This window comes from Orcinus orca, chromosome 17, assembly GCF_937001465.1.
Source record: "Orcinus orca chromosome 17, mOrcOrc1.1, whole genome shotgun sequence".
Taxonomy (NCBI): Eukaryota; Metazoa; Chordata; class Mammalia; order Artiodactyla; family Delphinidae; genus Orcinus; species Orcinus orca.
In genome coordinates, this window is record NC_064575.1 from 43,302,155 (window position 1) to 43,374,243 (window position 72,089).

Genomic DNA, 72,089 nt, shown 5'->3' on the forward strand with positions numbered 1-72,089 from the left:
GGGGGGCCAGAAATGAACCATATATAGGTGATGAAGAACTATCTTCTTCAATCAGTCCTAACAGAGATTTGTATTTATTGCTTGTTATAAAAACTTTATTACCCTTTTTATAACTCTAGCTGTCTAGGGTTTGATTTAACCAGAAAACATGCCAGTAATTTGCTCTTCACTGCGTACATATTTTTGAGATGTAGAAGTTACGGTCGTGACTTTGCTGTTCTTTCGGTATATGAATCAGTACTTCAGAATGAAAAGTGCAGGTTAGACACTAGATATTGAGGAAGGACCTCTAGTCAAGCAAGAACATGTGCTTTTGGATTAATTTTAGATAGCTTGCCCTGGGAAACTTATCTAAAAGTTGAATATGAAGTATATTGAAATTTTCTATATGTAAAATTACCATAAGTTACAGAAGTCATATGGGATATGTTGCCTATTTAAATAAAAATTGTGTGTCATATAGATGTTGATTTTGCTGCATAATTGGAGAAATTTACATTAGTGATTCTCATGTAGACATCCATACAACAAAAAATTCCATCTATCTTTTCTTCTTTTAGTTACTCATATCATATATCTTCCTGAGGCCTGAGTCCTCTGGAGATTTCACTTTCATTTTGATTTAGTAATAATATTAAGGTGTATGTTTTATTGGGTGCTACTGTGTATTTGTATCCCCAAATGATGTCTCAATTTAGTGTTATTCTAGGGAAACATTAATTATTTATAATTATGAGATTAGATTCACTCTGAGAGAAGCAATTAGAACACTTAAATGTAATAGAAAAATAAGAAATACATGTAATAGAAAAATAAGCTCTATTTCAGGTTTCTCTGCCCAATTTTATCTACAACTGAGAAGATTCTAACAAAAACTTTCCTATCCCCCAAAACGTCCATTAGTCCAAATGTGATTAAATTAGCTGTGTGCTTAGTGAATGTGCTGCTGCTAGGGAAACCGTCTGGGGTCTGGGGAGGAGACTAATGGGAAACTATAAAGTTCTTGGAATAAACAGGAATGTAAATCATTCATGGGTTTAGCTAGCCCTAACCCCAAGAATGTACAGGCTTGGGAAAGTATTATTCAAACAATATTTTTTTCCAGTCTGCTCTTCAGAGAAAACAGCTGGTTTGGATTAAAAGAAATGGATTTCAAAAATAACTAAATAGAAAAGTTTTGAGCACCTTATCAGATTCAGGTAAGAGAGAGGAGAAAGGAATGCATTTCACCATGTCCTTTTATTTCTTTTCCTTTTCCTTTTCTGGAGGAAAGGGGATAGGAAAAACATTACTTAGGTTGCTTTAGCTATTGAATTACAGGGTTTTAGTCCAATAATATATGACAGATTTATAAGACCCTACTGAATGATAAAGCTACACTTCTCTTATCCAACCATTCTGAAATCATGGTCCATATACAAAAAGCATACAAAAGAAGTAATTTGATAAGATTATGCCAAAATACCAATTTGCACCTAAGTAGTTCTCATTTATTCATTACACATTGAATCCATCTAAAAGTATTGCATCAAGTAACAGGCTTTTCCTAAAGCCCCAGTTTGTCACCCTTTATGCAGTGAATGGCTAGAAATGCCAACAAGTGAACAGTGCTAACAGTTTAAAATGTGTTTGCACAAGTTTAAAACTCAGGTAAAGGTGGAGGAGTCAAGATGTTGGAATAGGAGGATGTGGAATTTGTCCCTCCTCACAAGTTCATCAAAAACACATCTACAAATGGAACAATTCCCAAAGAGCTCCTGCTGAACAGTAGAGGTAGACTTTGGACACCTAAAATAATGAAAGAGAGAAGAAAAAAGAGAAAAAGAAAAGAGGAATCAAAAAAGAGACCAACAAACCTGGCAGGAAGCTGAAGGTGAGGAGAGATCCCTACATTAAGAAAGACTCCTTTACGGAGGGGAAATCAGCTGGGACAGAAGAGGAACTTTGGCGGATCAAAGGAGAATGCAGCAGATGGTCTGTGGAAGGCAGAACAAAGTAAGAACTGCATGCATGATCTACAAGACAGCTCTGCATTTTCCAGCCTGAATTGTGTGTCGCCTGTTGTGAAGGGGATCTGGGTGCTGAAAAGAGAGATTTGGAGTACAGACCCAGGGAGAGGACAGCTCTTGGCTGTGAAAAGACAGCATGAATGGACAGGAGCAAGGGATGACACAACTGGGAAAGTCTGTGGAAAAAGCCTGAGACACAATAGCAAGGTGTCATTGTCCAGTGATATGCAAGGGGTGGAGCCACCATTATAAGCCCCTTCCCCACCCGTCAGCTTCTTCAGCCTCTGTGGGCATTGAGAGGGGCTCCCACCTGAGTGGGCCCACCCACCCCTCTGGCCAGGGTTGCCTCCACCTGTGTAGGTTCCAGGGACTTGAGTGCTGCTCAACCCAAAACTTCCTTGGGAATCAGCCCAAGGCTCCCCTAACTTGGACAAGAGTCTACCAAAGCTGACAGGGTCAGAGGGCTAAAGTGTGGGGTTGGAAAAACAGACCCAGGGAGAGAAACGCAGTTGGCTGTGCAGATACAGTAGAAGGGATGGGAGTGAGGGGAAACATGGCCAGGAATGCCCCTAGAGGAAGTGGGGTCTGCCTGGGAAGTGAGATGCCATTGTTGAGAGGTGCATGGGGGGTGGGGCTCATAGCATTCCTATACACTAGTTCCTGCTGCTGCAGGTACTGGGAGTACCCATGTGTGCTCTAAGCAGCCACTGATTTTGCTCCCACTCACCTGGGCAAGGATCAGAAAACTGAGGGTGGCACACACTCAGAGGAGGGGTTAAAACCAAACTTGAGCCCGAGGGGCAGTGCAACTAAGGAAGAAAAATACAAATCTTTTTATGCAGCAGCACAAGCTGTGAATTAAATCCCCAAGATTGGCTAGGTAAATCCTGCGTTTGTGGAATACCTGAATAGACAAAAAGTGTTTCAACATCTGAGACCAGTCTAGCTTTCACAGCATTGGACATTGTGGGAAAATACACACGGGAACTGGGCCAGATCAGAATCTGAGCTGGCCCCACAGTGACCACAGCAGGTCCAGAGACCTACCTAGAGGTGTTGGAATGCCTCCTGGGAGGTGGCCAAAGGAAAATATTCTAGTTACTACTATACTTTGTTTTTCTGTTTTATTTTGTTCAGTTGTTGGTGTTGTTGCTTTTATTCTTTTTTATCTTTTACTTTCTAGTTTTACTTTTTTTAAATTTTTTATCTTATGATATTTTCTTAATATACATAATGTTTTGATATTTATATTCTTCCTTTATTGTTGCTCTGTGGCTTTAGTCTTGTCTTTATTCTTCATTTTATATATTTTCCCCTTTTTCTTTTTTAAAATTGTTTTTAGGTGTATATTCTATGTTTTATTCACCTGTTATTGTTGTTGTTGATGTTGTTTGCTTGCCCCCATTTCTGTTTTATTTCTCATTCTTTGTTTACATTAGTATAATCCTTATCAACTGTTCTCATATGAGAATCCTCTTGTTTGGTTGTCTGTTCCCTTGCTTTTGGTTTCTTTTCTGTGTGTGTGTGTGTGAGTGTGTGTTGTGTTGCTGTTGCTGCTATTTGTTTGCTTCCATTCTTGTTATTTGCCTTGAGCTTCGTTTGTCTGTTTTTGGTTTTGTTTTCTTGTTTTTTTGTTTTTATTTTCTTTTTTATTTTCTTTTCCATATTTCTATTGGGCCACACTGTGCAGCTTGAGGGCTCTTGGTTCCCCAACTGGGATTTGGCCTGGGCCCCCAGGATGGAAAAATAGACTCCAGGAGGCTGAAACATAGAGAATTCCTAGGCCCAGGAAATATTAATCAGCATGTGCATTCCTGAAGGTATCCATATCAACACCAAGCCTGAGAAAATATTTGAAAGATTATAGCTGAAAATTTCCCTAACACGGAAAAAGAAATACTCAAATAAGTCCAGGAAGTGCAGAGAGTTCCATACAGGATAAACACAAGGAGGAACACACCAAGACACATATTAATCAAACTAACAAAAATTAAATACAAAGAAAAAATATTAAAAGCAGCAAGGGAAAAGCAACATATAACCTACAAGGGAATCCCCATAAGGTTATCAGCTGATTTTTCAGCAGAAACTTTGCAGGACAGAAAGGATGGCAGGACATATTTAAAGTGTAGAAAGGGAAAAACCTAAACCAAGATTACTCTACACAGTGAGGATCTCATTCAGAACTGATGGAGAAAGCAAAAGCTTTACAGACAAGCTAAAGCTAAGAGAATTCAGCACCACCAAACCAGCATTACAACAAATGGTAAAGGAACTTCTCTATGGGAAATACAAGAAAAGAAAAGACCTACAATGTGTGTGTGTGTGTGTGATGAATTGGGATACTGGAATTGACATATATAAACTAATATGTATAAAATGGATAACTAATAAGAGCCTCTGTATAAAAAAATAAAATAAAATAAAATTCAAAAGTAAAAAATTTAAAAAAAGACCTACAAGAACAAACCCAAAAGAATCAAGAAAATGATAATAGGAGCATACATATCTATAATTACCTTAAACATAAATGAATTAAATGCTCCAACCAAAAGACAAAGGCTGGCTGAATGGATACAAAAATAAGACCCATATATATGCAGTCTATAAGAGACCCACTTCAGACCTAGGGACACATACAGACTGACAGTGAGGGGATGGAAAAAGATATACCATGCAAATGGGAATCAAAAGAAACTGGAGTAGCAATACTCATATCAGACATGATAGATTTTAAAATAAAGACTATTACAAGAGACAAGGAAGGACACACATAATGATCAAAGGATCAATCCAAGAAGAAGATATAGCAATTGTAAATATCTATACATGCAACATAGGTACACCTCAATACATAAGACAAGTAAAAAGAGAAATCAACAATAACACAAAAATACTGGGGGAATTTAACACCCCACTTACACCAATGGACAGATCATCCAAACAGAAAATAAATAAGGAAACACAAGCTTTAAATGACACATTAGACCAGATGTACCTAACTGATATTTAGAGGATATTCCACCTGAAAGTGGCAGAATACACTTTCTTCTCAAGTGCTCATGAAACATTCTCCAGGATAGATCACATCTTGGGTCACAAATAAAGCCCCAGTAAATTTAATAAAATTTAAATCATATCAAGCATATTTTCTGACCACAATGCTATGAGAGTAGAAATCAATTTTAGGAATAAAAGTGAAAAACATACAAATACATGGAGGCTAAAAAATATGCTACTAAATAACCAAGACATCACTGAAGATAATAAAGAGGAAATTAAAAAATACATAGAAAGAAATGACAATGAAAACCCAACCACCCAAAACCTATGGGATGCAGCAAAAGCAGTTCTAAGAGGGAAGTTTATAGCAATACGATCCTACCTCAAGAAATAAGAAAAATCTCAAATAAAATAACTTAATCTTACACCTAAAGAAACTAGAGAAAGAAGAACAAACAAAACTGAAAGTTAGTAGAAGGAAAGAAATCATAATGATCAGAACAGAAATAAATGAAACAGAAATGAAGAAATCAACAGCAAAGATCAATAAATCTAAAAGCTGGTTCTTTGAGAAGATAAAAAAAAATTGATAAACCTTAAGCAGGCTCATCAAGAAAAAAAGGGAGAAGACTTAAATCAATAAAATAAGAATGAAAAAAGAGAAGTTACAACTGTCACCACAGAAATACAAAGGATCATAAGACAGTACTACAAGCAACTATACAATAATAAAATGGACAAATTCTTAGAAAAGTACAATCGTCCATAGAAGAAATAGAAAATATGAACAGACAATTCACACATGCAGAAATTGAAATTTAAAAATCTTCAAACAAACAAAAGTCCAGGACCAGAAGACTTCACAGGTGAATTGTATCAAACATTTAGAGAAGAGCTAATACCTATCTTTCTCAAACTCTTCCAAATATTGCAGAGGAAGGAACATTCCCAAACTCATTCCACAAGGTCACCATCACCCTGATACCAAAACCAGACAAAGATACCACAAAGAAATAAAACTACAGGCCAATATCACTGATGAACATAGATGCAAAACTCCTCAACAAAATACCAGCAAACAGAATCCAATAACACATTAAAATGATCATAACCATGGTCAAGTGGGATTTACCCCAGGGATGCAAGTATTCTTCAATATATGCAAATCAATCAATGTGATACACCATATTAACAAATTAAAGAATAACAACCATATAATCAGCTCAATAGATGCAGAAAAACTTTCAACAACATTCAACACCACTTATGATAAAACTCTCCAGAAACTGGGCAAAGAGAGAACCTACCTCAAAATAATAAAGGCCATATATGACCAACACACAGCCAACATCATTCTCAATGGTGAAAAAATGTAAGCATTTCCTCTATGGTTAGGAACAAGACAAGGGTGTCCACTCTCTCCACTATTATTCAACATAGTTTTGGAAGTTATAGCCACAGCAATCAGAGGAGAAAAAGAAATAAAAGGAATCCAAATTGGAAAAGAAGAAGTAAAACTGTCACTGTTTGCAAATAACATGATCCTATACATAGAAAATCCTAAAGATGGCAGCAGGAAACTCCTAGAACTAATTAATGAACTTGGTAATGTTGCAAGATACAAAATTAATACATAAATCTCTCTTTCATTCCTATACGCTAACAACAAAAGATCAGAAAGAGAAATTAAGGAAACAATCCCATTTACCATTATAACAAAAAGAATAAAATATCTAGGAACAAACCTACTTAAGGAGGCAAAACCCTTGTACTCAGAAAACTATAAAACACTGAAAAATGAAATCAAAGATGACATAAACAGATGGAGAGATATACCATGTTCTCGGATTCGAAGAATCAATATTGTGAAAATGACAATACTACCCAAAGCAATCTACAGGTTCAATGCAATCCCTGTCAAATTACCAATGGCATTTTTCACAGAACTAGAACAAAATACTTTATAATTGGTATGGAAACACAAAACACCCTGAGTAACTAAAGCAATATTGAGGAAAAAAATGGAGCTGGAGGAAGCAGGATCCCTGACTTCAGACTGTACTACAAATCTACAGTAATCAAGACAGTATGATACTGGCACAAAAACACAAGTATAGATCAATGTAACAGGATAGAAAGCCCAGAGATAAATCCTGTACCTCTGGTCACCTAATCTATGACAAAGTAGGCAAAAATACAATGGAGAAATGACAGCCTCTTCAATAAGTGGTGCTGGAAAAACTGGACAGCTACATGTAAAAGAATGAAATTAGAACACTCCCTAACACCATACACAAAAATAAACTCAAAATGTATTTGAGACCTAAATGTAAGACCAGACACTATAAAACTCTTAGAGGAAAACATAAGCAGAACACTCTTTGACATAAATCACAGCAAGATTTTTTTTGACCCATCTCCTAAAGTAATGAAAATTGAAACAAAAATAAACAAATGGGACCTAATAAAAGCTTTTGCACAGCAAAGGAAACCATAAACAAGACAAAAAGACAGTCCTCAGATTGGTAGAAAATGTTTTCAAATGAGGCAACTGACAAAAGATCAATCTCCAAAATATACATGCTGCTCATACAGCTCAATATCAAATAAACAGTCTAATCAAAAAATGGGCAGAAGACCTAAATAGACATTTCTCGAAAGAAGATATACAGATGGCCAGCAAACACATGAAAAGATGCTTAACATCTCTAATTATTAGAGAAATGCAAGTCAAAACTACAATGAGGAATCACCTCACACCAATCAAAATGGCCATCATCAAAAAAATCTACAAACAATAAATGCTTGAGAGGACGTCAAGAATAGGGAACCCTCATACACTTTTGGTGGGAATATAAATTGATACAGCCACTATGGAAAACGGTATGGAAGTTCCTGAAAAAACTAAAAATAGACCTACCATATGACCCAACAATCCCAATACTGGGCATATACCCAGACAAAACCATAATTCAAAAAAAGACATGCACCTCAACGTTCATAGCAGCACTATTTACAATAGCCAGGACATGGAAGCAACATAAATGTCCATTGACAGATGAATGGATAAAGAAGAAGTGGTATATATCTATACAATGAGATATTAGCCATAAAAAGGAATGAAATTGGGTAATTTGTAGAGATGTGGATGGACCTAGTGTGTGTCATACAGAGTGTAGTAAGTCAGAAAGAGAAATGCAAATATCGTATAATAACAGATATATGTGGAATCTAGAAAAATGGTATAAATGATCTTATTTGCAAGGCAGCAGTAGAGACACAGATGTAAAGAGCAATGTATGGATACCAAGGTTAAAGGGGTGGGGTGGGAGGTATTGGGAGACTGGGATTGACACATATACATTATTGATACTATGTATATAATAGACAAATGTTGGGAATATACTGTATAGCACAGGGAACTCTACATAATGCACTGTGGTAACCTAAATGTGAGGCAATTCCAAAAAGGAAGGGATATCTGTATGCATATGGCTGATTCATTTTTTTGTGCAGTGGAGGCTAACACAACATTGTAAACAACCATGCTCCAATAAAAATTAATAATAAAATGAAAGACAAAAATTAAAAAAAAAATAAAGCTCAGTTAAGAGTGAAGTAGGTAAAAGGTGGTAAGGCAAAAACATCTGCTCTAACAACTTGGAAGAATTTATAACAACTGCCAAGATTCAATTCCTCTACACCTTCAAATGCCTTTAGGCAATACCATAGTTACAGCTCATTGTGTTTGGAATGTAAGGAGGTTATTTTTAGACGGTTTTTCAAAAGCAGGGGTAATACCATATTCTTGTATTCCTGAAACTGAGAAGTAATGGAATTTCAGAATCTGGACACTGTATATAGCTCTGGTATCTTTTAAAGCCTGAATTTTCAGGCATTCAGAGCTACATTGTTAATAGCACTTCTCTTCTGCTTTCACAAGTTACTGGGACTGATGTTCGTGGAAAGAGACACCTTGTTAAATTCAATGTAGCTGCAGCTGTAGCTCTTCATAAAACTGCAAATATGTTGTATGGTGATAATCTGAAATATTTTGAAAGAAGTTAAGCTCCTACCATGTCTGCAACTTTTTAATCAGTTTAATAGTGGTTCCAGTGAATAAGTTTTAAAATGTTCTCGCCATTTTTCTCCATGGCACCCAAGACACATCCCACTTCCACTGCTCTGCAACTAACAAAAAGAGCTTTGGGATTTGAGATTTAAGCACTGGATTTACAATGCACTGATGTTTGTTACACTCATTAGTGCTAAAGCTGTGTGGTTTAATATACAATGGTATAATATTTAATTTTATGAACACTGTTGACATTTTGCTTCCAAAAATAGCATGATAAGTGAGTCCTTGTCTGAGAGTGAAGGGAAGCTGAGAGTTGTTTAGAGGTGATTGTTCTTCTATGAATTAGTAGACATTTTTCAGCTGTTTTCAGTCCTCCTTTTCTCTAACAACCCAAGAGCATGAACCAAATATATTTATCAGTCAAATTGCTCATCAAAAACAAACACCAGAAAGAGAAGAAAAGGAACAGTGTGTATGCATCTCTTTGTTGAAAAACTCTGAGGTGAACCTAGAAAATGGATTCTGCCACTGAATAGACAAATATCATATTCCAAGAAATTTTGACTTATACTTACCAGTCAGTAACTATTAAGGCAGTACCACTTAACTGGTGGTGTACATCAAAATTATCCATTTGACTTTTGAAGCTACATCACCCTTAGTCCCAGCCCCTAGATTGTGGCCCAGGTGTCTGTTACTTACTCACAGTGATTCTTATGTGCCCCACTATTCATTTGTTTATACTGAGGTTCTGTATACAGCAACTGAGATTTTTAGCAACGTATTAAGCTTAATGTCTTGCCATTACAGTATATTTAAATTAGTTTTAATTCTCTTTTGTGATAAATATCATCCAGACTTCACTCAGTCAAGGATGGGCCAACAAAAATATTTCAAGTTAAATCTCATGGGTAGGAAGATCTGTCATGGTAAATCTAAATAAGCAGTTCCAGCACTTAACAGAATGCATAAATAAGGAGACTTTTGAGCAGGATGCATCAGATGGATCTAGATCAGCACCAAGGACAGCACCAAGTGAACCAGTGAATGTTGGCTTCCAAGGAACTGCTTTGGCTTTTCATTCTAAGCCATTCAAAATTACTGAGTCGGGCTTGTCTCTGGTACAGTTCTGCAGACTTTGAATAGTTCTAAATCAGAAGTGTTTATCACATGTGGAGCTTTTTAAATCAATTCTCATGCCCCATCTCAGACCCTCTAATGCAGAAGCTCTGGGGCAGAGACAAGGACAAATTTATATTTTATAAATCTTTACAGATTCACCAGTTGTTCATAATTGATTAAAAATCACTTAATTCTGTTATTCATCAGAAGTACCTGGATAATTAAACTTAGATTTATGACCTCTAGACTCAGAATTTTCTGATTAAGAGGATTGGGGGGTGAGACCTGAGAATGTGCATCTCTAAGTTCCCAAGTGATTCTGATGCTAATCTTTGTGAAAAATACTTTGAGAACCACTAACTTAAATTATGGTGATGTTATTGCAGGCCCAGCTCCAGTTGAATAATCTGCTTCATTTACCAAGGAGATCCTTGTTAGGGGTCCAAAGGTAAAATCATATATCTAAGTAATTTTGTGATGCATCCGGAAGAACTATGGGATCTTCAGAGGCCTCAAACTTCTTATCATTTGATCATTCAGTCTGATAATCCTGCCAGCTTCCAGGAACATAACAGATATTCTGGAAGCAGGAATCCTGATCAATGAGGTTTCTCATACAGGGATTTTCCTTTATCATTCTGATAAAAATATATGGGTAGATATCACCTGGTCTTAACTGCCTTTTTACTTCTTTTTCATTCTCTTTATTAACCATTTATTTTAGAATGACCCAATTTTCATGGATTGAATTTTGACCTTCCAAAAAGATATGTTGAAGTCCTAACTTCCATTAAGGCAGAATGTGACCATATTTGAAAATAGGATCTTTACAGAAGTAATCAAGTTAATGTGAGGTCATTATGTTGGGCATTAATCCTTATAAAAAGGGAACATTTGGACACAGAGATAAACACAGAGAGAGAAGACAATATGAAGAAACACAGGGAGGAGACAGCCATGTGATTGAAAAATGATGTACAGCTGACCCGTGAACAACACAGTTTTGAACTGGGCAGGCCCACTTATATGAGGGTTTTTTTCAGTAAGTGTATGCAGTGCTACACATTCAGTGGTTGGTTGAATCTGCAGATGCAGAACTACAGATACATAGGGCCGACTATAGGACTTGAGGATTTGCTGGATTTTGGTATACACAAGGGCTCCTGGAACCAATCCCCCTTGGATACCAAGGAACGACTGTACTTGCAAGCTAAGGAATGTCAAGGATTGCCAACGAATACCAGAATAGAGGTGTCAAGGAAAGATTCTCCTCTAGAGATGTCAGAGAGAGTATGACACTGTGGATACCTTGATTTCAGATTTCCAACTTCAAGAACTGTGAGGCAATAAATTTTCACTGTTTTAAGCCACCCAGTTTTTGGTACTTTGTTATGGCAGCCATAGGAAACTAATATACTTATCATAAGCTAAAACAATGAGGATATAAATATTTATGTAGTGCTTTATAGTTTACAAGGTATTCATATTATCATAGGCAATTTAAGTAGCTAAGTGAGGCAATTTTTGGTAATATGTTTATTTTACAGATGAGAAACCAAGACTGAGAAAAGTTGAATGAGTTGAAATACATCATAAAAAATAGTTAAGTAGCAGGAACAAGATGCAGAAAACTTTGCTCCTTACCCTTTACCACCTTTTACATTTGTAATTGTTTCCCAATCAAAAGAAGAGAACACTTGCTCCTATGGTGCAAATGACTCCATAAAATAGAAATTTCAAATTATCTAATTTTTTTTTTTGCGGTACGCGGGCCTCTCATTGTTGTGCCCTCTCCCGTTGCAGAGCACAGTCTTCAGACGCGCAGGCCCAGCAGCCATGGCTCACGGGCCCAGCCACTCCACAGCATGTGGGATCTTCCCGGACTGGGGCACAAACCCACGTCCCCTGCATAGGCAGGCGGACTCTCAACCACTACGCCACCAGGGAAGCCCCAAACTATCTAATTTTGATTCAAGGCCATTAACAAAAGAAGTCAGCATTGAAAGTGGTGTGGGTTTGCAGCCAGACAACCATGGGTTCAAACCTCAAATTTGCTACTAATTATGTATGTGGCTATAACCAAGTTAAGTAACGTACCTAAGCCTTATTGTTAAAAGACAAAACATTAATAATTATCACATAGGGATCTTTAGAGATGTAAATGAGACAGCATATATAAAGCTCATAACAAAGTTTTGGTGGATATTAAATAGATGTTAGTTTCCTCATTCTTCCTCTTGAGTTAGATCAGTTGAATACAAAAAAAAAAAAAAAAGCAAAAAATAAAAGTTTGAATCTCTGAAAGCATACTTAGAAAACAATGATTAACCTTCATATTCAAACAAGTCACCATTGATTATTTATTACAGTCTTTATTGACACAAGAAAAATCTTGGGCACTTTAGTTTTACATCCATAGAAGCTAGATGGGAAAGGATTAAGCTAGAGAAATTTTTCACTTTTTGATTTAGAGACATTTAGCATTTAGTTGTTATTTGGCCCGTAACATTTTTTCTTGTGTCCAATCCGGAACACACATAGGAGGTAAGCTACAGGTCAAGATTTTGATCACATTGATTATTCCTGGATCCTTGTGTTGCAGAGAAATCATTGGGAGTGATAGTTTCATGGTGCTGCCCCACAGTACAGCATTAAGAAAAACTGAAGGTCAGGAAAATTCTTATCACCTACTTCCACAGCCAGACCATCATCTGTGAACCAAACCAAAATGGAGCCTGATGTCACAGACCAAAAGCTCTTGTGCCTCATTTTCTAAAAGTCTATCACTTATCATAACAAAATCCTGATCTTTTAATATTTAAGAATATATTTGTTTCCACAGTCAGGAACTTTGATGGCAGGGGAAGGAAATACATGAGATAGAATGCTGAGAAATTAATGAAGACTAGGACATTAAGGATTCAAAAATAAAATTTGAAGGATTTGGTGTCTGGTCTCTGTATATGAAATGATACCCCTTAAGCACAGTAGTAATTGGTTTAATCAGAAGGGAAGGATCAGCATTGGTAGATTGAATTTAAAAAACATGAACAAGGTGACTTCTTGGCCAACATGGGGGAGTACAAAGACACTGAATGCACCTCCTCCCACAGGCACACCAAAATTACAACTATTTACAGAGCAATTATTGATGAGAAACACTGGAAAACTAGCAGAAAATATCTTCTACAACTAAAGATATAAAGAAGGAGCCACAATGAAACTGGTAAGAGGGGTAGAAAATTGTACAGTCAATACCCATAACTCTGGGTGGGTGACTCACAAAAGGGAAGATAATTACAATTGCAGAGGCTCTCCACAAGGAGTGAAGGGTCCAAGCCCCACATAAATTCCCCAGTCTGGGGGTCCAGAACCAGGAAGATAAGCCCCCAGAATATTTGGCCTTGAAGGCCAGCAGGTCTTACTTTCAAGAGGGCCAGAGGGCTGTGGGAAATAGAGACCCTACTCTTAAAGTGTGTGCACAAATTCTCAAATGCTCTGGGACCCAGGGAAAAAGCAGTAATTTGAAATGAGCCTATATCAGACCCATCTGCTGACCTTGAAGAGCTTCCCAGAGAGGCAAGAGGATCTCGCCCTGGGTAAATAGACACTGGCAGCAGCCATTTTGGAGTACTTGATCTACCATGAGTACACGGCTGCTGGTGAGCACCATTCTGGATCCTCCCTCTAGCTTATGAGCACTGGAACCTGACCCCACCACCAGCCTGTCAGCACCAGTATTGAGATGGCTCAGGTCAAGTAGCTAGCCAGGTGAGGACACAGCCTCACCCACCAGCAGACCTGCTGCATTAAGAACCCCTAAGCCCAGAGCCACCCCAGGATACCCTGGGCCCCAGCTCCACCCACCAGCAGGCCAACATACCAACTCTGGTACCTCCAGGGCCCCACAGCTACAGATCCCAGGACCTGGCTTCACCCACCAGTGGTCTGGCATTAGCCCCAGGACATGATCTCACCCATGAGTGGTTGGACACCAAGCCCAGGACCACCAAAACACCACAGTCAGTCATGTCAGGAGCCAGACCACGCACTACAGGCTGGCACCTGCCAGCAGGCCACACACACAAGTTTCAGGACACCTTGGACTCCATTGCCAGCTGTGTCAGGAATTGGCTGTGCCCACCAAAAGGCCAACATCAGACCCAGGACCATCAGGACTTTGCAGGCCGAGATCTTGTACAAGGACTTTGCCCACCAGGAGGATGATACCAGCTCTGAGACACGTTGGACCCATCAGTCAGATGTCCCAACATCCAGTGCCACTCACCAGCAGGAAAATAAACTGCTTTGGGACAGCCTGGGCTCACAGCAAGCCATGACATAATCTGACTCCACCCACCAGCATGTTGACACTAGATCTGAGACCCCCAACACTAACACTCACTCTGGAGCATGATTCTGCCCACCAGTGAGCCAGCATTAGCCCTGGGACCCCTCAGTGCTCTACAACCACCTTCCTTGTGACCTGGGTCCTGTCCACCATTGACCAACAGCCACTGAACAAAGAAGGACCTGGAAACCAGCTAGATGAGGGGCCAACCAGACCCACCAGACCACACATAGTAGTCAGTCCAGCAAAACAGAAAGACCAATGCAGGCCACAAAGGAGGCACCCATGGAAAATATAGCTCTAGTTGCCAGAGGGAAGTGTGCTGCTGGGACATATATGATGTCTCCTACAAAAGCCCATTTCTCCAAGGTCAGGAAGCACAACAAATAGTACTAAACATATAGAAATAACAACAGCAAATTAAGCTAAATGAGATGACAGAGAAATATGTTCCAAATGAAGGAATAAGATAAAATCTGAGAGGAAGAACCAAACAAATTGGAGGTAAGCAATCTACCCAATGAATAGTATAAGTTCAATGATAGTAAAGATGTTCAAAGAACTTGGGAGAAGGTTTGATGAACAGAGTGACAAGTTAGAAGTTTTAAAATAAGAATTAGAAAATATAAAGAGGAACCAAAAGGAGATGAAAAATACAATGACTGAAATAAATAACACACTAAAAGGAATCAGCCATAGATTAGATAATACAAAGGAATGGATCAGTGAGCTGAAAGGCAGAGTAGAGGAAATCACTGAAGCTGAACAGAAGAAAAAGAAAAGAGAATATAAAGAAATTAGGACAACTTAAGAGACCTCTGAGACAACAATAAGTGTACTAACATTGCATTATATGGGACCCAGAAGAAAAGAGATAGGGGCAGAGGTAGTATTTGAAGAAATAATAGATGAAAACTTTCCTAACCAGAGGAAGGAAACAGACTTCCAGGTACAGGAAGCACAGAGACTCCAAAACAGGATCAACCCAAAGAGGACCACACCAATACATACTGTAATTAAAATGGCAAAAAATAAAGTCAAAGAGAAGATATTAAAAGCAACAAGTTATATATAAGGAAAAGCCCGTAAGGTTATAAGTTGACTTTTCAGTAGAAACCCTGCAGATCAGAAGTAAGTGTCATGCAATATTAAAGATAATGAAAAGGAAAAAAAAAGCAACCAAGAATATACAACCTGGCAAGACTTTCATTCAGATTTGATGGAAATATCAAATTCTTACAGACAAGAAAAACCCAAAAGAGTTCAGTACCACCAAATCAGCTTCACAAGAAATGTTAAAGGAACTTTTCTAAGCTAAAAAAAAAAGACCACAACTAGAAGTATGAAAATTACAAAAGAAAAAATCTCACTGGTAAAGGTAAGTAGAGAGTAAAAGTAGTAAATCAACACATATAAGGTTAGTAGGAAAGTTAAAAAACAAAAGGAGCAAAATCCTCCATATTCACAAGAAGTAGTTAAGAGATACACAGACAAAAAAAAAAAACCTGTAAAATATGATGTCAAAAACACTAAACATTGGGGAGAGGGACTAAAAATGCTAGGTTGTTAAAATGCATTCAACTTAAGAGATCAGCTATTCAAAATAATTACATGTAAATACAGATTGCTATATGTAAACCTCATGATAGCCACAAACCAAAAATCTATATTAGATACAAACATAAAAACGAGAAAGGAATCCAAAAGTAATATTAAAGAAAGCCATCAAATCACAAGGGAAGTGAACAAAAGAAGAGAAAAGGAACCAAAAAAATGGACTACAAAACAACCCCCAAACAGTTAAGAAAATGGCAATATATACATACCTATCAATACTTACTTTAAATGTAAATGGACTAAATGATCAAATCAAAAGACATTGGGGGCTTTCCTGGTGGCACAGCGGTTGAGAGTCCACCTGCTGATGCAGGGAACATGGGTTTCTGTCCTGGTCTGGGAAGATCCCACATGCCACGGAGCGGCTAAGCCTGTAAGCCATGGCCGCTGAGCCTGTACATCTGGAGCCTGTGCTCCGCAACAGGAGAGACCACAACAGTGAGAGGCCCAAGTACCGCAAAAAAAAAAAAAAAAAAAAAAAAAGGTAAAAGACATTGAGTGGCTGCATGAATATAAAAATAAGACATTATATATATATATATATATATATACATACTTCCTACAAAAGAATAATGTCATATCTAAAGACACACACAGACTGAAAGTGAGGGGAGGGACAAAGGTATTCAATGCAAATGAAAACAAAAAGAAAGCCTGAGTAACAGTACTTAAAACAGATAAAATAGATTTTGAAACAAAGACTGTAACAAGAGACAATGAAGGACATTATATAATAATCAAGGGATCAATTCAAGAAGAAGATATAACAATTGTAAAAACCATATGTACTCAACATAAAAGCACCTAAATATATGGGCAAACATTAAAAGACATAAAAGGAAATATTAGCAGTAACACAACAAGAGTAGGGGACTTTAACACCCCTTCACAACAATGGACAAGTCATCCAGCCAAAAATTCAATAAGGAAATTCTGGCCTTAAACAAAACAATAAGAATGATGAAGTTAATGGATATATATGGAACATGCAATCAAAAAGCAGCAGAATTAACATTCTTTTCAAGTGCACATGGAACATTCTCCAGGATAGACCACATGCTAGGCAACAATACAAGTCTCAGTAAATTTAAGAAGACTGAGATCATATCAAGCATCTTTTCCAACCACAGTGCTGAGACTAGAAATTACCTACAAGAAAAAAAAACAAAAAACAAAAACGCAGAAAACATAAACATGTGGAAGCTAAACAGTATGCTACTAAACATATAGGTCACTGAAGAAATCCAAGAGGAAATCAAAAAATACCTTGAGGCAAATGGAAATGAAAACACAATAATCCAAAATATGAGATGCAGCAAAAGCAGTTCTAAGAGGGAAGGTTATAGCTATAAAATCCTATCTCTGGAAACAAGAAAAATCTCAAATACACAACCTAAACTTACACCTAAAAGAAATAGAAAAAAAGAACAAACAAAAACCAAAGTTAGTAGAAGGAACATAATCGTAAAGAGGAGAGCAGAAATAAATGAAGTAGAGAAAAAAAGCAATTGAAAAGATTAATGAAACTAAGAGCTGGTTCTTTGAAAAAGTAAAGAAAATGGGTCAACCTTTAGCCAAACTAATAAAGCACAAAAGTGAGAGGGCCTGAATCAAATTCTTAAATGAAAAAGGAAATGTTACAACTGAAAACAGAAATACAAAGGATCATAAGGGATTATTACAAACAATTATATGCCAATAAAATTGACAACCTAAAAGAAATCAACATAGGAGATTGATTCAAGATGGCGGAGTAGAAGGACGTGTGCTCACTCCCACTTGCAAGAGCACCAGAATCACAACTAACTGCTGAACAATCATCAACAGGAAGACACTGGAACTCACCAAAAATGATACCCCACATCCAAAGACAAATGACAAGATGCAATAGACAGTAGGAGGGATGCAATCACAATAAGTCAAATCCCATAACTGCTGTGTGGAAGACTCACAAACTGGAGAACAATTATACCACAGAAGTCCACTCACTGGAGTGAAGGTTCTGAGCCACATGTCAGGCTTCCCGACCTGGCAGTCTGGCAAAGGGAGGAGGAATTCCCAGGGAATCAGGCTTTGAGTCATAGTGGGATTTGATTGCAGGACTTCAACAGGACTGGGGGAAACAGAGACTCCACTCTTGGGGGCACATACAAAGTAGAGTGTGCATCAAGCCCCGGAGGAAGGAGCAATGACTCCATAAGAGACTGAACCAGATCTACCTGCTAGTGTTGGAGAGTGGCCTACAGAAGCAGGGGTGGCTGTGGCTCACTGCAGGGTCAAGGACACTGGCAGCAGAAGTTCTGGGAAGTACTCATTGGTGTAAGTGCTCCCAGAGTCTGCCATTAGCTTCACCAAAGAGCCTGTAGTCTCCAGTGCTGGGTCACTGCGGGCCAAACAACCAACAGGGAGGGACCTCAGTCCCAGGCATCAGCAGACAAGTGGATTAAAGTTTTACTGAGTTCTGCTCACCAAAGCAACACTCAACTCTACCCACCATTAGGCCCTACCATCAGGAGGTTTGCACAAGCCACTTAACCTCATCCACCAGAGGGTAGACAGAAGAAGCAAGAAGAACTACAATCCTGCATCCTGTGGAAAAAAAACCAAAATCACAGAAAGAGAGACAAAATGAAAAGGCAAAGGACTATGTCCCAGATGAAGTAACAAGATAAAACCCCAGAAAACAATTAAATGAAGTGGAAATAGGCAGCCTTCCAGAAAAAGACTTCAGAATAATGATAGTGAAGATGATTCAGGACCTCAGAAACAGAAAGAAGGCAAAGATCGAGAAGATGTAAGAAATATTTAACAAAGACCTAGAAGAACTAAAGAATAAAAAGAGATGAACAATACAATTACTGAAATGAAAAATACACTAGAAGGAATCAATAAGAGAATAACTGAGACAGAAGAATGAATAAGTGACCTGGAAGACAGAATGGTGGAAATAACTGCTGTGGAACAGAATAAAGAAAAATAATGAAAATAAATGGAAACAACATAGGAGCTCCCTGGGACAACATTAGACTCACAAACATTGGCATTATAGGAGTCCCAGGAGGGGAAGAGAGATAGAAAGGACACTAGAAAATATTTGAAAAGGTTACTGTCAAAAATTTCCCTAACATGGGAAAGGGAATAGCCACCCAAGTCCAGCAAGTGCAGAGAGTCCCAGACAGCATAAACTCAATGAGAAACACACCAAGACACATAGTAATCAAATGGACAAAAATTAAGGAAAAAGAAAAACTATTAAAAGCAACAAGAGAAAAATGACAAATAACATACAAGGGAACTCCCATAAGGTTAACAGCTGATTTCTCAGCAGAAATTCTGCAAGCCAAAAGGGAGAGGCAGGATATATTTAAAGTGATGAAAGGGAAGAACCTACAACCAAGAATACCCTACCTGGCAAGGATCTTATTCAGATCAATGGAGAAATCAAAAGCTTTACAGACAAGCAAAAGCTTAGAGAATTCAGCACCACAAAACCAGCTCTACAACAAATGTTAAAGGAAATTCTCTAAGTGGAAAACACAAGAGAAGAAAAGGACCTACAAAAACCAATCCAAAACAATTAAGAAAATGATAATAGGAACATACACATCTATAATTACCTTAAATGGGAATGAATTAAATGCTCCAGCCAAAACACACAGACTGGCTGAATGGATACAAAAACAAGACCCATAAATATGCTGTCTACAAGAGACACACATCAGACCTAGGGACACATATACACTGAAAGTGAGGGGATGGATAAAGATAGTCCATGCAAATAGAAGTCAAAAGAAAGCTGAAGTAGCAATACTCATATCAGATAAATTAGACTTTAAAATAAAGAATATTACAAAAGACAAAGAAGGACACCACATATGATCAAGGGATCAATCCAAGAAGAAGGCATAACAATTATAAATATATATGCACTCAACATCAGAGCACCTCAATACATAAGGCAAATGTTAACAGCTATAAAAGGGGAAATTGACATTAACACAATAATAGTGAAGGAGTTTAACACCTCACTTACACAAATGGACAGATTATACAGACAGAAAATTAATAAGGAAACACAAGCTTTAAATGACATGATAGACCAGATAAATTTAATTGATATTTATAAGACATTCCATCCAAAAACAGCAGGTTACACTTTCTTCTCAAGTGTGCACAGAACATTCTCCAGGTTAGACTACATCTTGGGTCACAAAATCAAGCCTTGGTAAATTTATGAAAATTGAAATCATATCATGCATCTTATCCAATCACAAGATTAGAAATAAATTCCAATGAAAAAATCGTAAAAAACACAAACACACGAAGGGTAAACACTATGCTATTAAATAACCAAGAGATAACTGAAGAAATCAAAAACAAATCAAAAAATACCTAGAGACAAATGACAATGGAAACACGACAATCCAAAACCTATGGGATGCAGCAAAAGCAGTTCTAAGAAGGTAGTTTATAGCAATACAATCCTACCTCAAGAAACAAGAAATATCTCAAATAAACAACCTAACTTTACACCTAAAGCAATTAGAGAAAGAAGAACGAAAAAACTGCAAAGTTAGCAGAAGGAAAGAAATCATAAAGATCAGATGAGAAAGAAATGAAAAAGAAATGAAGAAAACAATAACAAAGATCGATAAAACTAAAAGCTGATTCTTTGAGATGATAAACAAAATTGATAAACCTTTAGCAGACTCATCAACAAAAGGAGAGAGGACTCAAATCAATAAAATTAGAAATGAAAAAGGAGAAGTTACAACAGACACTGCAGAAATACAAAGCATCATAAGTGACTACTATAAGTAACTCTATGCCAATAAAATGGAAAACGTGGAAGAAATGAACAAATTCTTACAAAGGTATAACCTTCCAAGACTGAATCAGGAAGAAACAGAAAATGTGAACATACCAATCACAAGTACTGAAATTGAAACTGTGATTAAAAATCTTCCAACAGGGCTTTCCTGGTGGCTCAGTGGTTGGGGGTCCGCCTGCTGATGCAGGAGACATGGGTCCGTGCCCCAGTCCAGGAGGATGCCACATGCCACAGAGCAGCTGGGCCCATGGGCCATGGCCACTGGGTCTGCGTGTCTGGAGCCTGTGGTCTGCAATGGAAGAGGCCACAGTGGTGAGAAACCCGTGTACTGAAAAACAAAAAAATCTTCCAACAAACAAAAGCCCAGGAACATATGGCTTCACAGGCAAATTCTATCAAACATTTAGAGAAGAGCTAACACCTATTCATCTCAAACTCTTCCAAAAAAATTGCAGAGGAAGGAACACTCTCAAGCTCATTCTACAAGTCCAGCATCACCCTGATACCAAAACCAGACATATACTACAAAAAAAGAAAATTAGAGACCAATAACACTGATCAATATAGGTGCAAAAACCCTCAACAAAATATTAACAAACCAAATCTAACAACACATTAAAAGGATCATACACCATGATCAAGTGGGATTTATCCCAGGGATGCAAACATTCTTCAATATATGCAAATCAATCAATGTGATACACCATATTAACAAACTGAAGCATAAGAACCTTATGATCATCTCAATAGATGCAGAAAAAGCTTTTGACATATTTTATCACCCATTTACGATAAAACCTCTCCAGAAAATGGGCATACAGGGAATCTACTTCAACATAATAAATGCCATATTTGAGAAACCCACAGCAAACATTATACTCAATAGTGAAAAACTGAAAGCATCTCCACTGAGATCAGGAAGAAGACAAGGTTGTCCACTCTTGCCACTATTATTCAACATAGTTTTGGAAGTCCTAACCATGGGAATCAGAGAAGAAAAAGAAACAAAAGGAATAAGAATTGGAAAAGATGAAGTAAAACTCTCACTGTTTGCAGATGACATGATACTCTACATTGAAAGTCCTAAAGATGCCATCAGGAAACCACTAAATTTCATCCATGAATTTGGTAAAGTTGCAGGATACAAAATTAATGTGCAGAAATCTCTTGCATTCCTATACACGAACAACAAGAGATCAAAAAGAGAAATTAAGGAAACAATCCCATTCATCACTGCAACAAATAGAATAAAACACCTAGGAATAAACCTACCTAAGGAGGTAAAAGAACTGTGCTCACAAAACTATAAGACACTGATGAAAGAAATTAAGGCTGACACAAACAGATGGAGAGATATACCATGTACTTGGATTGGAAGAATCGGTATTGTGAAAATGACTACTACCCAAAGCAATCTGCAGATTCAATGCAATTCCTATCAAATTACCAATGGAATTTTTTACAGAACTAGAAACTAAATTTAAAAAAAAAATCTTAAAATTTGTATGGAAACAAAAAAGACATCAAATAGCAAAACCAATCTTGGGAAAAAAATAAATGGAGCTGGAGGAATCAGACTCCCCAACTTCAGACAATATTTTACTGGCACAAAAACAGAAATATAGATCAATGGAACAAGACAGAAATCCCAGAGATAAACCCATGTACCTATGGTCAACTAATCTATGACAAAGGAGGCAAAGATATACAATGGAGAAAAGACAGCCTCTTCAATAAGTGGTGCTTGGAAAACTGGACAGCTACATGTAAAAGAGAAATTAGAACACTCCCTAACACCATACACAAAAGTAAACTCAAAATGGATTAAAGACCTAAATGTAAAACCAGACACTGTAAAACTCTTAGAGGAAAACATAAGCAGAACACTCTTTGACATAAATCACAGCAAGATCCTTTTTGATCCACCTCCTAAAGTAATGTAAATTAAAACAAAAATAAATAAATGGGACCTAATGAAACTTCAAAGCTTTTGCACAGCAAAGGAAACCATAAACAAGATGAAAAGACAACCCTCGAATGGGAGAAAATATTTGCAAATGAATCAACGGACAAGGATTAATCTCCAAAATATATAAACAGCTCATGCAGCTCAATATTAAAGAAACAGAGAGATCAGGGAAGATGGCGGAAGAGTAAGCCGCGGAGTTCACCTTCCTCCCCACAGATACCTCACAAATACATCTACACATGGAACAATTCCTACAGAACACCCACTGAACGCTTGCAGAAGACCTCAGACTTCCCAAAAGCCAAGAAACTCACCACGTACCTGGGTAGGGCAAAAGAAAAAAGGAGAAACAGAGACAAAAGAATAGAGATGGGACCTGCACCAATGGGAGGGAGCTGTGAAGGAGGAAAGGTTTCCACACACTAGGAAGCCCCTTCACGTGTGGAGACTGCAGGTGGCAGGTGGGGGAAGCTTCGGAGTCGTGGACGAGAGCACAGCAACAGCGGTGCATAGGGCAAAATGGAGACATTCCCGCACAGAGGATCATGCCAACAAGCACTCACCGGCCCGAGAGGTTTGTCTGCTCACCAGCCGGGGTGGGCGGGGGCTAGGAGCTGAGGCTCAAGCTTCCGTGGGATCGCAGGGAGAGGACTGGCAGTGTGAACAGAACCTGAAGGGGTTAGTGCACCACCGCTAGCCGGGAGGGAGTCTGGGAAAAACTCTGGACCTGCTGAAGAGGCAAGGGACTTTTTCTTCCCTCTTTGTTTCCCAGTGCACGAGGAGAGGGGATTAAGAGAGCTGCTTAAAGGAGTTCCAGAGACAGGCACGAGCTGCGGCTATCAGTGTGGACCCGAGACGGGCATGAGACGCTAAGGCCACTGCTGCCACCACCAAGAAGCCTGTATGCAAGCACAGGCCACTATCCACACCACCCCTCCCAGGAGCCTGTGCTGACCGCCACTTCCAGGGTCCCGTAATTCAGGGACAACATCCCCAGGAGAATGCACGGTGCACCTCAGGCTGGTGCAATGTCACACTGGCCTCTGCCAATGCAAGCTCGTCCCGCACACTGTGCCCCTCCCTTCCCCTGGTCTGAGTGAGCCAGAGACCCTGAATCAGCTGCTCCTTTAACCCCGTCCTGTCTGAGAGAAGAATAGACGCCCTCCGGTGACCTAAATGCAGAGGAGGGGCAAATCCAAAGCTGCACCCCGGGAGCTGTGTGAAAAAAGAAGAGAAAGGGAAGTTTATCCCAGCAGCCTCAGGAGCAGCGGATTAAATCTCTACAATCAAATTGACGTACCCTGCATCGCTGGAATAACTGAATAGACAACGAATCATCCAAACTGAGGAGGTGGACTTTGAGAGCAAGATATATTATTTTTCCCCTTTTCCTCTTTTTATGAGTGTGTATGTGTATGCTTCTGTGTGAGATTTTGTCTGTATAGCTTTGTTTTCACCATTTGTCCTAGGGTTCTGTCAGTCCATTTTTTTTGTTTGTTTTTTACTTTAAAATTTTTTTCTCAAATAATAATTATTTTATTTTAATAACTTTATTTTATTTTATTATATCCTCTTTCTTTCTTTCTACTTTTCTCACTTTTATTCTGACCCATGTGGATGAAAGGCTATTGGTGCTTCAGCCAGGAGTCAGTGCTCTGCCTCTGACCTGGGAGAGCCAACCTCAGGACACTGGTCCACAAGAAACCTCCCAGCTCCATGTATTATCAAACAGCAAAAATCTCCCAGAGATCTCCATCTCAACACAAAGACCCAGATTCACTCAACGACCAGCAAGCTACAGTGCTGGACACCCTATGCTAAACAGCTAGCAAGACAGGAGCACAAACCCACCCATTAGCAGAGAGCTGCCTAAAATAATAATAAGGCCACAGACACCCCAAATCACAACACCAGACTTGGACCTGCCCACCAGAAAGGCAAGATTCAGCCTCATCCACCATAACACAGGCACTACTTCCCCCACCAGGAAGCCTACACAACCCACTGAACCAACTTTAGCCACTGGGGACAGACACCAAAAACAAGGGGAGTAACAACCTGAAGCCTGCAAAAAGGAGACCCCCAAAACAGTAAGATAAGCAAAATGAGAAGATAGAAAACACACAGCAGTTGAAGGAGCAAGATAAAAACCCACCAGACCTAAAAAATAAAGAGGAAATACACAGCCTACCTGAAAAAAGAATTCAGAATAATGATAGTAAAGATGATCCAAAATCTTGGAAATAGAATAGAGAAAATGCAAGAAACATTTAACAAGGACCAAGAAGAACTAAAGGGGAACAAGCAACGATGAACAACACAGTAAATGAAATTAAAAATACTCTAGAAGGGATCAATAGCAGAATAACTGAGGCAGAAGAATGGATAAGTTACCTGGAAGATAAAATAGTAGAAATAACTATGGCAGAACAGAATAAAGAAAAATGAAAAGAACTGAGGACAGTCTCACAGACCTCTGGGACAATATTAAATGCACCGACATTCGAATTATAGTGGTTCCAGAAGAAGAAGAGAAAAAGAAAGGGACTTAGAAAATATTTGAAGAGATTATAGTGGAAGACTTCCCCAATATGGGAAAGGAAATAGTTACTCAAATCCAGGAAGCATAGAGGGCCCCATACAGGATAAATCCAAGGAGAAACACATCAAGACACATATTAATCAAACTATCAAAAATTAAATACAAAGAATATATATTAAAAGCAGCAAGGGAAAAACAACAAAAAACACACAAGGGAATCCCCATAAGGTTAACAGCTGATCTTTCAGCAGAAACTCTGCAAGTCAGAAGGGACTGGCAGGACATATTTAAAGTGATGAAGGAGAAAAACCTACAACCAAAATTACTCTATCCAGCAAGGAACTCATTCAGATTTGATGGAGAAATTAAAACCTTTACAGACAAGCAAATGCTGAGAGAGTTCAGCACCACCAAACCAGCTTTACAACAAATGCTAAAGGATTTTCTCTAGGCAACAAACACAAGAGAAGGAAAAGACCTAAATAACAAACCCAAAACAATTAAGAAATAGGAATAGGAATATACATATCAATAATTACCTTAAATGTAAATGGATTAAATGCTCCCACCAAAAGACACAGACTGCCTGAATGGATACAAAAACAAGACACATATATATGCTGTCTACAACAGACCCATTTCAGACCTAGGGACATGTACAGAATGAAAGTGAGGGGATGGAAAAACATATTCCATGCAAATGGAAATCAAAAGAAAGCTGTAGGGCTTCCCTGGTGGCGCAGTGGTTGAGAGTCCGCCTGCCGATGCAGGGGACATGGGTTCGTGCCCTGGTCTGGGAAGATCTCACATACCGCGGCGCAGCTGCCTCCGTGAGCCATGGCTGCTGAGCCTGCATGTCTGGAGCCTGTTGATCCGCAATGGGAGAGGCCCACATACCGCAAAAAAAAAAAAAAAAAAAAAAAAAAGCTGGAGTAGCAATTCTCATATCAGACAAAATAGACTTTAAAATAAGGACTATTATAAGAGACAAAGAAGGACACTAAATAATGATCAAGGGATCGATCCAAGAAGAAGATATAACAATTTTAAATATTTATGCACCCAACATAGGAGCACCTCAATACATAAGGTAATTAGTAACAGCCATAAAAGGGGAAATCAATAGTAACATATTCATAGTAGGGGACTTTAGCACCCCACTTTCACCAATGGACAGATCATCCAAAATGAAAATAAAAGGAAACACAAGCTTTAAATGATACATTAAACAAGATGGAATTAATTGATCTTTATAGGAAATTCCATCCAAAAACAACAGAATACACATTCTTCTCAAAGACTCATGGAACATTGTCCAGGATATATCATATCTTGGGTCACAAATAAAGCCTAGGTAAATTTAAGAAAACTGAAATTGTAGCAAGTATCTTTTCTGACCACAATGCTATGAGACTAGATATCAATTACAGGAAAAGACCTGTAAAAAATACAAACACATGAAAGCTAAACAACACACTACTTAATATGAAGTGGTCACTGAAAAAATCAAAGACGAAATCAAAAAATACCGAGAAACAAATGACAATGGTGAGACGACCACACAAAACCTATGGTATGCAGCAAAAGCAGTTCTAAGAGGGAACTTAATTGCAAAACAATTCTACCTTAAGCAACAGGAAACATCTCAGAAAAACAACCTAACCCTGCACCTAAAACAATTCGAGAAAGAAGAACAAAAAAAACCCAAACTTAGCAGAACGAAAGAAATCATAAAGATCAGATCAGAAATAAGTTAAAAAGAAATGAAGGAAACAATAGCAAAGATCAATAAAACTAAAAGCTGGTTCTTTGAGAAGATAAACAAAATTGATAAACCATTAGCCAGACTCATCAAGAAAAAAAGGGAGAAGACTCAAATCAATAGAATTAGAAATGAAAAAGGGGAAGTAACAACTGACACTGCAGAAATACAAAAGATCATGAGAGATTACCACAAGCAACCCTATGCCAATAAAATGGACAACCTAGAAGAAATGGACAAATTCTAAGAAATGCACAATCTGCCAAGACTGAATCAGGAAGAAATAGAAAATATGAACAGACCAATTAGAAGCACTGAAGTTGAAACTGTGATTAAAAATCTTCCAACAAACAAAAGCCCAGGACCAGATGGCTTCACAAGCAAAATCTATCAAATATTTAGAGAAGAGCTAACACCTATCTTTCTCAAACTCTTCCAAAATATAACAGAGGGAGGAACACTCCCAAACTCATTCTACGAGGCCACCATCACCCTTACACCAAAACCAGACAAAGAGGTCACAAAGAAAGAAAACTACAGGCCAATATCACTGTTGAACATATATGCAAAAATCCTCAACAAAATACTAGCAAACAGAATCCAACAGCACATTAAAAGGATCATACACCATGATCAACTGGGGTTTATTCCAGGAATGCAATGATTCTTCAATATATGCAACTCAATCAACATGGTACACCATATTAACAAACTGAAGCAGAAAAACATATGATCATCTCAATAGAAGCAGAGAAAGCTTTCAAAAAAATTCAGCACCCATTTATGATAAACACCCTGCAGAAACTAGGCATAGAGGGAACTTTCCTCAACATAATAAAGGCCATATATGACAAACCCACAGCCAACATCATCCTCAGTGGTGAAAACCTGAAAGCATTTCCAATAAGATCAGGAACAAAACAAGGTTGCATATTCTATCCACTTTCATTCAACATAGTATTGGAAGTTTTAGCCACAGCAATCAGAGAAGAAATGGAAATAAAGGGAATCCAAATCGGAGAAGAAGTAAAGCTGTCACTGTTTGCAGATGACATGATATTATACATAGAGAATCCTAAAGATGCTACCAGAAAACTACTAGAGCTAATCAATGAATTTGGTAAAGTAGCAGGTTACAAAATTAATGCACAGAAATCTCTGGAATTCCTATACACTAATGATGAAAAATCTGAAAGTGAAATCAAAAAACACTCCCATTTACCATTGCAATAAAAAGAATAAAATATCTAGGATAAACCTACCTAAGGAGACAAAAGGCCTTTATGCAGAAAATTATAAGACACCGATGAAAGAAATTAAGTATGATACCAATAGATGGAGAGATATACTGTGTCCTTGGATTGGAAGAATCAACATTGTGAAAATGACTCTACTACCCAAAGAAATCTACAGATTCAATGCAATCCCTATCAAACTAACACTGGCATTTTTCACAGAACTAGAACAAAAAAATTCACAAATTGTATGTAAACACAAAAGACCCCGAATAGCCAAAGCAATCTTGAGAATGAAAAATGGAGCTGGAGGAATCAGGCTCCCTGACTTCAGACTATACTACAGAGTTACAGTAATCAAGACGGTATGGTACTGGCACAAAAACAGAAAGATAGATCAATGGAACAGGATAGAAAGCCCAGAGATAAACCCATGCACATATGGTCACCTTATCTTTGATAAAGGAGTCAGAAGTGTACAGTGGAGAAAGGACAGCCTCTTCAATAAGTGGTGCTGTGATAACTGGACAAGTACATGTAAAAGTATGAGATTAGAACACTGCCTAACACCATACACAAAAATAAGTCTAAAGTGCAATAAAGACCTAAATGTAAGGCCAGAAACTATCAAACTCTTAGAGGAAAACATAGGCAGAACACTCTATGACTTAAATCACAGCAAGATCCTTTTTGACCAACCTCCTAGAGAAATGGAAATAAAAACAAAAATAAACAAATGGGACCTAATGAAACTTCAAAGCTTTTGCACAGCAAAGGAAACCATAAACAAGACCAAAAGACAACCCTCAGAATGGGAGAAAATATTTGCAAATGAAGCAACTGATAAAGAATTAATCTCCAAATTTTACAAGTAGCTCATGCAGCTCAATAACAAATAAACAAACAACCCAATCCAAAAATGGGGAGAAGACCTAAATAGACATTTCTCCAAAGAAGTTATACAGATTGACAACAAACACATGAAAGAATGCTCAACATCATTAATCATTAGAGAAATGCTAATCAAAACTACAATGAGATATGATCTTATACCAGTCAGAATGGCCATCATCAAAAATTCTAGAAACAATAAATGCTGGAAAGGGTGTGGAGAAAAGGGTAAACTCTTGCAGTGCTGGTGGGAATGTGAATTGGTTCAGCCACTATGGAGAACAGTATGGAGGTTCCTTAAAAAACTACAAATAGAACTACCATATGACCCAGCAATCCCACTACTGGTCATATACCCTGAGAAAACCATAATTGAAAAAGAATCATGTACCAAAATGTTCATTGCAATTCTATTTACAATAGCCAGGAGATGGAAACAACCTAAGTGTCCATCATCGGATGAATGGATAAAGAAGATGTGGCACATATATACAATGGAATATTACCCAGCCATATAAAGAAATGAAATTGAGTTATTTGTAGTGAGGTGGATGGACCTAGAGTCTGTCATACAGAGTGAAGTAAGTCAGAAAGAGAAAGGCAAATACCATATGTTAACACATATATATGGAATCTAAAAAAAGAAAATGTCATGAAGAAACTAGGGGTAAGACAGGAATAAATACACAGACATACTAGAGAATGGACTTGGGGATATGGGGAGGGGGAGGGGTTAGCTGGGGAGGGGGAAGGGTGAGCTGTGATGGGTGAGAGTGGCATGGGCATGTATACACTACCAAACATAAAATAGATAGCTAGTGGGAAGCAACCACATAGAACAGGGAGATCAGCTCGGTTCTTTGTGACCACCTAGAGGGGTGGGATAGGGAGGGTGGGAGGGAGGGAGACACAAGAGGGAAGAGATGTGGGAATATATGTATATGTATAACTGATTCACTTTTTTATAAAGCAGAAACTAACACACCATTGTAAAGCAATTATAGTCCAATAAAGATGTTTAAAAAAATAAATAAAATGAATTAATGAAAGAAACAAACAACCCAATCCAAAAATGGGCAGAAGACCTAAATAGACATTTCTCCAAAGAAGACATACATATGGCCAAGACGCACATGAAAAGCTGCTCAACATCACTAACTATTAGAGAAATGCAAATCAAATTGCAATGAGGTATCACCTCACATCAGTTAGAATGGGCATCATCATAAAATCTACAAACAACAAATGGTGGAGAGGGTGCAGAGAAAAGGAAACCCTCTTGCACTGTTGGTGGGAATGTACATTGATACAGCCACTATGGAGAACAGTATGGAAGTTCCTTAAAAAACTAAAAATAGAATTACCATATCATCCACCAATCCCACTACTGGGCATATACCCAGAGAAAACCATAATTCAAATACACATGCACCCCAATGTTCATTGCAGCACTATTTACAATAGCCAGGTCATGGAGACAACCTAAATGCCCATCGACAGATGAATGGTTAAAAAAGTTTTGGTACATATATACAATGGAATATTACTCAGCCATAAAAAGGAATGAAATTGAGGCATTTGTTGAGACGTGGATGGATCTAGAGACTGTCACACAGAGTGAAGTAAGTCAGAAAGAGAAAAACAAATATCGTATATTAACACATGTATGTGGAACCTAGAAAATGGTACAGATGAACCGGTTTGCAGGGCAGAAGCTGAGACACAGTTGTAGAGAACAAACATATGGACACCAAGTGGGGAAAACTGGTGGGGTGGGGATGGTGGTGTGCTGAATTGGGCGATTGGGATTGACATGTATACACTGATGTGTATAAAATTGATGACTAATAAGAACCTGCAATATAAAACAAACAAACAAACAAACAAAAACAACTAATACTAAACTTTCTTTGGGTTATTTGTATGGAAATATGTTAATATAAATGTGTCAGACATTACACGACATTTCTAAAAATCTTATATGTTCTAGTATAATGTTATGTCATATTCTAGTTATTACTTTAAAATGTATATCTCAGAAATAACTAAATTTCCTTGTCAATTGCATTATTATGAACTTTCATCAAATCTTTAACTGTGGTCATTTTTAAATCTTTTTTTCATTTACAGACAGTTCTGGGTGTACTCTGATGCTTTTGCAAATATGTTCCTATAAAACAGTTTCATCTTCAAGGAATTCATGGAAAAGACTCTGACAAGTACAGGTTTCTGGTAACTGACTATACTGCTGAACTGAATGAATAAGCATTTTCAGAACTCTAATGGAAAACTGATGAATTCATAAAAGTTCTAACAAAAGATCAAGATGAAAAAATATTAATTACATGGGACTGAGTGAACTGATGAGGATGATTATAATTTTTGTGACTTTCTGTTTGAATTAAAAAAAAAAACTATAATCTTGAAGAAGGTGGTTTGAAGCTGCATAGGTCTTATCCCAAAGTCTAAGGAACCAATATGGAGGTTCTGCTAATTACCAAATATGTTCATAATAATTATGCCTTTAGGAAAAGGAGAGGGGACAAATAGGCACTGGTGCACTCTGTGGACCCACTGTTAGCAGAGGATTTAGAAAAGACTGGATTTATTACTTCACTCCCATATTCTGGTACTCTAACAGGGAGAACATGATGATGTTTCAGTGCTAACCTAAACCCTGTGCCCAAAACCCTTGAAATGTTTGGGTATTTTCTTCGTTGACTAAATGGTCTTAGGTTAGGTCCCTTTGGGGAAGGGTTGAGAAAATTGTTAACTTATTCACTTGCCATGGTGATACAAGATAAGGATACAGGTCCTTGGGACTCACTCTTTCAATGGGTAAGACTTGCCAGTCTTCATAATTATATGTTTATATAAGTCTCACCACAATCCCTGTAATTAAAATAGCTGATATTATATAGGTGTCGTGTCTCAACAGATAAGGTTCAGGGAATTTAGGTCACACAAACTGTAAGTTACAAACCTATGTTTCTACCAATGTCTTTCTTGTTTGTGAAACAGTGTTCTTCTTCTTAAGCCAAATACTATCCTGGAGTGTCTGTGGCTACAATAAATTTACCCAGAATAAGATTATATTCAGATCATTCTTTGTATCTGAAAAGCAAAGCTGAAAGGCAAAAGAATAGGTGAAAATGTCAGTACTTCCCTGGGCTGTGGTATGTGCTTGTAAATTTGTCATTCTTGTATCCTGTGAAATGAAATGAAAAAATCCTGACCTTTTTTCACTTCAGGATATTCCCACTGTTAGGACAACTACTGAGAAGGGAAAACTTGAATGACCTAGGTATAGTATAACAGTGATTATTTTGGTGACTGAATATCAGCATACAATTAATAAATACTTTATGAAACATGAAAAAGAAAATAATACAGTAAAAGAATCATACACCATGACCAAGTGGGATATATCCCAGGGATTCAAGGATGATTTAATATCCACAAATTAATCCATATACAACTCAATAACAAATTGAAGAACACAATTCATATGATCACCTAAATAGATGTGGAAAAAGATTTTGATAAAATCCAACATCTATTTATGACAAAAACTCTCCCCAAAGCAGGTATAGAGGGAATATATCTCAACATAATAAAGGCTGTATATGACAACACAGAGCTAACATCATACGCAACAGTGAAAAGATGAAAGCATTTTCTCTAAGATCAGGAACAAGATAAGGATCCCTACTCTCTTTACTTTTATTCAACATAGTATTGGAATTACTAGACAATTAGAGATGAAAAAAGAATAAAAATAATTCAATTTGGAAAGGAAGAAGTATAACTGTCACAGTTTGCAGATGTTATGTTACTATACATAGAAAATGCTAAAGATGCCATCAAAAAACTTCTAGACCTCATCAGTGAATCTGGTAAAGTTTCAGGATACAAAGTTAATATACATAAATCTGTTGCATTTCTATACACTAACAACAAGTGATCAGAAAGAGAAATTTAGAAAACAATCCTAGTTATATTGCATCAAAAAAATAATATACCTTGGAATAAATCTAACTAAGAAGGTAAAAGAACTGTACTTGGAAATCTATCAGACACTGATGAAAGTAACTAAAGATGACACAAACAGATGGCAAGATAAACCATGGTCATAATCAGAAGAATTAATATTGTTAAAATGACCACACTACCCAAGGCAATCTACCGAATCAATGTAATCCTTATCAAAACACCAATGGCATTTTCCACAGCACCAGAACAAATAATTTTAAAATCTGTATGGTAACACAAAAGACCACAGATAGCCAAAACAATATTGAGAAAGAACAGAGTGGAGGTATCATTCACACTTTCTTTAGACTATACTACAAAGCTACACAGTAATCAAAACAGTATGTTACTGGCACAAAAATAGACCCAAAGATTAATGGAATAGAATAGGGAGTCCAGAAATAAATCTACACACTTATGGTTGATTAATCTACAACAAAGGAGGCAAGAATATAAATGGGAAAATGTCCCTTCAGTAAGTGTGCTGGGAAAACTGGACAGCCACATGTGAAAGAATAAAATTAGAACATTTTCTCATACAATTTACAAAAATAAGCTCAAAATATATTAAAGACCTAAATGTAAGGCCAAAGACCATAAAATTCCTAGAGGAAAACATAGACAGAACACCCTGACATAAATCATAGCAATATTTATTTGGCTCTGTCTCCTCAAGCAAAGGAATCAAAAGCAAAAAATAAAGAAGTGGGACCTAATTAAACTTAAAAGCTTTTGCACAGGAAAGGAAACTTTTGACAAAACAAACAAACAAAAAACCCTATGGAATGAGAGAAAATATTTGCAAATGACATGACCAATAAGGGGTCAATATCCAAAATATATAAACAGATCATAAAATTTGATATCAGAAAAACAAACAACCCAATTTAAAAATGGGCAGAAGAACCTGAATAGACATTTTTTCCAAAGAAGACATACAGATGGCTGACAGGTACATGAAAAAATGTTCAACGTCTCTAATTATCATGGAAATGCAAATCAAAACTACAATGAGATATCACCTCACAATTGTCAGAATGGTTACTATTAAAAAAACAACAAATAACAAATGTTGGCAAGAATATGGAGAAAAGCAAACACTTGTACACTGTTGGTGGGAATGTAAATTTGTGCAGCCATTATGGAAAACAGTATGGAGTTTCCTAAAAAAAACTAAAAGTAGAGCTACCATATGACCCAACAATTCCACTCCTTGTTATATATCTGAAGAAAACAGAAATACAAATTCAAAAAAAATACATGTACCCCAATGTTCATAGCAGCATTATTTACAACAGCCAAGATATGGAAACAACTTAACTGTCCATCCAGATAAATGGATAAAGAAAACTTTGTGTGTATGTGTGTAACACTACTCAGACATAAAAAATAAAAAAGAATGAAATCTTGCCATTTGAGACAGCATGGATGGACCTAGAGGGTATTATGTTTAGTGAGATAACTCAGACAAAGACAAAAACTCTATGTTATCACTTATATGTGGAATCTAAGAAATAAAACTAACATGAATATAACAGAAAAGAAACAGATTCACTGATATAGAAAACAAATGAGTGGTTATCAGTGGGGAGAGGGAAGAGGAGAGGGGGAGGAAATGGGTAGTAGTTACATACAAACTACTATGTATAAAGTGAATAAGTTACAAGGATATATTGTACTGTGCAGGGAATGTAGCCAATATTTTATATGAACTATTTTATAACAACTATAATCTTTAAAAATTGCAAATCACGGTGTTGTATACCTGAAATTTATATAATACTGTAAATCATCTATACATCAATTAAAAAATAATAATTTTTAAAAGGTCAAATAACTATGGAGTAAAAAAGTGAATTTTAGTAGAACATTTTACTTATTAAAGACAGATGCAATTCTCAAGAACAGATGCTGGATTAAAAACAAACAAAATTGAGTGTGACTATCTTTCTGAGATGATTTATTTAAAAACTGACATGAGAGACAGAGGACTTGGCTAAAAGACCTCTCAAAATTCCTTCAATCTAATGATATTCTGTGTACAAAGCCACCCAAGAAGACCCAGAGCATCTGTGCTCCAGTTACCATCAATGTAACTTTTTCCTGTGTTTCCAGTGTGTGTGTAACAGAGAAGAACAAACCTGACTCCATATTGGACCTATTCCTTTAGTGCTAACCTTTATACTCTGTTGCCTGTGCTTATTCATGCTGACTCTGTACATTTGTGAAAGAATGTTGCTTATAGCCTGAAATATACATAATTGCCCTTTCTCAATGCTCTGCCTCCAGGCCTCACTTTTTAAGATACACTTTTCCATTCATACAGAGATAAAAAGTTGCAGAACAGAAAATAACAATTGTCTTTTTGGACGTTTATAGGAATATTGTGACCAGATATAGGTGGACAGCTGCAAAAACAAAGGATTCCAGCACCAAGAAGTTTGCAACAACAAGCCACATCCTCTCCTCTTTTAGTATTAAAAAAGCCTGAATTCTAACCCAGGTAAGATGGTTCTTTGAGACACTAGTCCACCATCTTCTTGTTCTGCTGGCTTTCTGAATAAAGTTGTTATTTTCTTGCCCTAACACATTGTCTCTCCATTTATTGACCTGTCCTGCAGTGAGCAGTACAAGCTTGGACTCGGTAATATGAGGACACACCTTCACTATTTCTTGTTCTTTTCCAGAGTGGAAAAGAGAGGCAATGGTTGAAGATCTGATGCATTCATTGTAGTGCATCACTGTTATATCTCTATTGTCCAACACACTTAATATAATGCCACCAAAACAGCTCCTCATGAACCTATTAGCACAAAAAGAAAAAGTTGTTTTTAATTACATTGGATAAGAAAATTTAAAAAATGAATTTACTGCATTTTCAGCAAGGTGTTACTCTCAAATGAAGTGGGCAACAGAAACAAAGACAATTATAAGTTATGAATATGACCACATATAATTTTAAAGTGACTTTCGTGTGTATAGAGTCCATGTCATGCTTTTTTAGCTGACAAATTCCTGGAAGCACAGATCCAGGGAATGTCATTTTGGGGAGATGGATGCAACTTGAGCACAATGAAAAGTACTAGTGTACACTTTTAAGACCATGCTAAAGAGTACTTTAAATGTACTTTTGTCTTTTTTTTTTTTTTTTTTTTTTGGCTTTTGCTAGTGACAAGGTTGGACAGCAGTGCTGGGAATATTTACCAGGATTGGTCTAATGGAAAATTCTAAAAATCCTCCAAGTGTTGTATGTCAAGTTGCCTGATCCCTTCACGGACAGAAGTCTCCACTGTATGTGCAGATATTTAATAGACCTGGCCAGGAGAGAGCTGAAAAGGGTACAATGCTCAAGTGTCCTGAAATTACAGACCTAATTTACTCAAGTCCTCAAAGGCACTAGCTCTAGGTGAAAGGCCCAAAGGCAATGTCCAGCAGTTCTTTGGCTTTTAATTAGAACCACAATTGTTCCTTGAATCACATTTGGTATTAGTTGGTCTTGGGATTTAGTAAAGCAGACTGGAATGTGTTTCCTGATTTTTCACAAAAATTCTCCTTCCTCCATGAGCTGTACAAATAGACACAACTTTCTCATCAGCTTGGCATGGGGTGTCTCTCCTTTCCACTCTCTAGCACAATAACTGAGTAAATCAACTTCCACCTCCATGCTGAGGTTCCCTGAACCAAGTAAAAAGAAAGAAAATTGGTGAATTTTCCCTTTTCTCTCCCGTCTTGAACTCTCTCTGAACCTTAAAAATAAAACATATGCATGAAAATATTTACTTTTAAATTGTTTTAGCAGCTATCCAATCCACCTAAAAGAAAAAGGGGACAATAATATCAAATTGCTACTTTGAAGAGCAAGGGTATTTTTGAAATTTAAAGATGATGCAACCACCTACCATTTCAGCTGGTGTCCTGAATATAGATGCAGCCTTCTGAAGTAGCAGAGGTCAGTCACCAGAAATGAAACAGCCAGCATCATTGACTCTTTTGCTACTTGCCACATAGTAGCTAAGGCTTGGCTGTGAGTAACGTCCAGGAGTGAACTTGGTCATTTTGTATAAAAGTTTAATAATAATAATAATAAGCACATCACAAAAGAAAAACAGTATAGTACTGCCATAAAAAGACACATAGACAAATGAAATAGAGAGCTCAGATATAAACTAATACTTATGTGGGTGATTAATCTATGACAAAGAAGGCAAGAATATACAATGGGGAAAAGACTGCCTCTTCAATAAATGGTGTTGAGAAAACTGGACAGCTACATGCAAAATAACTGGACTATTCTCTCACATCATGCACAAAAATAAATTCAAAAATGGATTAAAGACTTAAATGTAAGAATGAAACCACAAAACCTCTGGATGAAAACATAGGCAGGATACTCCTTGACATCAGTATTAGAAATAAGATATGTCTCCTCAGGCAAGGGAAACAAAAGCCAAAATAAACAAATGAGACTACGTTGAACTAAAAAGCTTTCGAAAAGTGAAGGAAACTATCAAAAAACGAAAGGGCTGCTTAGTAAATGGGAGAAGATACTTGCAAATGATATATCCGATAAGGAGCTAATATCCAAAAAATTCGTATGAATTCAACATCAAGAAAACAATCTGACTGAAAAATGGACATAGATCTGAATAGATAATTTTCCAAAGAAGATATACAGATGGCCAAATAGGCATATGAAAAAGTGCTCATCACTAAGCATCAGGGAAATGGAAATCAAAGCCATAATGAGATATCACCTCCTACCTGTTAGAATGGCTATTATCAAAAAGACAACAAATTATAAGTGTTGGCAAGGAATTGAAGAAAAGGAAAGTCTCATGAACTGTAAGGGAGATGCAAACTGGTGCAGCCACTATGAAAAACAACATGGAGATTCCTCAAAAAATTAAAAATAGTACTACCATATAATCCAGCAATTCCACTTCAGGTATTTATCTGAAAAAAACAAAAACACTAATTCTAAAAGCTATGCAGCCCTATGTTCACTGCAGTATTATTTACAATAGTCAAGATATGGAAGTAACCAAAAAGTCCATCAATAGATAATGGATAAATAAGATGGAATGGAATATTACTCAGCCATAAAAAGAATGAAATCTTGCCATTTGAGTCAATATGGATGGACCTGGAAGGTATTATGCTTAACGAAATAAGTCAGACAGAGAAAGACAAATTCTGTATGATTTCACTTATATGTGGAGTCTAAAAAAACAAAACAAATGAACAATGAAACAGAGTTATAGATAGAACAAACTGGTGGTTACCAGAGGGGAGGGGGAGTGGGAGGGAAGAAGCAGGTGAGAGAATGAGAGGTACAAATTTACATTTGCAAAATAAATGATTCAATAGTATGAAATATACAGTGTAGGGAATGTAGTCAAGAACTATGTAATATCTTTGTATGGTGACAGATGGTAACTAGATTTATCATGGTGATCACTTTGAAATGTATAGAAATATCAAATCGCTATGCAGTGTACCAGGAACGAACATAGTATTGTAATTCAGTTATACTTCAACAATAAAAAACAAACTCATAGAAAAGATACAATTTGTGGTTACCAGAAGTGGAAGTTGGGGGTAAGAGGAATTAGATAAAAGCAGTCAAAATGTATAAACTTCCAGTCATAAGACAACTAAGTACTAGGGATGTAATGTACAACACGATAAATATAATTAAAACTGTTGTATTTTATATATGAAAGTTGTTAAGAGAATAAATCCTAAGAGTTCTCATCACAAGGCAAACATTTTTTCTATTAAATTTTGTCTCTATATGAGATGATGGATGTTCACTAAACTAATTGTGATAATCATACCATGATGTAAGTGAAATCATTATGTTGTACACCTTTAATCTATTCAGTGCTGTATGTCAATTATATCTCAATAAAACTGCATGAAAACAATGAAGACATAAAATAGGCTTGACTTTAATGTACTGTCCCCAAACGATCTCCAGAGCAAACTCCAGACAAAGAAAACAGATTTAAGTTACTGTGCCTAGCAAAAACAATGTGAGATTCATAGCATTCATTGCCTAATTTTTATTATGTTATTTGTAAAGTATTTGGGTTATTTTTAAAGATAGAGTTCAAATTTGTCATCTCTTTCTTGAATCTCATTCTCTTTTTGATTGTTTCAGCTCCTTTTTCTCAACAAATTGTTTCATCTTTAAAATATATTTATTGGTCATATTCATTGTTCATTCCAAAAACTGCTTATTGAAAATAATTGTTCAAGCAATAATCATTGGATATTTCAAAACTTTGAAAATAAAAGCAGATATAAAAAGAAAATAAGGAGCTTCCCTTGTGGCACAGTGGTTGAGAGTCCACCTGCCGATGTAGGGGACACGGGTTCGTGCCCCTGTCCGGGAAGATCCCACATGCCGCGGAGTGGCTAGGCCCGTGAGCCATGGCCGCTGAGCCTGCGCATCCGGAGCCTGTGCTCCGCAACGGAAGAGGCCACAACAGTGAGAGGCTTGCATATCGCAAAAAAAAAAAAAAAGAAAAGATAATGCATCTATAATCCCTAGCAAGGATGATTAACATGCATTTGAAGCTTCTTCCATTGTCTGTCTGCATATATTTTTTCTAACGTTTGCTAATAATGTATATAGTTTTTAATCTTTCTTTTCTCATATATTATTACTACATGTCATTGTTTTTTCAAAAACATACTTTGATGTGGGTCTGGAATAGTCTATATAATCAAGGCTTTTTAAAAACTATCCCACCAGGGTAGGCATGTGAATTGTTTTTAATTCTGCACTATTTTAAACAGTGCTGTGGAAGCATCCTTGTACATGAATCTTTGTTAGAATTTCTGAGAAGCTCTTGAATAAGTGTGTCAAATGGCTGTTGTTTAGGTGTTCTAGATACATATTGACAAATGAGTTTCAAGAAAGATTATACCTACTTACACTTTTAACAAGTAAGAGGGTATGAACATGTTTATTATTAAACTCAAACACACAGACACTTATACACAACATAAAAATGCATCTTATTCTTTTATCCCATTATTTCTTAATATGGATCTCTATGATAACTTAACATTTCTCCTTGTGTAGAAAGTCACAGAATTTTAAAGTTGAAATAAAAAACCTTTTTGCCTATGAGAACATTGAGAACCAGAGGTGTCAAGTAGCCTGCCAGAAGTCATACCATTAGCAAGGGGCAGGGTCAAGACATATGATAGCCAGTTTAGTATCCATTTTACTTCACTGTAAAGCCCTCAAGTCCTTCAATGGACTATTAGAAGCAAGGTTCCTATAACTGTCATCTTAAGTCCTCTCCTAATGAAAAATTCTAAGCCAAAATTAACATTTTAACTACCAATGACATTATGTTTACTCATATGACATGGATAACTAAGAAAAGTACATCAAGTAAAAGAGGTTATCATTGGTTTCCTTATAAGAAATACTTGACTCAAGCAATGAGTTTAGTTTTAGGAATAATTCCCATAATTAATAATTTCCATAATTCGCATACATTCAAAAAAGGCGTATCAGTCAAGAGAATGTAGCACTCAGGTCTCTGGCTGTGAGTATATAATTTCCTAATGGCTCCAGCTGCTGCACATTGAATCCACCACTGTGTTTTACCAAGACCACACTTCCCAGGAGCTACATCCAGCCAAAGATTGCATGTGGCAGAGAAGCAAATTTTCCTGCAAGATGGGAGACTCTCCTAATAGGTGATGTTGGCTTGAAGATTACATATTTTGCTGGCTGATTCCTTCCTAAAACTCTGCTGTGGTGTAGACACTTTCTTCTCCTGTCCTCCTTCCACTAGCCCTTCTTTTACAGGCATCAGTTCTGCAGTATGGTCTAAAGACTCCCTGTATTCTCCTACTCCTTCTCCTTCTATCATACTCAGGTGTTCTTTTTCATGTATAATCCCATCTTAGAGTCTGCTTTTCAGTTGGACCTGAACTAACATATAAGACGAAGAGTGTAAAGAGCTAATGGATCCATTCATAAGCTGAGGATTTTTTTACATATAAATAAGTAAGTATCATGTAATTATTTCTTTTAAAAGTCCCACAGCTGATAGGATGTCCTCACTGTTGACCCCTGAACTGAGTTTGGTGCTCCACAAATGTTTTTTTCAAAGTCTAGGCTAGCTTGTTTTGTTTTGTTTTGCTAATTAGAAGTCTAGTATTCACTTCAGTATATCTATCCTTACCCTCAAAAGGGACAAGTGGTAGAATATGTGTTATCTTGTCAAAATTTCTTACATTAAAATACTTCAAAATTCAAAGCAGATGTGTGTGCTTAATTTAACAGTAATATATACCCTAGGGGCAGTTAGTTATACTAATCAGAAATCCAGAGGTGGTGACAAGAAGTGATTTTACCTAAATATACAGCACAGGGTTTGTTAAGTAGCATAAGGAATATTAGACATAATTTTTCACTGATTAAATGAGTGTTCTTTTTTAAAGATACAGAGCTGACTAGACTTCCAGATGTTGCAAACTCCATTCTACTTGAATGAACCTTCAGGGCAGAACACCAAATCTACAACTTCACTTGGCTGTACACACACAAACACACTGAAGGTCTCCAAAGCTGAACTGAACAGAAGACTAGCTGATCAGACATCAGCATAACATCAGCCTTGAAGTAAATCTTCCTTTCCAGGCACTTTGTGGGAGTGCCTGAAGAGAGAGGACAAGTAGAGACTTAAAATTACAAGATCAGGTTAAATGTGTGTGTGTGAGTGTGTGTGTGTGCATGTGCCTGTGCATATATGCCTTCCTAGTAATAAATATGTGTGCTGGTAGCAAAATTTAGACTGAAAGCTGATAATGAGATTGTAGTGAAGGTAGTATAGTTTATATCTTGCTCTGGCAGGGGTTTATTAGATCTTAAAATTGTTGAATGACCAAAGTTACTTAGGTCAGTTCACAAAACTAAGTGTTATGTTTTATGCCAGATACCTGAAAGTTCAGGATATCTTTGCATTATGTGAGAAAAGTGGATGGGGAATTCCTGAACTTCTTTCATCCATTACTTGTCTCAGGTTCTCTGTTTAGGTCACATTGGGATCTGTATTCAGGGACTCAAAGTTTTGCGAGATGCAGCAGCTGCAATTGGGCAATTAAATCAGTGGAGCGGGATTTGTTCTTATTGAGCTTCCACAGAATGAAAAGGTAAAAAAAAAATTTTCTTTTAAACTCACTCAAAATAACAGAGGCAGTGTGCTCTCAATTAATGATATATGTTATAGTTTGGGTTTTTTTGGGGGAGTGTGTGGTTTTTGGGGGGGTGCTTTGCATTAGGTTTTTTGCTGGAATACTACATCATCATTTATTCCTACCTATAGTAGTGTTAAGCCCAACTTTTTGACTCTTCAGAAAACCTGTTCCTATAGTAGGAAAATATTGATTAAATCTATTTACAGAAGTGCCTTGTTGGGGAAAAGCATAGAAGAGTGAAACAATGGAAAATCCCAATTTTTAGCCAACATGTCTTCTCACCAGGACAGACTTAAATTGTATTAGAGGAAATGTAACAAAGTTGAATCACACAAAATTATACCTCAAGATTGCAAAATTATCTCTAGATTACTCTAACAAACATCTCACAAAAACAAATGCCAATGGTCCATGCTAGCTAATAGTATTAAGAAAATGAGGTACTTTGGCTAGGACTTGAGAGAGATTAAATAAGAATGGTAGCTATTTTATATATACATCTGTCTACAGCAAAAATTGTATCATTATATTGAGACTGTAATGCATGTAGCTATGCTACATGTGACAAGTATAATATTAAAGATGGGTGATAGAAAAGAGATTTATGTGGTCACACATTTATGATAGTTTACCTGAATAGTTATAATCTAAACATTAAGTAGACTAAGAAAAGCTGAGAATGTATATTCAATCTCCAGAGCAGCCAGTAAAAAATAAGACAAAGAAATAAAGTTTAGCTGAAAAGTCAATAAATAAGTTAAAATGGGATTCTAAAAAAAAATATTTAATCCAAAAGAAGAAAGGATTATACCAAAGAAACAAAAAACAGAGAAGAGATAAAACACAAAACAAATAGTAAAGTGATAGATCAAAATACAGCCACATCAAAAAATTTTAAATATTAGTGAACTAACCACTCCAATGAAAACCAGACATAAGAATGGATAAAAAGCAAAACTCAACTGCATCCTGTCTAAAAGAAACCATCTTCAAATATGAACATGCAAAGAAGTTGAAAATAAGTAGATGGACAAAAATAAGCCATATAAGAGTAAAAACAAAGGACATTTATAGTGGTAAAAGGATAAGACATCTAGAAGACACAACAATTATAAATTTGTATGTACTTTATAATGGAGCTTCAAAGTACATGATGAAAATGCTGGCAGAATTTAAGAGAGAAATAGAAAATTTCATAAACACAGTCGGAGATTTAACAAACCTCTTCCAGCAGTTGATAAGAAAAAAGGTCTCAAAACAATAACTTGAGCTTCCACCCAAGAAACTAGAAAACTAAGAACATATTAAATCCAAAGCAAATGGAAAGATAAAACAATAAAAGTAAAGCAGAAATCTATTAAATTGGCAAAAGTAAATAGAGAAAAAAATCAATGAAATAAAAAACTGGTTCTTTGAAAAAATTGGCAAAATTGATAAACCTCTAGCTATAATGATAAAGAAAAAAAAAGAGCAAAAGGAGAAACAAATGTCTAGGAATGAAGGAGATATCACTACAAATTGGAAAGGAGGAGGTGAAACTGTCCTTTTTTCCCATAGATGACATGACTATTTTAGAAAACCTGAAGAGTATCCAAAACTTCTACTAGAACTGTTAAGTGATTTAACAAGGTTGTGGAATACATAGTCAACATACAAAAATCAATTATGTTTCTGTATATTAACAATAAACAATCAGACATTAAAATTGTTTAAAATAAAATTTGTAATAATGTAAAAAGTGTGCAATATTTAAGGAAAAATCAAACAAATATGTAAAGTGTACACTGAAAACTACAAAATTTTGAAGAGAAAAATTAGAGAATATGTAAAATGGAGAGATAAATTTTGTTCATGGATTAAATGACTCAGATTTTTTTATATTTTAATTTCTCCCCCTATAGATATAGAGATTGCAATCACTTATATTGCATCAGATATTTTGTATAAATTTAACAAACTTATTTTAAAATTTATATGAAAATGCAAAGACTTTAGAAATGTCCCTTTTTAAAAAAATAAGGAACACTTACAATTCAATAATAAGACAACATAACATAAAGTGAACAAAGTGTTTGAACAAACATTTCATGAAAAATGATATATTAATGGCCAATAAGCACATCAAAAGATACTCAACAACATCAGTCATGAGGGAAAGTAAATTAAAATTGAGATACCACTACCGACCCACTGAAATGACGAAAATTAAAAGATTGGCAGTACAAAGATTTGTAGAGGAAATTGAGCAATTAGAACTCTCAAGCATTGCTGATGATAATGTAAAATATTAAAACAAATTGTTGAAAAATTTGACAGTATCTTATGAAATTAAACATACATTTATATGCAAGCCAACTAATTCACTCCTAGGTCTTTACCCAAAATAAATGAAAATACATGTCCATACAAAGGATTTCAGATTGTCTTCTGAAAATCTGGATCTAAAGTTGATTAGTATCTTTTTTTCAAAAGTAGCACAAGATCTAAAGTGTGTATTTATAAGCTGTATTAAAATGTTCATAGGTGTTTCATTTATATTAGCCCAAAACTGGAAGTAAATGTTCATCAGGAGATGAATGTGCAGGCAAATTGTGATATATTCATAAAATGTATTACTACTTAGCTATTGGAAGAAATGGGCTATTGATATATGTAATAAGAATGGGGAAAAAATTATACGGAAGAAAAGAAACCAGGCATAAAAAGTGCATTCTGCTTTATTACATTTATATGAAATTTTATAAAAGGGAAATCTAATCTATAATGACAAAAAACAGATTAGTGATTTCCAGAGACCCAGGGTGGAGAGAAGGGGCTAACTGCAAAAAGGCGTGAGAAAATGTAGTTGAGTGATGTTTCCATGCTTTGTGCTAGCAGTTACTCAAGTGCATGCATTTGTCAAATCTCATTAAACTACATTTTAAATGGGTGCATTTGATTGAATGTCAATTATATTTAAAGTTTATTAAAAATAAAATTTTAAAACCAAAGGAAAAATCTTCAAGTAGATAATGTAATATTCAAGAATGAGGAAAAGCTGATATCATATTGTAATACTGTCTGAACTTCCCTAGTATCCTGTTTTTCCACTTCAGTTTTTCTTAACCTTTTTATTTTTCAAAAAGGTAAATTGGTAGCTGTGGTGATGTAGTCCGAATTTTAATATGAGATGCAATAGTTAGAGGACCAGAAGATGTTTCATTTTATAAATACTTAAAGGGGTAAAAAGCCTGTATTAAAATCAGCATGCATTAGATAACGTGACTAAGTGTGACTGATGTAATTATCTAAGGATTCAAAGCTTTCTATCACAAACACAATGGTCATTCTTTCTGAAAATTCATGGAGGACAAAGGCAGTATCCATTTTTTTAGAAAGAGTTTCAAGCATAGAACCCATTTACAGATTTTGGCTTTGACTCCAACGATCCCAGCTTTCTCTGGGGTATGGTTTCTCACTTTGCTGAGTTCTAACCCATTTCTGCCCTTTGCTCTTAAAATCAAGTAAAGTTCTATCCAAAAATTTCCAGAAATACACATAAGTATAAGGCAGAGAAAGGTATATTTTTAGAGAGATGAATGAAAAATAATTTTAGAGCACCACCCTAGTACTGATCAATGGTAAACATGGGTGTTTAAGAGAATTCCAAATCAGATACATATGTGTGTATAGACATACCTGTGTTCTTATTTATGATGGATAAGTATATACAGAAAAATCAATGCATGATTACATTGATATAAATATATATAAATATCTGGAGGTCTGTGTCCATATTGAAAGGAAATATATCTTCTAATACCCTGAAACAAGAGTTGTCTAATCTCTCCCCCAATCACTTGAATAGAGGAATTAAGATACTCTGCAAGGGTTTTTTATTCAACAAAATTTTTAATTAAGTTATAATTAACATACAATATTATATTAATTTTATGTGTACCACATTGCGATTCAATATTTGTATACATTATTAAATGACCACCACAATAAGACCACTTACCATCTGTCATGATACAAAGTTTTATATTATTGATTATATTCTCTATGTATATATCATATCCCTGTGACTTATTTATTTTATACCTGGAATTTTGTACCTTTTAATTCCCTTCTCCTATGTTTTTTGTCCCCTCACACTGCTCTGCTCTGGCAACCACTTCATTCTCTGTGTCTATGAGTCTGTTTCTGTTTTGTTTTATTTTGTTTGTTCTAATTTTTAGATTCCACATATAAGTGAGACCATATGGTATTTGTCTTTCTCTGTCTGACTTATTTCACTTAGCATAATACCTTCTAGGTCTATCCATGGCGTCACAAAATACAAGAGTTCATTCTTTTTTATGGTCCAGTAATATTCCATTGTGTGTGTGTGTGTGTGTGTGTGTGTGTGTATACCACATCTTCTTTATTCATTCATCTATCAATGGGCAGCTTCCATATCTTGGCTGTTTGAATAATGCTGCAATGAACATAGGGGCACATATATCTTTTCGAATTAGTATTTTCATTTTCTTCAGTTAAATACCCAGGAGTGAAATTACTGGGTCATATGGTAGTTCTATTTTTAATTTTTTGAGGAACCTGCATACTGTTTTCCATAGTGGCTGCACCAATTTACATTCCCACTAACAGCACACAATGGTTCCATTTTATCCACATCCTCATGAACACTTGTTGTGTCTTGTCTTTTTGATAATAGACATTCTGACATGTGTGAGGTGGTATCACATTATGGTTTTGATTTGCATTTCCCTGATGACTGTGATGTTGAGCATCTTTTCTTGTGCCTGTTGGCCATCCATATGCCTTTTTTGGAAAAATATCTCTTTTTGTTTTACTTGTGGAGGTAGTACACTAATTCAAGTTTATTTAACAAAATAGAGAAAGATTTCACAAAAACTGGATTATTTTGAATGAAACAAAATTAAAGTTGTATTTATAAATTCATGAATTTACTCTCCTATGGCAGAAATCACAGCAAGATCCTTTTTGACCCATCTCATAGAGAAATGGAAATAAAAACAAAAATTAAAAAATGGGACCTAATAAAACTTAAAATGTTTTGCACAGCAAAGGAAACCATAAACAAAACAAATAGATAACCCTCAGAATGGGAGAAAATATTTGCAAACAAATTAACAGACACAGGATTAACCTCCAAAATATACAGGCAGCTTATGTAGCTCAATATCAAAAAAAAAACACAACCCAATCCAAAACTGGGCAGAAGATCTAAATAGACATTTCTCCAAGGAAGATATAGAGTTTGCCAACAAACACATGGAAGGATGCTCAACATCACTAATCATTAGAGAAATGTCAATCAAAACTACAATGAGGTATCACCTCACACCAGTCAGAATGGCCATCAGCAAAAAATCTACAAACAATAAATGCTGGAGAGGGTGTGGGGAAAAGAGAACCCTCTTGCACTGTTGGTGGGAATGTAGTTTGATACAGCCACTATGGAGAACAGTATAGAGCTTCCTTAAAAAACTAAAAATAGAACTCCCATATGACCCACTACTGGGCAATCCCACTACTGGGCATAAACCCTGAGAAAACCATAATTCAAAAATAGTCATGTACCACAATGTTCATTGCAGCTCTATTTACAGCAGTCAGGACATGGAAGCAACATAAGTGTCCATCGACTGATGAATGGATAAAGAAGATGTGGCACATATATACAATGGAATATTACTCAGCCATAAAGAGAACTTAAATTGAGTTATTTGTAGTGAGGTGGATGGATCTAGAGTCTGTCATACAGAGTGAAGTAAGCCAGAAAGAGAAAAACAAATACCATATGCTAACACATAAATATGGAATCTAAAAAAAAAAAAAGTTTCTGAAGAACCTAGGGGAAAGGGCAAGACAGGAATGGGGGCCAGATGTAGAGAATGGACTTGAGAACATGGGGAGAGGTAAGCTGGGATGAAGTGAGAGAGTGACATGGACATGTACATACTACCAAATGTAAAATAGATAGCTAGTGGGAAGTAGTTGCATAGCACAGGGAGACCAGCTTGGTGTTTTGTGACCACCTAGAGGCATGGGATAGGGAAGGTGGGAGGGAGACGCAAGAGGGAGGGGATATGGGGATAAATGTACATGTATAGCTGATTCACTTTGTTGTACAACAGAAATCAACACAACCTTGTAAAGCAATTATACTAAAATAAAGATGTTTAAAAAAAAAGAAGAATGGGTGAGGGCCTTCCCTGTTGACACAGTGTTTAAGAATCTGCCTCCCAGTGCAGGGGACACAGGTTCCAGCCCTGGTCCAGGAAGAACCCACATGCCATGGAGCAACTAAGCCCGTGTGCCATGACTACTGAACCTGAACTCTAGAACCCTCGTGCCAAAACTACTGAGTCTGCATGCCACAGCTACTGAAGCCCACATACCCTAGGGCCCGTGGTCTGCAACAAGAGAAGCCACCGCAATGAGAAGCCTGCGCACCGTAACGAGAGAGTCGCCCCCACTCGCTGCAACTAGAGAAAGCCTGCATGCAGCAACAAAGACCCAACTCAGCCAAAAATAATTAAATAAATAAAAAAAGAATGGGTGAATATGCCTAAAAGATATGAAGAAGCTATACAATAAAGAAAAAATTCAATGGTGAATATATATCTTTAAGGAGCCAATCTCCACAGTAATTAAATATAAATTACCACGGAAATGCCTTTCATTTTGTTTTACTGTTTTTCCTTTGCTGATTAGCGAAGATTACAAAGAACAATGTTACCCAGTATTTAAGGCTGTGGGGGAACAACCAGTTTTACACTTTGTTTATAAACCTCTTTGGAGGTAAACATATGCATCAAAAGCCTTGAAATTTTAAACACCCTTTGACCCAGTGTTTCCACTTTTGGAAGTTTATCCTAATGATAGAATCCAATGTGTGTAAAAGGATATTCTGTGCAGCATTTTAATAAAAGCCATAATATTGAAACTATAGTGTTTGCAACTGGAGCTAGAGTAAACAAATTACAGTCCATCCATACCATGGAATACATGACATTAAACAGAATGATGTAGATATATTAGTACAGAAAGGTGTTCATAATTTTAAAGAGAAGCAACTTAAAAACAGCATGTCAAGTATGATCCTATTTTTATATAAATATATTTACATATGCATAAAAAAGTAGAGAGACAGTCTCCAAAATTGGGGTGTTTGTTTTTTTTTTATGGAAGAAGGTAGATTATGGATGATTTTTTCCTTTTTTTTTGATTTCTGTATTTTCTAAAGCTTTGACAATAAAAAAATGTATTGCTATTGTAATTACAATTTTCTTAAAAAATAACGTTCTTTAAAATAAGAAAAAGAAACATCAAAGAAACTCAACAAACTATACGTAAGATGAACTCAAAGACATCCACACTGAGACACATTACAATCAAAATTTTAAAAACCAAAGACAGAGACTACTATTTAGTAGTTTCCTTTCCTCTTTCTCTCCTCTGTCTCTAACTACAATAAATCCTTTCATAAAACACTCCCCTAAATTCCACCTTGTCATGGTCTGGTATATAAAATTCAGTATACTCTTTCTGTTCTTAATAGAACTTTCTAAGTAATTTCTATCACTGAGAGTTTCTTCATGTCACCAACTCTGTTTCAGCTCTCACCAGAGAAAGGCTCTCTATTGCCTACACTTGTTAATTGTTCTCTCTCTCCCTATGCAGTTATTTAATATTTACCTTGGCAGATGTATTTAACTCAAAAGTTATTAAAGATACAGCATGGGCTTACACTGATAATTAAATTTAAATCATCACACATGACAAGAGCTTAAGTCACAAGAAAGACTTTTATTTGTCCCTTTAAAGTATTGCCCATACTCATGTTTCATGGTGGATTTAGGAATATTGCAGAGGTGGAACCATGCAATTACAAATGGGATTCTAAAGTCAAGACAAAAGAAAATATTTAAAGCTATTTGAGATTGAGAGGCAAAGGGATGCAACAATTTTCACTAGTTTCTACTATAGTAGACAAGGTCTTTTCCAATGTCCAGGAATTAATTTAGGGCCAAGAAAGACGTTCACTGGGTTGCAATAGAATATTGGCAGAAAAACTGCATCAAGATAACAGAAAAAGACTACCATGATGTACTGATGTACATCTAGTTAAGGAAAGATAATTAACTTAGTAAAAGAGAATCAAAGTTTTACTTAATTATTTTTCTTTAGATATGGCTGTCCTCAATTTATAGAGTTGTATAGTATCTAATCTTTTTCAAAATGTGTATATAAAAAAGAAGTATAAAAAGCAAATACATTATGTTTGTGCAAACTTTTTGAACATATTATTTGAAACTATCCAGAATCAGGAGGCTATAATATAGGAGTTGTATAAAGATTCAAATAGCTATTGATTAGTGTTATCCTACTCTGGAAGTGCTACAGAAAAAGAGTGAAATGATATATCATCGCCTTAAAATACAGACACATGCTCAGATGGCAAAAGATATCACATACACACAAACACACCCATAACTTAAGAAGTTAATCAATTAAATAAGATAGGAAAACATGTAGAATATAAAGCCTTAACTTAAGGCACAGCCTATCTAATCTTTAAAATATCAAAAAAAGAAAATTAAATTAATAATCTACAAAGAAATATCCAGTTATCATCCAAAAGCTTGTCTACCACATAATGTTAATATTAAGGCAATTACATTTTCACATCCCCATGGTGCCTTAGGGGAATAGCCATAGTCTATGATCTGTGAATAAAAATGTTAGATAACAGATGAAAAAATAAAGCATGCCATATGAAAGACCTTCTCAAAAAATAAAATAACAAATAGAGTGCGTAGAATATGGATTTTAAAGTGAACTTAAATTTAATATGATTAGTATTTTACAAATCTTCCTTACATCAAATAATAGCTCAGTTTTATTATCCAACTGTATAAACTTTATAGCAAATGATGTTGTAAAGTGAATTAGCTAAAACTTATATTCTACATCTTTTGAAGCAACATGATTAAGCAACTAAGTACAGAATACGTAATTACTCTTATAAAAAAAATTACAAATCCTCCCTAGGTAAAATTTTAGGAACCTTTGATTGTAAATCTGACTCAATCTGATCATCAAAATAGCATATGGCTCTAAATTGAATAATCTCTATTTAATTTTTAATAAGAAATGTTAATACCTTGTATAGTATTTGATAGTATAAGACAACAAAACACAAGGCCAAAACAGGTACATGAAAAAAAGGCAATCGAAGAACTATATGTTTGAATCCATATGTTAATATCTAGTCAATTAGATATACTACAATACATATGTTAATATCTAGTCAATTAGATATACTACAATACATACAGTATTGTATTTAATACAATGTATATACTGCATCTTGATCTCATCTAGATAACACTTATCTATAAGTTTTTGTGTCATCATCTCTCTTCCTTTTTTTTAATATTTACCCTGGCACATTCCTTGAGGAATAATTTTTGAGTGTATATATTTCTGAACTCTGGCATGAACCTGAGACTGTGCTTCTTAAAACTGATGGCCCATGGAACCACTCCTCATGATAAGCTGTTCTCTTTTCATAGTAATATTTAACATTTTTCTTTTTATTTATTAATGGGTTTTTATTGACTTGAGGTGGATCAAATCAACTTTTTTCTTGACTGGGGGCAATGCTCTTCCCCAAAATACCTCCCTAATATTCCCTTCTATGTGAAGGGGGTTTCACTCTCTCTTTTTTTTTTTTTTTTTGGTACTTCCCTCTAATCTCTCTTGAGTGAGAGATCTGACTTATTTGATGAGTTTAGGAGATGAACCATGTATGATGTCTTAGCGCTTCCTGCTCACTTATTTAGGCAATACCTGACTACAGGGAGCAGGTTTTCTCCTCTAATTCTCCATCCTGTAAAAAACACAATATAGGCCCCCTTTGGAGAAGTCCATGAGTTCTCAATGGTACCTGAGCCTGAGAGACTGTATCTGATCATTTATACTATTGCACCTACTGTTGCCACAAACCTAAATCACATTCTCCAACATTAGCTTTATGAATAATAATGTTTTGTCTTATGAAATGCTTTGTCTTATCTCTCAACTGATTCAAAAAGATAGTAGGAAAGAAGTGTATTATAATTTAGTTGTCTCTCCAAAATCCAAACATTCTCCAACCCCCCCGCCCCCCAATTACTTTTGTTTCAGGGCTGCTTCAGCAGGAGAGAGGGACCCAAGGAGGTATTTTTTCACCAAGTAGATTAAGAAAAGTTTGCAAGTACAAGTGTCGTGAGTGGAAAAAGAATAGAAATTGACTTTTAAAATCAAATTCATTGGAATCATACCATCTGATTTTAACACTTCAGTACCTTTCCTAAATGAACCAATATACAAATAATTATTAAACAATAACTGTACACTGTCCTGTTTGCAAAGTCAATTAATTTGTTATTTAACTACATGAATTCCAAACATATTTGGTAGAGCCTATTTTTACTAGGAATTAATTTTATCCTTTAAAAAAATCTGTGAAATATTTTAACAATTAAATATCCACAGATTATCAATTTTACATTAAAACACATCAATGAAATCACTATAGTTTTTTAACAAGAAAATTAATTTCAGCTACAGAAGCTAAAAGGTTAGTCCTTTCTCTGATTCAATGAACCCAGGAACTTGACTTGAAAGGCCAGAATCACAGAGGGAGACTGCCAACTACTCTGTGCATATTTATGGACTTGTTGTTGTGGTAAGTACTCTCCTGACAGCCAGTGCTAAATCTAATCAATCATCCCTTAAATACATCATAGTGTAAATTCACCTCACTCCTTCATTAGCATTCATTAACAATTAATCAACACAGCAGGAGTCTCTAGAAAGTTCAACAATCCATAAGTTACATTTACATTAAAGATGAGCAAACATGAAGAGAGACAAAAAAGAAACAGGAGATGAGCAGTGTCAAAGCTGTGGGAGAAAACTAGTTTGATTTGATCTTCAAAAAACAAAAATCGACAGAATTTAATTTTTCAGCCTAAGACTTAAACTCTTGATTAACAAGCAGTAGCCTGCATAACTCTATTACAGTTGTCACAGACAGATTTATGCTCCCATGAGCCTACTGAGTACATTTGTTCCACTTCAAGAAAGCCTATGTATTGTCATTATATCTTCAAAAGTAACGAAAAGATGTTGTATCCAATTTTTTGCAATTGTGGGCAATAGCTTAATTCAGTCCTTAACTGTGTTCTTGCTGACAATTGAGGGTTATAATGGAAACCTATTTCCCTGCAGGATGAAAAGAAGTCCTGCTGTGGAGTATAATACCTTGAACCTATGGCTGAGAGCTGTATTGTACCCACTGAATTATCTCTCTTCAAAATGAGAGAAATAGGGAGGGGGTGTCCTTTACTGGTCAGCACCATCATAAGATGAGGAATCATGAAGTCCTCTCTTGTCTAACCTCACTGAATTCTTCTGAGTTCTCAGACAGTCTAACTTAGTTTTCCCATCAGGAAAAGACAATCTCAGGAATTATTTCTTGAGGGTGAAAAAATTAATAATGCAAAAAAGAAATTTTGCATGCACCTTATTTTAATGCCTTGATTTAATTATTCCAGCTTACCATCTAATTTAAAAGTAATACAGAATCACTGTGATCACATGAGAAATCTAAGTTTCAAAATGATATTAACTCAGAGAAACATGTCCAAAGGTGTCATAAAGGTAGCAACTACTGCAGCCACCCATAGCTAATGTAAATAATACCTACTTGGAATATAAAAGCTAAATAAATGATATATTTTAACATATGATACATTTAATTTAGACATACATGTACTTGATTATAACAGAGTTATTCAGTTGGCCCACACATGTTGAAGACTTTGACTCAGGACATGACTTGAAACTATTTATCTCCAAACAAATACCTCAAACCTTAGTATAATCCAAACACCTTGCATTGGTAAACTTATTTCAGCAAGCACGAGCACCAAATTGCTACCAACAGGATTGCTGTATTTTGGGAGAAGTAAAGGACCTTCAAAGATTTTGGTCTCAAACTGCAGTGGAAAGAAAGACCTAGATTTTTTTTTCTTTTCCCTTTATAAAAAGTTTTACAAATGTCACAATTTGTTGAATTGGTCCAGTCTGGTTCTCCATGGTTATATGTCAAAATAAGAGTGAAGTAGCTGGCTGCCCAGCAACGCTCATCACTTGAGTTTCAAAATAGACTTCTGAACTCTTCTGAACCACTGCCACCTCTCTTTTTGTTGACTTATTCTGGATGTTTTCTAAAAGCAGACTGTATTCTACATTTATTTTGAAGAAAAATAGTCTTTTAAATTTTTTTTCTAAATAATTTATTTTTAATTTATTTCCAAATACCTTTTGTCAAGGTTTAAGCTCATTTCTAGTGTACATTTCAGAAGCTGGTAGGGTTATGCTTAGAAATTTTGTTTTCTTATCTTGCTTCTCCATTTTATCCCATCAATTCACTGATCTGAAAGAAAACAATACAGTCTGGATAGAAAACTGAATTAGCTGATGAAAGCATTAAATTAGAGACATGTTAAGATATCATTCAGGCCATTGAAGACTCTACAGTTCTCTACTTAAGTCCAGCAGTAACTCACATCCTCATCACCAGAGCCTCTGACTGCAGTCATTGGCAGTGACTGACAGGCTCACATCAAGAGGCATCAAACCTTCATACATTTTTAAATACCCCAAATGATCCTAATGGAGAATTTAAAACAATTTGGGGATTCAATATTAGGGAAATGCATTCAAATGCAAGATCAGACAAACATATTAGCCAATACTCAAAGTATTAATGGACCTAAGTACTAAATATGTCCAGTTGAAGATAATTCATAAGGCTTTCCAGACACCAGGGATGGTCTTTAGGGTGGGGGTGGAGAGGACACAGTCAGGAAATGGGAATAAAAGATGAACAAGATGAGGAAAGAGGAAGGAGGTCAGTGCTACTGAGATAGATGCAGGCAGAGAAGTGATTAGTTTTGTATCTTCTGTTTTCGGACAAACTGAATCATGCATTAGACCACTTTCCAGCTATTCAGTTAGCTAAGTTAGCATTCTTGGTCTCATAAAGACATGAGTTTAAAAATTAACAAAATGGATGGGGGGAGGAATAAATTGGAAGATTGGGATTGACACATACACACTACTATATATAAAATGGATAACTAATAAGGACTTACTGTATAGCACTGGGAACTCTGCTCAATACTCTGTAATGGCCTGTATGGGAAAAGAATCTAAGAAAGAGTGGATATATGTATATGTATAAAAGACTCACTTTGCTGTACATCTGAAACTAACACAACGTTGTAAATCAAATATACCCCAATAATTTTTTTAAATAAAATTAAAATTAACAAAATAAAAAAGATTTCACATGGTCACTATGTTCACAGTAATATGGCAAGGAGCTGCCATATTACTCCAGAGGTAGCATATTCCTAAAGCACAGAATGGAGATACTGCTCATTCTCTCTCTCTTTTTTTTTTTTTTTGCGGTACGCGGGCCTCTCACTGTTGTGGCCTCTCCCACTGCGGAGCACAGGCTCCAGACTCGCAGGCTCAGCGGCCATGGCTCACGGGCCTAGCCGCTCTGCAGCATGTGGGATCCTCCCGGACCGGGGCACGAACCTGTGTCCCCCTCATCGGCAGACAGACTCCCAACCACTGCACCACCAGGGAAGCCCCTCATTCTCATATTTAATAAAACTTAGGAAAGAGAGAAAGCCAAACTTCTTATAGCAGTCTGATTTTAAGCACATTACTTACTATCTCTGTTTTGGGTTTCATATGTATATATATATATTACCAACCTCTCAAGGTTGTTATGAGGGCTATGTGATTCAATATTTGTAAAGGGCTTGAAAAGAAGGCCTGGTATATAGTAAGCATTATGTATGTATTGCTGTTGTTATTTAAGTCTTAGAATTTCTCAAGTGCAATGTAATAAATATATTTTCTGGAAAAGGTGATTAGTTCACATTGGAAAGTCTAAATTTCCTAGTTCAATTCCTGGCTCATTAAATGGTAGATATTAGTTCATTATTGTTATAGTTACTAAAAATACATTAGGCAAAGAGCCCAGGGACAAGATTTAGGAATAAAATTCAGAAATGCCTTGACAAACTCTTATTTAGCTGCAATGTATGTAAAAGTAGTCCCAGTGGTTTATTTGATAATATAAATAAAATATCCTTATATCCATGGTTTGCAATGTTTGCATGTATATGGATAAGTTTATTAAAGCAATGGACCACATGAAATATCTATCCCAAATTTCTGGGTTGTGTAATAGATTCTCAAGAGGACTTTGAAAAAGAGTAATATATCTAATGAACCTCTGATAAAGCATGTTACAAGTAAAATATGATTGTACAAGAATTAAAAATATAGACATTGCTGTATTACAAACTTAATGCTATAAGAGTTTACCAATATGTTTTCTGAATTTCTCTGGGCCACAAATTGTGATGTAATAGTGATAAATTTTTCTACCAGTATCCATTCATGGAGCAAGTGTTGTTTTTTTCTTTTTTCTTGGCCAAGTGTTTTAACTGATACTGAGGAATGATGGAGAAGAGGCCATGTTCCAAAGTGAGAACTCTGAAAGCACAAAGTTCAGCTTTTAGGATAGAGCAGTTACACATGGATGTAAGTTCAAGCGTAGGCTGTAAAAGGAGAAAAAGAAGGCACAACACCATCAAAAATGACTCAAACCTAGTGGGAAATACAACTGGGTAAAGAATAGAGAGGCACTTCCCTGGTGGCAGAGTGGTTAAGAATCTGCCTGCCAATGCAGGGAACACAGGTTCGAGCCCTGGTCCAGGAAGATCCCACATGCCGTGGAGCAAAAAAGCCCATGCACCACAACTACTGAGCCTGTGCTCTAGAGCCTATGAGCCACAACTACTGAAGTCTGTGAGCCTAGAGCCCGTGCTCCACAACAAGAGAATCCACCACAATGAGAAGCCCACACACCACAACGAAGAGTAGCCCTCGCTCACCACAACTAGAGAAAAGCCCACGTGCAGCAACAAAGACCCAACACAGCCAAAAATAAAATATAAATAAATAAATTTATACCAAAAAAAAAAAAACACCCCAGAATATAAAGGGCTAAGCTGGTGCAAAAAAAATCAATGGATGTCTACAAACCAGAAGGAGTACAGGAAGGCAGATGGCCAGTGTCAGATATCAAAGAATGATATGAAGCCTGAAATTTAGAGACAAGATGCAGTCACTAAAATAAAGAGATATTTGGTACGCTTCAGATTATCTACCAAGTAAAAGGAGAGAGAAGAATAAGGGAAGAACCAAGTCATTGAAGAACCAGAAAATATAGTAGGAACCTGCTGCCACAGAGCTGGAGCATAGGATAGGAGGATTTAAAGCATAAGGCAGTCACAGAGGAATTGGAAGATAAAGCAAGGGCTTAATTTCCAGAGAACAGGTTATAAAGTTCATATTAGGAGCAGCAGCCAATCCTGCTCAATCTTTTTTTTTTTTTTTTGCCCACGCCATGTGGCATGTGAGATCTTAGTTCCTCGACCAGGGATCAAATCTGTGCCCACTTCAGTGGAAGCACAGAGTCTTAACAACTGGACCACCAGGGAAGTCTCCCTGCTCACTCTTGAATCACTGGATTACCTATCCAGAGCTCCTATGTCTGTGCTCCAGACCAGAGGTACGACTTGTTCTGGGGTCTTATATAGGAAAGATTTTTATGAATGAATAATTAAATGATTCCGACTGTTAAGATTAAAAACAAAGGGCTAGCAGAGGTCTCTGTTCCATGAATAATGCAGCAGCTTCACTTTAGCTTCTTTCTTTGTTACTTTGATCTCTTGGTCCATGACATAGCTCTCTTCAAGCTTAAGATACATTTGTTTTCATGTAAATGTTCCAGATTCAGTGAAACAACTCAGTACACAACTACTTTTACAGCTAGAGCTATAATGATGTTTAAAATGAAAAATAAGTCAGGAATCCATAACATACTTCATCAAGGAAATGAAAATTAAAACAAGGAGATACCACTACACACCTATTAGAATGACCAAAATCCAGAATACTGACAACACAAAATGCTGGTGAATATGTAGAGCAAAACAAGCTCTCATTTAATGCAAAATGGTATAGCCACCTTGGAAGACAGTTTAGAGTTTTCTCACAAAATTAAACATACACTTATCATATTATCCAGCAACTGTGTTCCTTGGTATTTACCCAAAGGACTTGAAAATTTATGTCCACATGAAAACTTGCACACGGATGCTATAGCAGCTTTATTCATACTTGCCACAACTTGGAAGCAACCAAGATGTCCTTCAGAAAGTGAGTGGAAAAATAAAGTGTGGTACATCGAGAGAATGGAATAGTATCCAGCTCTAAAAGGAAATAAGCTATCAAGCCATGAAAAGGCATGGAGAAACTTTAAATGTGTGTTACTAAGTAAAAGAAGCCAATCTGAGAAGGCTACATATCATAAGACTCCAACTATATGGAAGTCTGGAGAAAGAAATACTAAGACAATTAGAAGATCAATGGTTGCCGGGGCTGGGAAAAGTGGGACGTATAAATACGCAGAGAATAGAAGTTTTTAGGGCAGGGAAAATACTCTGTATGGCACCATAGGTAGATTCATGTCCTTATATATTTGTCTAAGCTCATAGAATGTGCAATATCAAGAGAGAACCCCAATGTAGACTATGGTATTTGGGTGATTATGATTAAGATTATGATAGGTGTCAAATAGCTTCATGGATTGTAACAAATGTACCACTCTGGTACGGGGTGTTGCTAAAGGAGGAAACTATGCCTGAGAGGGGTAGAAGACATATGGGAAATCTCTGCACCTTCCCCTTAATATTGCTGTGAATTTTAAACTGCTCTAAAGAAAATAAAGTCTCAGTAATAAATTAAAAGTAAAAAGAATTCCGTCATTTTCTGAGAAACAGATGCACTGACTGTTTTAGAGTGACGTACCATCAATATTGATGGTACTTAATGCTCAAGTACCATGAAGTTCTCAATGGACATAAGTTATTTGGTCGATCTTCATTCTTAATGGAAAAAAAACTTTTTAGATAAAATCTTTAAAATGATTTTTCACAGTGAATTCTTTTTTTCTTTTAACATCTTTATTGGAGAATAATTGCTTTATAATGGTGTGTTAGTTTATTCTTTATAACAAAGTGAATCAGCTATACATATACATATATCCCCATATCTTCTCCTTCTTGTATCTCCCTCTCATCCTCCATATCCCACCCCTCTAGATGGACACAAAGCACCAAGCTGATCTCCCTGTTCTATGCATCTTCTTCCCACTAGCTATCTATTTTATATTTGGTAGTATATATAACTCCATGCCACTCTCTCACTTCGTCCCAGCTTATGCTTCCCCTTCCCCGTGTCCTCAAGTCCATTCTCTATGTCTGTGTCTTTATTCCTGTCCTTCCCCTAGGTTCTTCAGAAGCTTTTTCCTTTTCATTTCTTTTTTTTTTTTGATTCCATATATATGTGTTAGCATATGGTATTTGTTTTTCTCTTTCTGACTTACCTCAGTCTGTATGACAGACTCTAGGTCCATCCACATCCCTACAAATAACTCAATCTGTTTCTTTTTATGGCTGAGTAATATTCCATTGTATATATGTGCCACATCTTCTTTATCCATTCATCTGTTGATGGACACTTAGGTTGCTTCCATGTCCCAGCTGTTTTAAAAAGAGTTGCAATGAACATTGTGGTACATGACTCTTTATGAATTATGGTTTTCTCAGGGTATATGCCCAGTAGTGGGATTGCTGGGTCATATGGAAGTTCTATTTTTGTTTTTTAAGGAACATCCATACTGTTCTCCATAGTGGCTGTATCAATTTACATTCCCACCAACAGTGCAAAAGGGTTCCCTTTTCTCCACACCCTCTCCAGCATTTATTGTTTGTAGATTTTTTGATGATGGCCATTCTGACCAGTGTGAGGTGAAACCACATTGTAGTTTTGATTTGCATTTCTCTAATGATTAGTAATGTTGAGCATCCTTCCATGTGTTTGTTGGCAATCTGTATATCTTCTTTGGAGAAATGTCTATTTAGGTCTTCTGCCCATTTTTGGATTGGGTTGTTTGTTTTTCTGATATTGAGCTGCATGAGCTGCTTGTAAATTTTGGCGATTATTCCTCTGTCAGTTGCTTCATTTGCAAATATTTTCTCCCATTCTGATGGTTGTCTTTTCGTCTTATTTATGGTTTACTTTGCTGTGCAAAAACCTTTCAGTTTCCTTAGGTCCCATTTGTTTGTTTTTATTTCCATTTCCCTAGGAGGTGGGTCAAAAAGGATTTTGCTGTTATTTATGTCATAGAATGTTCTGCCTATGTTTTCCTCTAAGAGCTTTATAGTGTCTGGCCTTACATTTAGGTCTTTAATCCATTTTGAGTTTATTTTTGTGTGTGGTGTTAGGGAGTGTTCTAATTTCATTCTTTTACAGGTAGTTGTCCAGGTTTCCCAGCACCAATTATTGAAGAGGCTGTCTTTTCTCCATTGTATATTCTTGTCTCCTTTATCAAAAATAAGGTGACCACATGTGTGTGGGTTTATCTCTTGGCTTTCTGTCCTGTTCAATTAATCTATATTTCTGTTTTTGTGCCAGTACCATACTGTCTTGATCACTGTAGTATTGGCTGAAGTCAGGGAGCCTGATTCCTCCAGCTCCATTTTTCGTTCTCAAGATTGCTTTGGCTATTCGGGGTCTTTTCTGTTTCCATACAAATTGTGAAATTTTTTGTTCTAGTTCTGTGAAAAATGCCAGTGGTAGTTTGATAGGGATTGCATTGAATCTGTAGGTTGCTTTGGGTAGTAGAGTCATTTTTTCACAATGTTGATTCTTCCAATCCAAGAACATGGTATATCTCTCCATCTATTTGTATCATCTTTAATTTCTTTCATCAGTGTCATAGTTTTCTGCATACAGGTCTTTTATCTCCTTAGGTAGGTTAATTCCTAGGTATTTTATTCTTTTTGTTGCAATGGTAAATGGGAGTGTTTCCTTAATTTTTCTTTCAGATTTTTCATCATTAGTGTATAGGAATGCAGGAGATTTCTGTGAATTAACTTTTTATCCTGCTACTTTACCAAATTTGTTGATTAGCTCTAGTACTTTTCTGGTACCATCTTTAGGATACTCTATGTATAATATCATGTCATCTGCAAACAGTGACAGCTTTACTTCTTCTGTTTCGATTTGGATACCCTTTCTTTCTTTTTCCTCTCTGATTGCTGTGGCTAAAACTTCCAAAACTATGTTGAATAATAGTGGTGAGAGTGGGCAACCTTGTCTTGTTCCTGATCTTAGTGGAAGTGGTTTCAGTTTTTCACCATTGAGAATGATGTTTGCTGTGGGTTTGTCATATATGGCCTTTATTATGTTGAGGTAAGTTCCCTCTATGCCTACTTTCTGGAGAGTTTTTATCATAAATGGGTGTTGAATTTTGTTGAAAGCTTTCTCTGCATCTATTGAGATGATCATATGTTTTTTCTCCTTCAATTTGTTAATATGGTTTATCACATTGATTGATTTGCATATATTGAAGAATCCTCGCATGCCAGGATAAACCTCACTAATTATCGTGTATGATCATTTTAATGTGCTGTTGGATCCTATTTGCTAGTATTTTGTTGAGGATTTTTACATCTCTGTTCATCAGTGATATTGGCCTGTAGTTTTCTTTCTTTGTGACATCTTTGTCTGGTTTTGGTATCAGGGTGATGGTGGCCTTGTAGAATGAGTTTGGGAGTGTTCCTCCTTCTGCTATATTTTGGAAGAGTTTGAGAAGGATAGGTGTTAGCTCTTCTCTAAATGTTTGATAGAATTCGCCTGTGAAGCTATTTGGCCCTGGGCCTTAGTTTGTCAGAAGATTTTTAATCACAGTCTCAATTTCAGTGCTTGTGATGTTCTGTTTATATTTTCTATTTCTTTCTGGTTCAGTCTCGGAAGGCTGTGCTTTCCTAAGAATTTGTCCACTTTTTCCAGGTTATCCATTTTATGTATAGAGTTGCTTGTAGTAATCTCTCATGATCCTTGATATTTCTGCAGTGTCATCTGTTAATTCTCCTTTTTCGTTTCTAATTCTATTGATTTGAGTCTTCTCCCATTTTTCTTGATGAGTCTGCCTAATGGTTTATCAATTTTGTTTATCTTCTCAAAGAACCAGCTTTTAGTTTCATTGATCTTTGCTATTTTTTTTCTTTGCGGTACGTGGTCCTCTCACTGTTGTGGCCTCTCCCGTTGCAGAGCACAGGCTCCGGATGTGCAGGCTCAGCGGCCATGGCTCACATGCCCAGCCGCTCCGTGGCATGTGGGGTCTTCCCGGACTGGGGCACAAACCCATGTCCCCTGCATCGGCAGGCGGACTCTCAACCACTGCACCACCAAGGAAGCCCTTTGCTATTGTTTTCTTCATTTCTTTTTCATTTATTTCTGATCTGATCTTTATGATTTCTTTCCCTCTGCTAACTTTGTGGGGTATTTGTTCTCCTTTCTCTAATTGCTTTAGGTGTAAATTTAGATTGTCTATTTGAGATTTTTCTTGTTTCTTGAGGTAGCATTGTATTGCTTTAGACTACCCTCTTAGAACTGCTTTTGTTGCATCCTGTAGGTTTTGGTTCATAGTGTTTTCATTGTCATTTGTTTGTAGGTATTTTTTGATGTCCACTTTGATTTCTTCAGTGATCTCTTGGTTATTTAGTAGTGTATTGTTTAGCCTCCATGTGATTGTGTTTTTTACAGATTTTTTCCTGTAATTGATATCTAGTCTCATAGTGTTGTGGTTGGAAAAGATATTTGATATGATTTCAATTTTTTAAATTTACCAAGGCTCGATTTGTGACCCAAGATATGATCTATCCTGGAGAATGTTCCATGAGCACTTGAGAATTGTATTCTGTTGTTTTTGGATGCAATGTCCTATAAATATCAATTAAGTCCATCTTGCTTAATGTGTCATTTAAAGCTTATGTTTCCTTATTTATTTTCCTTTTGGATGATCTGTCCATTGGTGAGAGTGGGGTGTTATAGTCCCATACTATGATTGTGTTACTCTCGATTTCTCCTTTTATGGCTGTTAGTATTTGCCCTATATATTGGCAACATATATATATATAGGCAACATATATATATATATATATATATATAGGCAACATATATATATATATAGGCAACATATATATATATAGGCAACATATATATATATATATATGTTGGGTGCATAATTATTTACAATTGTTATATCTTCTTATTGGATTGATCCCTTGATCATTATGTAATGTCCTTCTTTGTCTCTTATAATAGTCTTTATTTTAAAGTCCATTTTGTCTGATATGAGAATTGCTACTCCAACTTTCTTTTGATTTCCATTTGCATGGAATATCTTTTTCCATCCCTTCACTCTCAGTCTTATGTGTCCTTAGGTTTCAAATGGGTGTCTTGTAGACAGCATATATCCAGGTATTGTTTCTGTATCCATTCAGCCAGTCTATGTCTTTTGGTTGGAGCATTTAATCCACTTACATTTAAAGTAGTTATCGATATGTATGTTTCTATTATCATGTTCTTAATTGTTTTGGGTTTATTATTGTAGGTCTTTTCCTTCTCTTGTGTTTCCTGCCTAGAGAATTTCCTTTTGCATTTGTTGTGAAGCTGGTTTGCTGGTGCTGAATTCTCTTAGCTTTTGCTAAAGCTGTAAAGGTTTTAATTTCTCTGTCAAATCTGAATGATATCCTTGCTGGGTAGAGTAATCTTGGCTGTAAATTTTTCCCTTTCATCACTTTAAATATGTCCTGCCAGTCCCTTCTGGCTTGCAGAGTTTCTGCTGAAAGATCAGATGTTAACTTTATGGGGATTCCGTTGTACATTATTTGTTGTTTTTCCCTTGCTGCTGTTAATATTTTTTCTTGAATTCTTTTATTAATTGCATGCAAGTTAAAAATGTGTGTAGAAAAGTTAAGATTCAGAAACATAAAAGGACCTTGGAAAATAAAAAGAAATAACTCAGAAAGGAAATAAAGCAAAGAATATAAGAGCTTTCCTATCCCTATTCTTGTTCATTTTCTTTGCTAGTTGTAGAAAAATAATTTTCAAAAAGGCAAAATCATGACACTCAGGCAAATATAAAATGAACACACATCCAAATTATTTAATTTAGTAATTAATAAGGGAACCAATAAGATGTTAAAGCTAGTCCAAAATCTTTTTATTTTGAGAAACTAGTATATAATGGCAATTTAACAAAGAAATGTTTGGATAAGATTGTTACATTAGACATAAAACAGATTAATATCTAACAGGGAGAAAAGCTGAAACATTTGAGGTTATTTATTTCACTGCACAGATATTATTTGCATCTCTCCTGAAAAAAAATCTACAAGTTAATATCTGCCCTTTAAATGCTGAAAATTGCCCAGCCAATAGAAAGTCAAGCCAAGCACTGCAATGAAAGAATACCCAGTAATCTCATTTGCCTATTTCTAAATTTTGAATAATTTGTTTGACAGTACTGTCATTATATTACATGCATGCCTTCTTTAAAAAGGAAAATCCATGCACATTTAACCAGATGATTTTACTAGCAATAGAGGAATAACTTATTTGTTGTCAGTGTGAAGATCTTACTATGATGTTCTGTTCATACAGAATATCCATTCTCCCTAAAATTCTCAGTCATTGTTTTCTTGAGAATGCTAGGCTGAGCAGTTTTTCTAAAAATCAAATCAACTTCATGAGTGACATTACTGCAATCACATTTTTCTTATAATCAAAAGTTGTTCTCAATAAAACCAGAGATAAACGTTAGACATTTCAGAGTGAATAATAATCACAGTTTAGTTTAAGTACATTTCAGAGTGAATAATAATCACAGTTTAGTTTAAGTTAGAATTTGTTTTAATTGTAGTTTCATCTACCTAAATATGTAAGCTAAGGCTGTATCCCTATTTTATAAAGGAAGATATATCAAAATTAAGACACCTGTGGTCATTAATGACTTTGAAATGGTAAGATATAGCATCATGAGAAATGAATATTACATCTGCTGAGAATGTTAATCTCAGTTATTAACATTAGTTACATAGTGGAATTATTAATCAGACAGGTTTAATTCTATTTCTATCTTATGAAGGATAGATAAGAAATTGATTAACTTTTAATTGCAGTGACAAACCTGTTAAAAGTGTTTTTTTATTTTTGGTTCTTAATGAGACCAGATTAGCACAAATAAACATTAGTCAGAGTCATATAACTAATTTTTATGTAACCCAGTCTCAAATACACCTGATTTTAGTGTAGAGAATCCAGGAATAAGGCTTTAATCATTATAGCACGTGACAATAATTTGGGAAGGTTGTATCCTAATAGTGACCATAACCATATTGGGCTTTTTTCAAATACAGAAACAAAATTGCCCCTCACTCAGTCACAAAAAGTAGCACAAAGTCAAAATTAGGGACAATTGCACTCACATGGCCATCTGATACTTATTTATTTGTGTACTTCTCACTATACAGAACATTACAAAAAATGTGAAGGGGGTGATGATTAGATTCATTAAGAGACTTCTTTGTATAATAAATTTCCCTAAAACTTGTAAATTGTGATTCAATTTACAAAATTCACTTTACTTGGAATTATCAATTAACACATTTATTACCCATAGCCATCTTTATCAGTATATTCATGTAGATCCCATGTAAAAATGAACTCAATAAACTAGACCTGATGGTATACTGTCTTTTAGGTTTGGACTTCTTCCTCAAAAGTCCAGTTAGGATAAATCCCACCCCCTTGAAAGACCTAGAACCATTCAGTTATCTGAACCATGCATGTGAATGATTCTCAGATAAAGAATGAGTCCCAAGGTTTTGACTTTCAGAGTGTGGTGCCAAGTATAGGCCTCAAAATGGGCAATGGTGTGAGAAAGAATAGTACTCTTGGGAGTCCTTGTGCCTGTTCATTGGAATATGCTGTCTCAATTAATGATGAGATTCAACCCAACAAAATTGATTGCAGCATACTTGGGGGTTCAGGCATAGTGTATTATAGAGGCACATTAATGTTCTTGACTCTACATTTGAAATCTTCTTGGTTGATTTCTTCATCAATATATTCCAGGCACCTAGACCACGACCTATCTCATAAAATCATTACTTAATGAATGAGACAAGACTTATGAAACAATTAGGAAACAAGAAAATTCAGTTTAAAACATTTCTGGGCTGACTATAGACTATGAGTTAATAAGCACACACACATAAAACAAGAGAGAAAATCAGCATTTGTTGGAGTTAAAGGAAAAGACTTCATGAAGAAGGCATGATTTGCATGGACTTTGATTGGTTGGCAGAATTGATGGGGCAGAAGAAAGGGAAGCTCTTGGGTGTGATCAGCTCCATGGAGCACACTGCACTCATCTCACTCACCTTAGTGAGCTTCATAACTTGATAAAACTCAGCTATTGTAACATCAGGAATTCAATAAGAAGTCTTAATTTGAAAATGCTCACTTTGTTTTCACTGAAATACTAGTTATTATTATTTCTCATTACATTTTGCTTATGAATTGATTCAATTAGATATTTTTTAAACACCTACAACATAGGAGGCTCTGTGCTAAAGCTAGAGATTCAAATAAAATTCTGTCCTAGTCCTTGCACTTAAATGTCTCACAGTCTCATGAGGATGTCTGACAAGTGAGCAGAATGTTACATATTGTTATAAACACCAAGAGAGTATTCTGAAGCCACAGCTCACAAAGGCCAAAGAGCTCTCATTACCTTTATGAGATCAGTTTCTCTGTGAACTGATGTGCACTTTATTTCATTAAAGAGAGGATTTTTAGGCAATTAATAAATTTTTTTTTCTCCTTTTCTGGATTTGCAGCTAATACTGTGCTATTAATTCAATAGACTAGAATATTCAAGACACATGAAGAAAAGGGTGAGTATTGAAGGATGTTCATCCACAGACTGGCCTCCTTTTAATAAACTCTTTATCATTTTCCACTGTTTGGCACTAAAGAGACATAGGAATCTCAACTCATTCAGTCCAAATATCTCTGATTAGGCAAAGCTGTTAAATTATGATTATCATAAGAGAGCTTAACTTTTCAAGAGCATTTAAAACTGTTGCTTTTTCATGTTCTTAAAGTTTCTTAAAGTCTAAACAAAATAGACTTACAGGTCTGTGTCCTATGTTTCTTCTTTCATTAAATTTATTGTGAATTGGATATAATGAATGCAACACTTCTTGCCCATAGCCAGCCTTCAATTTAAGTTAGGCATTGTTAAGTAATGAAGGTCTCACTCAGAACTTACTTCTCTGTTCCATTAGAGAGGCAGATGTGAGAAGTGGTCATGGACTACCTCCTTCCCCAACCTCTGGAATGGTGGACACACTATAACTTTGCTGTCAGTTATTGTCACTTATTGAGCAGTTCCTTTGTCCCAAACTCTTTACATACATTATCTCTTTTAATTCCTAAATAACCCTTTAATGTAATAATTATCCCTATTATACTGTAGAGATCATGAAATAGAGGTTTATAGAGGTTAATTAACTTGCGAAAGACCTCAGAGCTAGTAAATGGCAGAGCTGTCTGGCTCTATCCCAAGTCCTTCATTCTCCTAAACCCTGAATAATACTGCTTCCTGAACCTGTGAGGGGTTGGGGTCAAGTTTGGTCCATTTCTAGAGGCTTTTCTGAATAAACAGGGAGGCACAATTCATGGTTTTTATATTCCTTTCCTAGACAACTTGAGCCCCAATTACTTTGGTGCATATAGCTACAAAGGTCTTCTAGGGTTTTCAGTTAGAAAGTCAAGAAAGCTGGTTCAAATTCTATGCAGAAAGAGGTTTATATGGCCTAGTGCATGAGTACTTTGTTTCTCAGAATGTAAGCTCAGAAGGATGTTAAAAATATTCACCTCTTGGACTCTCTTGCAGTTAGGGAGGTGTAAACAGAAGTATACTGGGTAGAGCTTTGGGAAGAGCTGTTGTTCAGCCTTTTGTTCTTTCCTCTTTCTGTCTAGAATGCAAATTTGATACCTGGACGAAGAGCAGCTGTCTTGTTACTTTTGAGTACCAGACCCTCTCAGTAAAGATGACAGAACCAGAAGTTAGAAGGAAGTTGGGTCCTTATTTAATTACTTGAGCATGAGTCTGGAATTGCCTATTTCCAAGGGTAGAAAAGTCAACCCTTATTTGATGAGGCAGTTTTAGTAATGTTTATGTTACATTCATTTCCAAATTATATAGACCCTATTTTTACCTCAATACCTTTATTTGTTAGTCCTCAGCTAGAGAAAAGTTAGTTAAAATAGCCTTTATCATAGGAAATCTTAGTTATAGACTTTACCCATGAGCAAGCATAACTGAGGATCTCTAGTCTTTTCCTCAGTACTTCATAGGCGAGACTTTGAACAAATAAGCAGAATTCCTTTTTATTCAATTTTCCTCCCATTTAGAATGGAATTAGTCATACTTTCATGTAGTCTACCTCAAGGTTCCATATGAAAATGAGTTAAAATATGTACAGTTACACTGAAGAATGGAACTATTTGCATATCAAATATAATCATTAGTAATGCATTAATAGTTTGTTCTGATTACTGCCTGCTATTTTAAATTTGTTAAAGGTTGTTCAAATTTGTTATAAAAAATTTTAATGAATTATGAGTAAAACTCCCTCAGAATATGGCACACTTTTTTGTGAATATGAATGTAATCAGTGGGTTTCTAAGGCTCTAGAATTAAACAGAATTAGGCTCCAAATGATCAATTCTAGAAATGAGATAATACAGAAAGACAATAAAAATGAAAAAAAGAGACATAGGGCAGGATAGGATTTTTTTTTTTTTTTTTTTTTTTTGCGGTACGCGGGCCTCTCACTGTTGTGGCCTCTCCCGTTGCGGAGCACAGGCTCCGGACGCACAGGCTCAGCGGCCATGGCTCACGGGCCCAGTCACTCCGCGGCACGTGGGATCCTCCCGGACCGGGACACAAACCCGTGTCCCCTGCATCGTCAGGCGGACTCTCAACCACTGCGCCACCAGGGAAGCCCTTGGATAGGATTTTTAAAAAGGAAGAAACCTTGCTCAAATGGGAATCACTGAAGTGATCTCTAAAAATAGATCTCCTTGGGCTTCCCTGGTGGCGCAGTGGTTGAGAATCTGCCTGCCAATGCAGGGGACACGGGTTCGAGCCCTGGTCTGGGAAGATCCCACATGCCGCGGAGCAACTAGGCCCGTGAGCCACAACTACTGAGCCTGCGCGTCTGGAGCTTGTGCTCCACAACAAGAGAGGCCGCGATAGTGAGAGGCCCGCGCACCGCGATGAAGAGTGGCCCCCGCTTGCCACAACTAGAGAAAGCCCTCGCACAGAAACGAAGACCCAACACAGCCAAAAATAAATAAATAAAATAAAAATAGATCTCCTTAAAGTGGAAAGAATCACCCTATGAATAATGTTATCGTGAATATCATGCTAACAATTGAATAATTATTCCAATAAAATATTTTAAATCCACTGAATATCTTTTGCAAAGAGAAATTTAAATAAGAGTATGAGTAGGAAAACAATAAAGGTGTACCTTGCAGGTGAATTCAACTAGCATTTTCATCAAATTGCAGCTCTCATTCATCTGATTTCAGGATCCACATATTTTGCACATTGATGTTCAATAAATGTTAATTAATTTTCTTTCCCCAACTAAAAAATAATACACCTGATCCAAATTGGTGGATAATTATAAAATGACTTTCAATGGTATTTAGAAAGGTTAGGAATAAGAAAATGCTACATAAATGCTTTCTTAGACTTTCACAGAGTTAGAACAGTTTTGATTGTAACTTCTACACAAGAGGTTAGAGTGTGCCAAAAACTACATTTTTGCCCTTAAAATAAGAGATACAACTTTAAAATTTTGGTTTTAAATGACCATTAGACATGGAGAAAATGTGATCACATTAACATCATTTTGGCAGAATGGTCATAAATAAAAGGTGATGACAAATGGCAACGTTCAGAGCATAGAGCTGTCTCTTGTGAGGGCCACAGGGGTGTGCAAGAAGCTCCTGTCTTCTCTAACATCCTGATTATTGATGGTTAGCATTAATGATGTGAAAGCAGAACACGCAGCATGTTAATAAAATTTGCAGATGTTACAAATTTGGATGCTGTTGCACACACCAGGAGACTAAGAATTAATACAAATGGATCTAATGAGATTATAAATACAAGAAGAAAAGAGGAAAATTAGATTCCATTTAGAAAAGTGCAAATAATCAGTCTGGGGGGAGGTAATCTGAAACATGTTCACTCAGCAGGTCTGAAGACAAACCTGGGAAGTAATCAATTTAAGCAAAATTGCAAAGCAAAATAATAAGACTGCTGGGATCAGAGAAGGAGTATAGCTCCAAGATCACTCAACAGTGTCATACCTGAGACTTTCTTATCTGGAACTCCCCATAGAATGTGTAGATCTGAAGGAAGAGGCCTGAAAGCAAGGAACTATTAATTTGGAAATTAAGGAATAAGAGCAGTTCCTTGGTACAATGGTAGCACCAACAGCCGCTTCCAAGTTCTGAGTTGAGCAGCCACGTGTATCCTGAATTGCTACAGTGTTAAAAGAATGAGTGCTAAAAATGCTATCAGCATAACTCTCCTTGCCTAGGCCTATTTAGGTTTGTGGTCCAGGGTAGTTATACTTCTGATGCCAAACGAGCTGAGGACTTCAGGAAGTGGGATAGGGCTGCAAAATAGATTCGATCTTTCTCAAGGATATAAATGTAGCCTAGGGGGAAGTAGACCAGCATAAAGGTAAGATAGACCTTTGGTGTCAGCTCTATCAGTTATGAGCTTTGTAACTTTGGGAAAATAATTCACCTTGCTCTAAGCTACTTCACTGCTATTTAACTTCTATGAGTCTCTGTTTTCTCATTTGTAAAACAGATATAACAATGCCTGCTTTTCAGAGCTGTTGAAGGATAAGGAATAATGTCCATAAAGTGCAATACTAATGATTTCACTATGAATTTGGTTGTTTGTTATTCTATGAATCTGTGAAGTTCTTTGAACTCAAAAGGACAATTGGAAATCCTTGATCAGTTATTTTGAAAATAAGTTATAATTTTCATTCTTAGAACCCACATGCAGACAAACAGACTAGAAGTTGTCATAATCAGACTAGAAATGATCACAGCAGCACAAAGAACAATGGTGTAATAATTAAATGGCAATTAGAAAACCAAGTTACCCAGGCCAGCATGTCCTTGAAGAGGAGGAAGTGAGATAATATAAAGAAAGAACACTGAAAAATCAAGGCTAATC